At 38.6% G+C, this 72,089-nt stretch overlaps 1 pseudogene; it reads left to right on the top strand.

Annotated features, from left to right (window-relative positions):
• The first annotated feature begins 19,575 nt into the window (after positions 1-19,575).
• On the top strand, positions 19,576-42,342 carry LOC131831190 (glyceraldehyde-3-phosphate dehydrogenase-like; annotated as a pseudogene).
• Positions 42,343-72,089: the final 29,747 nt, after the last annotated feature.

Raw genomic sequence — 72,089 nt, forward strand, 5'->3', positions numbered from 1 at the left:
CCCCATCTCCTCCCACCAAGGTCCCTAGCACACAGCAGAGAACATGAATCATAACTGGGACTCGGTTAATGTTGGTTGCACTATTGACCATGAGCTGACTGGGGAGCTGTGAAGGGGAGCTTGACAGGAAATGGCCATTTGATTTTGACATTTGACATTTGACAACTTCGAAAGCTCTGAATGGAAGATGCAATTGTGGGAAGGATAAAGCAGTCCTGAACTTAAGTACTGCAACGAGGAAGGCCCTGTCTCTACCGGCAGAGAGGAATTGAAAGGGATAATCACCCTCTCCCCACCTCCAGTTAGCTTCCTGAGATATCCTAAATTTAAAAAAATTCGAAAGTCCCTTGAACAACTGTGTTAATCCTGAAAGAAGCAGTTTATAAACAGGCAAGGAGTGAGGGCCAGGAAAACACCTTGACTTACCTACTAAGATGCTTTGGAGAATCACTTAAAATTGTATTGAAGGCACAAATCTGTCAGTGGGCCCTGCTTTAGAGACCTGAAATCACATTCTTTAGGTGGGAAGACTTTTCCATTTAGGGCCGTGTACATTCTGCTGATGCAAAATCGACAAGGTTGGCAGCCTCTTTGGATGAACGTGTGGCAGCTTATTATTTTCCATGGTAACAGATTTTTGTGACACCAATATGGGATTGACTTTGCAGTAGGTTCAAGCAGAAGTACAAGCTGACTCGCAGGAAATAAGCCGTTATCTAAATTTAACCATTTGGAGCAGGTTACGAACCCAGCAGAGAAACCCGCGTTCTTTTTCAGGACATGGGTGTTTTGGGTCTGCTCCTGCTTCAGAAGTCTCGGTGTGGAAAACCCACGTTCAAACAGTGTGATGAGAGAGAGGATCGGAGAAAGCAAGTGACAGAGGGACAGGGATTGAGAGGGTCTGTGTGAGCGGTGACTGTGGGGAGGGAACGAGTCAGAAGTGCCTCTGCTTAAGAATGTTGAGGGAAGGGGCACCTGGGTGGCTCAGGCAGTTAAGCCTCTGCCTTGTGCTCAGGTCATGACCCAGGATCCTGGGATTGAGCCCAACGTCAGGCTCCCTGCTCAGTGGGGAGTCTGCTTCTCCGTCTCCCTCTGCCTGCTGCTCCCCCTGCTTCTGCTCTCTCTGTGTGTCAAATAAATAAATAAAATCTTAAAAAAAAAAAAAAAAGAAGAAGAAATGTTGAAGACAACCGACGTTGTAGGCTAACGGCACCCCTACCCCCCACGGTATCAAAAGGATAGCAGCATGGCAGTCTGCTGTGTATGTAAATAAAAAAGTTGAGGAAAGACGTGTACTCAGCATGCTCTTAAAACATCTGTTCTAGTAAAACACTTGAAAATAATCATGCACTAACAGGAGAAAAACAGCTGTGTGGGAATCGGTAGGCTCCACCATACGCACGCCTGGAATACAGATACGATAAAACCTTCAGAAATGGGCCCCTGAGGCATTTGGATCAGTGGACGGACTATTGATTATGTGTAATTTTACTGAAAGCTGTTTTTATTTAGCTGTACGGAATATACTGTGCCTAGGGTCCTAGGGAAAGCTTCTCCTCACGCATGTGTCACTTAAAGCCTTTTACACCAACTCTCACAAAGGAATCGAGGAGCAAAAATTACCCTCGAGGGAAGGTTTTGAGGCACCAAGTAGTGATGTTTCTGCAACTGAGTCATGGAGGTGACTCCGTGCTTAACTCGGGGCTTCCTGCTTCCCCTTGGCACTAAATTGTACCCCAAGCTTTGATCCTGTTCTCTATCCCTTGTTTTTGGTTAGCTCACTGCATTGTGATCAGACGTTCTTATTTGTAGAGACAGAGAGGCTAGGTAGCCTCCCAAGAGATAGCTTGTGTGGATCTTAGGAACCCGTCTCTTCTCACCCATCCCTGGAAAGCTGTTGGAGAAAAACACTTTTCTTTCCCCAGGCAGTAGAAAATGTGTAATATAAGCAGAATAAACTCTCTGTTTATTCCTCCCTGTATCTTTTAAGATTTTGTATCTGGAGACACTCACTATTGAAATTAATTTGCTTCTAAATTAATAACCATTACTTATGTACTATAATTGCCCTCGTGTTTCAAAAAAAAAAATCATTTGAAGTTAAAAAAAAAAAATGTGGGTCAGCTCTTGTCCTCCAGATGTTGATGACATGATGGAGGGGTTGGAAAATGCCCTTTTGCTTCTCCTTCTTCATGCCCCATGGTGAAAAGCCCCAATTTCGAGGTGTCTCCTGCAGGTGCAAAGCACTGCAGTACCGTATTCCATCAAGATGCTATTTTTCTTGTGCTGAAAGAGCATTCCAAAATTTATCAACCTTTACTGGATTCAATCAGGCAGCCACTCAGAGCTGCTCAAGGCAGAGTTGTACTTCTCACCACTGACATGTGGAAAAGCAATCAGACACTGAATTATATGGCTGGCTTTCTTTGTCTTCATCTGTTTAAAGTACTCACCGAACCCCAGTGAAATAACAGCGCTGTGTGGAAAAGCCCTTGGAAAACCTCATTCATCATGAAGTTGGTAGGGAAACCTGAACAAATAGCTCAAGGGCCGACTTCACAAAAGGCAAGAACAGACAGTGTTCTGATGTTTTCAGGAATCCTGCTGTGAACGTCATTTTGCCTCCCTTCGCCCCCCACTCCCACCTTCCAGACTTGAAACATTTGGACCCTTAGACTCCAGGCAGACAGAATATGAACTTCTCATAGAGGGTTAGTGTGGCAGCTGTTATAATAATAGCATTTCCAGACCTTGCTCATCCACTTTGAGAGCCGCAAATGTACCATTAAAAGCAGTTTATGTGTCCCTGTGTATCAAGGACTGTGCCACCAGCAAGGCTGGCTAGGACCATCTAAGTCGAGGTAGAAAAGACAGACCTGCCATATCTAGAGGACGGAACAAATGTTGGCTTCAAGCTGACCTTCCCCGTGGGATGAACTGCTCTGTAGGTTATTGTTAGTGGTTTAAATGGTAAGTTGGGCTTTCTCCAGGGAGCAGCGTGATTCTAGCTTATACTCAAGTCTCGTCATTAGATGTTTGGGCTTAGGGCGTGTAAAGGAATGTTAATATTCGCTGAAGCCAAATATAATTAATGCTATAATTTGGTCTCAGAAAGGTAATGCTTTAAACAACCCAGGATGTGTCGGTTTTAGATCATTTATAGTTTGGATAACCCACACAATGGATCCTCTATTCTGCAGATAACACGCAGTACTTTTAAAGGATGTTAGAAGCAATCTGTGAGTTCAGCTTCGATTTGGAAGCGTAGGGAAAGTTATTAAAATTGGATCTCTCAAGGAGATAGGACTAAATACCTCCTGCTCAAAGGAAAGATTGAGTTTCAAGAGTGTCTGAGGATAAGGGATGTGGCAATCTGGTAGGCTCCCAGTTTTGGCTTTGCAAGCAAATTGATCCTGGATGTGAGCTGGGTGTGTGTGTGTGTGTGTGTGTTTTGTGTGAGTGTGTGTTGTGTGCGAGTGTGTGAATGTGTGTAGTCCACATTTCCACACAATAGTGAATCTGATTTCAACTTGGACCCTAACAAGAAAGACAGGCTACTTGTCAAAGAATAATTAGTGTGCAAGACTTTCCATTTTCCTATCATGCCAGAAAATGAAAAACAAAAAAAAATGTAAGATATAGATTATTTAGAACACAAAATGCTCAAGTCAGTGAAGCCGTTCTAGAGAAAGTAGGTAGTCTCTTAGTGCCAGACATTTTGCAAAGCCTGTTGGAGAGAAGCATATCTCCCGGGAAATCCTGTTGGATTATCAGCATTTGCCAAAGAATTTCAGCAATTACTGGGTGAGTGAGGAGCAGTTCATTTCACAAAACAAGGTATGGCCCTGACATATGAAGGCAACATGAAGCAGAGGTAACATGGGACAAAAATGCATTCATGTGTAGACAAACACCGGCAGCACTGGACACTTCAAGAAGTAAAAGGTTTCAAACTGATCCAAGCTAGAGGCTAAACTATACATTGTTATAAAGCACTAAGGAATCAGAAACTGACACTTGAATGTGATGGAAAAACTTTGCCATGTATCCTTGTGTTAAAGTTAATGGTACATGTAGACAGTTCTCCTTGTATATTATGTTCATTTCCTTTCAACAGATCTTTTTGTTTTCCTCACACGGTCCAGAGTTGAGGAAATATTCTAAGTGTTATAGTTCTATGTATCTGTGAACTGGGTTCCGTTCAAATTCTGGACTCCAGAGCAGCGAAAGCAGCTATGCAGCACCGCTCAAAAGGATGTTGCTTTAGTTCAATATATTTTCCAAAGGAGGGAGTGTTAGAGTAGAAACTTGTTTGCTACATTCTCATTCCTCCCTTCCTTATTCCATTGAGTCCGTTCTCTTAGTTAACTACCTTTTTTTGAGGTCTCCGTCATGGATGGGCTATATCAATACTAATAAGTCAACAGATAACCAAATACAGATAACTCAATCAAATACAAACCTAGAATGATCTTTAGTAAGACAAAGCAAAGCCCAATCAATACAAAAGCGATCTGTAACTGAAATGCCCCACCCAGTAATCGAGGTGCTATCAGCATAGTGTGGTGGGAAGGGCAGTGAACTAGAAATCATTCTCCTCACTCTGCTGTCTGAGTTGGTTGACCTTTCGTGATCTCCTTAACCCTTGACAGGAGAAACCCATCTATCAAATAATGGTGTTGGATAGTAGTAATGGTGTTATTCTCTTCTATTGAGTTGTAAGATTATGGGAATTTGACACAAATCTGTTACACTGGAGCAGGGAATTTCATATGCACATATAAAATTCATATTATAGTTTCATATGTATATTTTATATACATCATATGTGAGGTTATATACTATCCCAGTTTGACTGTTTTAGGCAGAAAAGTAATTTCTTAAAATAATATGGGGTAAGTTACAGAAGCAATAGGAGGGCTTGAAAACCAGTTTGGGACTCTGCAGCTAGGAAAAAAAAAATACCCAAGATGGTGTCACAGAGCACGCGTGGTGAGAATACGGTGGAAGAACTTGGGCACGACAACCTCTGTGATAGACCCCCGGTGTGTCCTGCTGCCACTACTGCCTGAGGAAGGGGTCAGTTCACGCCACTTCTCCCCCAGTGGGAATCCCCACCCCCCACCCCAGTCCCTGCATCTTTGCACACTGCCTTCCAATGTGAAGGCTGTGGCCTGGGGCACATGCCCAGACCCTACCTACTGGAGAAGCCACAGCAGTGAGTTTCTAGATTTTTCAACATCTGTCTGGAATTCGCTCCTGTCTCCTATGGGGACTTTTCATATGGGGAATTCCCCAAATGTAAGCAAGGCTTCTGAAAATTGGCAAGCATCCGCCATATCATCTTTATGCCGTCTAGCAAACAAATATTCTGTTCTGAGGTGGAGAATTTATCCGTCGAAGTGCAGGAATACAGCCCATCCCAGGTTAAAGCTCTCTCAGAAGTCTGTGTCCCTCCTTCTTGTTAATTCTGCCTTCCTCCTCCTCCTGGTACATGTAGACAGTTCTCCTTGTATATCATGTTCATTTCCTTTCAACAGATGAAAGCCATTTCTCTTGGCTCACTTCTAATTTCTACCCAAACAATCTCTTTTTCTCTCCTCCTTCCTTCCCCTCCTTCTTGCCCTCCCTTCTAACCTCTCCTTTTTTTCCCCTTCATTACTCTTTGGGATAAACAAATCAGAAAATTATTTCTCTTTGGCCAACTGCCAACCTGACTTGGAACGTTTAAGCCTTAAATCCACACGTGTTCTCTGTGAATTACCTGCATGAGAAAGGACTCAGGCATCTACAGTGATTTGAGAAAACGTTATTCATTACAAGTACCACAGGCAGAAGGTTCAGAAGAGGGAATGGAAGGCTTGGACAAGGGAATAGTGGAAAAAATCATCCACATTTACATTGGGTAGGATTGTACATGTAAGTGACATGGGGCTGAGGCAGTATGTTGGTCCTTTGTGGGGAAGCCCTTTGAAAAAGAGGATGAAGGTTAAGTTCAGTTCCATTAGACTCTAAGAATATCGCTCTTCTGTCCAGAATGTGGTTGGGGAGACAATACTCCAGTGTGATATTGAGCCCCTTAATGCCCGGAATCCATGAGAAGCTATTGTTATACTGTGTGTGAAAAATTGCAGTGTGTACACAAAAAATGCCACTCTCTAGCTCCACCTGGAAAATGCTATGAAGACACAATAAAGCAAATCAAAAACCAGCCCAGTATAAGCTTGAAGAACAGTAATAAGTGAAAATGACTGCTAATAGCATGTTGTCAGTGATATAATGTTGCTGCCTTTTGGGTGTCAGAACTGGACCTTTTCTGAATTTATTACAATACTCATGGGGGGAAATGCATGTTCGTTACTAGTGTCTAGAGCATCTGGTAGGGTAACCTTTAATTCTGCTTAAATGGAAATCGACAAAGCAGATACATGTTATCCTGGTTCTTGAGAATTAGTCCCCGGGGATGGCTCTTCTGATACAGCATTCCTGAATTATGTGCCATCTTCAAAATAAGGCTTGAACATCAAATGACCCTCAGTGGTTCAATCTGTGTAAATAAATCGAAGCCATATGAATCTGACACAAATTGCTTCTTTCAATGAGCTGAGTGATTGCCATGGACTGCCATGGTCGAAATCTGCTTTATATATTGACTTCATGGATCTGAATCCCCTGCTTATACAGGAAAGTAAAAGTTAGTGTCATCAGAGGTCCAGATTGCATTTGGAATAGATAATACTTATCTTTGGGATTATGGACCTTGAGAGAATATGAAAGCTAAAGGAAGAAAGAATCCCTTCCTGTAAGTCAATAGTTATCATTCAGGTGTAGAATATGTGTTATAGCATCCTGGGGAAGGGGAGTTATTTTGTAGGGGATATTTCATATGTACAACAGCTAGATTTTGTTATGAAAACTCTGCTTTTTCCAGCAGGCAAGCCATCAGGGAAACTTCATTAAAACAAAAACAAAACAAACAAACAAACAAAAAAAACCAACCCCCCCAAACTATTTTACTTCTCTGTCTTATATTTCCTTCATCTACAGTAATTTCTATATGGCTGAAGAAATAACCTCAAGGTGGGCCCAGTGCTTTTGAAACTCGCTCCTGTGTTCAGGAGCTGAATTTTGAAATAATTTAGATGGAGGCAAGTCCCAGAACACCCCCCACCTTGGTTGAGCCCTAGGTGATGTGAAACGCTCCATCTGTCATCATAGATGCTCTGGAGGAGTATCTTGGTAGCTCCTGGCAGAAGTTATCAGGTGGATTGGGAGGAGATGAAGTAGAAAGAAGAAAGGAAGGAGAATGGTTTTATGCAAGTAACACAATAAGGAAGAGAGGGATGAATGATGAAAAGGCAGGTGGCAGTCTGACCTCCAGCATTTGGGCTGGAAAGGAAGTAGAAATGTGCGGATGGGGAGGTTGGCTGATTTTTCCTGGTGGTGGGTTTTTGTGCAGTGAGGAACTGGATCTACTTCTAGTGCTGCCACCGCTGTGGTCACTATCACCACCTCCTATCTGTGGGACATTGGGTCTTCTCCCATTTCCCAGTCCCAGAGATTCCTTCAAAATGTAGAGGCTGTGAAAAGTCTCAGGGCCTGGGGGCCAGAAGACCGAGCACTGACTTGACTGTGGTGACCAGCCAGCAACCAGGGGTAACTCACATAACTTTGTCTTTGGAAGATGCAAATAACAAGAGTTAACTCCTATGTGTGTTGTTAGGAATAAATGAAATAACTCAGGACAGTGGCGAGCACCATGTCGGACAGAGAGCTCACTGTTAGGTCAAGTTCCTTTTTTTTCCTTTCTAGTTAAACTCATTTTTTATCTACGATAATTAAATTTTAAAAATTACTCCCAGCTTGAGTATTTAATATGTAAATATTCCTTTTATACCAAATTACATCATTTTGGGGTTCTTCAACAGTCAATAGAAGCTGTGTTTGGTTTATTGCTATATGCTTGTTACTTATTACTTCTAAGTGTCTAATGTAATACCTTGCACCTAGTGAGTGCTCAGAATTTTTATTGAATTAATGGTGGGAAGGCCAAGACAGAAACAACCCTTTTGAAAATAAAGCTTTTCAGAGGAGACAGCTTTCAGTGAAGAAAAATATTATAGGCAACAAAAACATGATGAATGGAACATTTCACAGCCATAGTTTCTCAGGGGAACAAAGGTCCAGGAGGACAACATTGCCAGGTATGTTCTCAAGTCCGATAACAAGTTTCTTTTCTTTCTTTTTAAAAAATTATTTTATTTTTTAAAGATTTTTATTTATTTATTTGACAGAGAGAGACAGATCACAAGTAGGCAGAGAGGCAGGCAGAGAGAGAGGGGAAAGCAGGCTCCCCGCTGAGCAGAGAGCCCGATGCAGGGCTCAATCCCAGGACCCTGAGATCATGACCTGAGCAGAAGGCATGGCTTAACCCACTGAGCCACCCAGGTGCCCCACAAGTTTCTTTCTGGAGCACAAAGGATCCATTGGGTTTTGCTCAGAACATCAAGATCTCAGAGAGAGTCTATGGGCACTTCTTAAGCTCTGAAAGAATTTAGCTTATCCGGATCCTCACCACCATTCTGAGGTGGACTGAAACACAGATGAAGGGCGCTTGGGTGGCTTTCTCTCTGTCAAATAAATAAATAAAATCTTAAAAAAAAAAAAAAAAGAAACACAGATGAACTCACACGAGGAAAGTCTTTCTTTTTCCCCCACTAAAGTAACATGTTTTCATATTCACATTTCATTTCAATGCACAGTAGAATTTTTCTCTTCTTACCTTTTATATCTGGGTCCAGCGGATGTGTGTCTTTCCAAAGAATAAAATGAAATCTACTGAGTAGACAGAGACAGATTTTGGTATCTTTTGGTCTTTAATACTTTTTACCCTTTTGGAACGAGGTCTTAATTCACTATTCCATGCCAGTGGGTACTGCTGGTAATTGAAACTTATGTTTCTTGTGGATAATTTTGAATGCCACAAACCACTTCATCAAAAATGTTAGTTATTATAAAAATTGGCTGCCCTCACTAGTTTTAGTACATTTATACTAGTGGGTGATAGAGGAAGAAAGTCACAGGAACAGCAAAAAAACCCTTAGTACTCTGGAGCTAGTCCCTTTCAGTTTGAATCTGGTTTGTGTATTTCCTACATATGGTCTTGTGCTAATTAGTGTACTTCTGTTTTGTCATCAACAAAATAAGGAAAATAATAGGATTTATCTTGTTGGATTTTTGTGAGGATTAAATGAATCAATATGGGTTGAAACACCTAGAAGGATGGTCAGCCTTTAGTTGACCTAATATTAGCGGTATTTTTCCTGTATATTGGTGATAGTTTTTTGGCTTTTAAATTTTATAATCCTGTAACTTTTTTCTTCTTCATGATACTACCAGGACTTGGGTCCAAAAGTTGGGGAATATATGAGTGAATGTGTTTGTGCATGTATGTTTGATTTTTTTTTTCTTCTGGGTGAGTAGGCAGGTTTTATTTCATATAGTTAGAGGTATTAACTTTGAAACATCCCTCAGTAATCCAATTTGAAGAGCCAGACAATAAAGTACCATATTTTTCATTGAATGGGAAAATGTGCAGTGGGTATATGTAATAAATGAATATATTGTGCAGCGAGGATATAAAATTTAATATATGTAGGTGGATAAGAAAGAAAGTCCACCCAAAAGGCTAATGACTTGGAATTAGAACTTTACAGAAGAGGTTTTGTATATCATTAAGTACACTGTGGTAGCCTTTTTCCTGCTCATATCTTCTTAGTTCTTCATACTCCTATTCAAAATCTGAGTATTCCAAGTATTGTTTTCAGATCCACAGTGCAATAGCAGACAGAATAAAAGGCTAAAACTGAATTCTCAAATTTGATTTCCAAGGACACAATGGCAAGGAAAGGGACAAGTAGGCTCCTTGTCAACTGTCCAGCAGTGCAGAAAAAGACGATCTGTTCCTATGTAGATTGGCAGAATTGAGATGCAATGAAAGCATAGAAATATTCTTAAAGATCCACGTTCTTTTTAAAGTTGGTCTCACTGAGCTTATTTTTCTCTATTCAAGTGGACAATGTGTTAGAATGCTTCAGTTCAATACTCTCTAATTTACCTTTTTTTTTCTCACTTAGAAAATAACATGGGGCTTCTTTTGGGAAGACCTGGCTTTGGTTCATGACTCTGTCATTTACTAATAGTTGGGCTGTGGGGAAGCAGCTTGCCCTTGTTGAACCCCAATTTTGGTATCTGTGAGACCGTGAGAACCAGATGCCAACTGCAGGGAGGGGGCAGTATTAAAAGGCTGGACCTGGGAAGTAGTAGGAGGCAGGCGCCGAACGTTAGCCCTCTGTCATAGTCCCAGCATCTAACCACACCTCCCAGCAGCCTTTCAGTCCTTCCCCCATTCCTACCTAGGATACATTTCAAAGCCTCCCAAAATAAATGAAGTGGCGCAAAAGATAAGAAGTTAAGGATTTCAGCAGATCATCTTATTTTCTCATTATCTTCTGCACTGTAAGGAACTGTGAGCATGTGGAAAAGAGAAAGAAGAAACTTCTTTTGGAGATTGTCATACCCCCTCCCTCTATATATTCTGGAATGTTTTTGACAAGTGATCACCTGAAAGGTAAACAAATGGCAAATAGCAAGGAGGAGTGGGACACTTTGGTGGTACTTAGGGGCTGAAGGGTTAGCAACAGATGTTTATTCAGCCTTACATATATTCATATTTTACATCCGTTTCTCGATGACTCTATGCATTTTTTAAAAGGAGCATTTAAATTTGCTACAGATGTTTCATGAAAACCATTATTAGAGTAAAGAGAAAACGCATTTGGAAGCAATCGTGCAAAGGTTTAATTTTTATTTCTAAGGGAAAATGTGTGCATGCAGTAAAAGTAATAAAGGAAAGCTGAATTTCCCTTGAGGTGCACTCGGCTGAATAAAATCTGCTACATTATCCTTCAATCAGCCACTTAAAAATTTTAATTGTGTAGACTCTTAATCACAAGGAAAGTAACCTTTGCGTGAGCTTTCCTTTGTGGAGGGGAGTTAGCGAGGGCTACCCCCTTTTCTCAGCTCCTTTGGAGGAATCCTGTCTTATTGCAACATTTCTGTGCCTCTCCTATGCTCCTCCAGGCTCTAAGCACTGACTTTCAGGCTCATTATGTTGTCTTGCCTAGGAAAAAAGCAGAGCGGTAATGAACAGGGTTTGAACAAGCAGGTACTTGGTTACTGTAAAATGCCTCTCAGCTAACCCCACTCCAAATCCCTACAGCGTGTGTAGATGGGTCCCAGATCACTTGCTGTTCAACAGTCCCTGACTCAGCAAACCGAACACTGTGCAGGTCCCTCTCTGTGGCTCATGCCTCCCTCTTTCTTTTCAGCGTTGTATGCCATTTTGGAAGTGCACTGCAAATGCATAGGAGACGTAGATCTCCTGATTTTCTTTTTACACATTCAGTGGCAATCAAGGGAGCTATATAGTGTGATAACGTTAGAAGATGATGATTTTATGACTCTTAAAATCTGACTTTCCACATATCCCATAAAGGAACTTGCACTTAAATGAGATTCATGGGGTTTTCTGGGTATAGGATGAATTGGGAACCGTGAATTCGGTGAGATTCAATGAAGACACACACTTCTATCGTCCAAGGGAAGCAAGGGGCAAAGCAAATTACCCAGATCATCCAAGCAAAACATCTCTTAGAGCCATTCGGCTTAGCCTCGGTACTCTGTGCCATTCGTCTCCCCCTCTGGCTCTCCTGGGTGAATTCTGATGCTGAGAGGCTGTGCCTTTTGGTGTCTCTGCCTATATTTCTTGGAGAGTCCCTAGGCGCCAGCCGTATTAGAACAGGGTCATGTCTTTTGTCTTGAGTCATCCAAAGCCGAAGGGAAATGTGAACCACAAAGCACAGGGACATCTCGTGGCAGTTTTTGCTTATTTTTAAGAAACCGTTTTACTGAGGTCTTATAGGCCTACAATAAACTACCGACATTCTAGTGTCACAATTTGATGTTTCGATACGTGAATATACCTGTGAAACCACCACAACAATCAAGACAATGAACACATTCAGTGAACATCACTTTCAAAATTTTCTTTGTGTCCTTGGCAGTCCTCCTCTTGTTGATGAGCAGCCCTCGATCTGTTTTTCGTCAGTATACATTAGTCGTAATTTCCTAAACTTTTATAGAAACAGAATTATGTTTTATGTACCCTTTTTTTTTTGTTTGTCTCTGTTCCACTCACATATTTAGTTGGATGTGTGCATGTTGTTTATAACACCCGTCATTCCTAACCTTTTACCACCGAAGAGTGTTCCTTTGTATGTATAGATCACAGCAGGATACACGTTCTCCTGTTGACGGGCATTTGGATGATTTCCAGTTTTTCCCGATGTCCAATAAAGATACTGTGAACACGGGAACACTTGGCTTTGCCACCTTCTCCAAAACAACTCCGGGAACACACTTCAGAGAGCTCTGCCTCCTCTTTGTCTCTTTCCCGTTTTTGCAAAATAGGGAAAATTATTGTTACCTATCTCCCAAGACTATTGTGAGGACTGCCTGGGATAAGGCATTATAGAGTGCTACCTAGAGTTCCTGGCTTAATCGTTCTCAGTTTTTTAAATGTTATCATTATTACTCTTGCTTACTTGTAACGTTTCCTACGCTTTTCCTCCATTTGCATCAGCTTCCACTCGCTCCGTGCCAAGCGGTCCCACTTCAAGCACACAACACACTGAAGCTGGGCTGTGTGACTCACAGTCATTGTGACAGTCTGGGAAGAGTCACATCGGAAATGGGTCTTCTCCTAAATCCGGGCAAGAAATTATTGGCAGAATCATCCCCAGCGTCTGAATTCAGCAATTAATTTCATCAGCTGTGAAAAATGTGAGAATTATCTCGTCCTTAGAATCCACCCCAATGAAGCAACTGTTAATAAATCGAGAGAGAACATCAGCCGCTGTGCCAAGAGAGGCCCAGCTGTGTGTTGACAGGAACTTTGGCAAGGACCGGGAGTGCTGGTTCGGGGTTGTGTGCCGTTCGTTCACGGCGTTCCCACCGCTGGCAGCCGGGCTGTCGTGAGCATTGCTGACAGGCAGTAATCTAATCTGCTATCCCATTTATTCTATTTTTCTCTTCAGCTTCCTTTTGGTTTAGCGTTTTGGCACTTATATGCAAGACATTGCATTCCATCTTGTTAACTTTTTTGCCTTGGAATAGTTAAAATTGCGAATCTTCACAGTGAGTTTGGCTTGTCTCTTTGCCCGTGGGATCGCTATCTCGGTCAATAAGTGCGTAGCACTCCCCTCTCCCCACCCCCTCACCAAGTCCAGAGACGCCATTAGCCTCCTGTATGTGTGGGGGGTAACTGACACGAAAGTCAGTTTCCCTGGATGTCTAGGACAGCATTGGCACCTTCTAAGGGCTTATTTGGAAAAGAAGGCATATGCCAAACTTCCTAGTGTTTTCTTGGCATCTAGTTCTTGTCTGAGGCCTAAGAGAAAATATTCTGAACAAATGCCCAATGGGCTTTTCATAAAAAATATTCTCCTTCTGACATACTATTTGTTTAGTCTCAGACTGCCCCCCACCCCACCCCAGAGGATGAATGCTACAAAGGTAGTAAATCTGGCTCTTTCATTTACTGCTGTATCCCTAGTACCTGGAACAATTCCTTCTAAGACCTCAATAAATATTTGTTGAATGAATTAGTGAAATCACTCAGTAAATGTTTTGAGTCTTAAGAACTAGTATTATGCTTAAACCTGGAAGTATCAACTAACTCTAAAGACTAATTCCTTGTCCTGATAAAGCCGATATTTCAGTTGGGGCACGAGACACAGTAAGTGAAAAGTAATTGCAGATTGGGATTATAAATTACGATGAACCATTATGAAGGGCTATTTGATTAAATGATGAAAAATTACCCGGAGGGGATGGCAAAGCCAACTCAGGGAGATCTAAGTGATGAAAATAAACTAGCCACATGGAAAAGGAAAGGTCGATCATTCAGATAGTACAAAATTGTGTTGCGGGGGGAGGGCTTGGAATATCTGAGGAAAGAGAGAAGACTGATAGAACTCCACGCAAGCAAGGAGGGAAAGCGATGAAGTTGGAGAGGTGTAGGCGAACCACTTTATGAGACCCTGTGGACCCTGGTACGATAAATTGCAACAGTAAGCCAGGCCGCTGGAGGGTTTTGAGCCAGAGTGACATCTGATTTATAGTTGCAAAGATCTTTCTGAAAGCTATGTACAAATCGTATTGGAAAGGATTGAGTAGAAACAGGGGAGCCAGTTAGAAATTTCCAGAGTCCGGGGCCTTTGCTAAAATGGTGCTGTTGGAGATGGAGAGAAGCAGATTGATTGGAAATACACCGGAAGGAAGTACTGACGCAGTCTGGTGATAAATTCAGTGCATGAAGGGGATGTGTTGAAATTGAATGAAGAATGATTTCTAAGTTTCTGTAGGTACTTTTAGGTAAATGGTAGAGCCATTCAGTGACTAAGGGGGGGGTACCATTCATTGAGATGGTAATGACTCCATATATATGGTTCTCCAAGAAACCATATATATGGAGAGTGAGGGTAGTGGGAGGGGAAGGAGAGATTGATTTTAAGGAATGGGTTCATTTAACTATGGAGGCCGAGAAGTACCAAGTTCCAGAGTCAGCCTGCCAGACAGAGGAGAGCTGATGGTGTAAAAGTTCTAGTCTAAGGGCAAAAGACTGATGTCCCAGCTCAAGTATCCAGCAAGAGTAGTTCCTTCTTACTGCGTCTTTCTGTTATTCGGATCTCCAATTGATTTGGACAAGCCCCACCCCCATTAGGGGGAGAGCCTCCTTTATTTAGTCTATCAATTCACATGTTAATCTCATCCAGAAATACTCTCACAGAAGCACTCAGAATAATGTTTGACTAAATGTCTGGGCACCTTATTGCCCAGTCAAGCTGACATATAAAATTAGCCATCATCAGAGCTCACATAGGTTGACAGGTACTGATACCCCTCAAAGTGGGGTGGGAGAGGGGAGTGATACATGCATTTATCAGATCAAAACCAATCCCCCCCACCACGAAAAAACAGAAAAAAATAAAAGAAACAAACAAAAATATAATCATCATAGAGGGACAGATTGTATGTGGACATTCCTAGCTTTGTTTTAATACATATTCAGCTTGAGGGGTCTGGAATCCACAAGTATGGAGATTTTAAATTACATATTTGGTATATGAGTCAAGAGATTGGAGGTGAGGTCTGAGCTGTAGACATAAATTTGGCAATGTGGTGGTGATGGTTAGTTTGCCTACCTAATGGCAATCTTCCTTCTATCTTATGAATACAGTTCTTACTTGTTTGGTGGTGGAAACAGGTCCCACTGTGAAAACTATACTACCCACTTTCCCTTGCACAGAGGATGGTCACATGGCAGGTTTGGCCAATAAAATGTATGTGGCAATTGTTGCGAGGCAGTTAGATGAAAACTATTTAAAAGAGCAGCAGATTCATTTGCCTTTTATTCTTTGCCTTTTCCTTTCTTCCTGATTGAAATACCAACCCAGCTCACTTTTGATAATAAGGTGGCAAGTACCTGTTAAAGAAGGCTGAACAAAATGATTGAGTGAGACTGCACTGTAATTACTGTATCAACCCAGGACTACGCATCCTCAGGAGAGAAGTCAAACCTCTCATGTGTTTAAGCTAGCATTAGGCAGGCAGTTTTCTGTCCCTTGCAGCTGACTGCAATTCCTAACTGATACAGGGTGTCATGAACGTAGAGACAGCATATTAGTCAGGGTGTTTTGGGCTGTAAGTAAGAAAAATGTGACTTAAACAATAACATTTTAAATTCTTGTATAACTGGAAATCCCAGATTTCTAGTTCTGAGAAATTCCAAGATTAGTTGTTCTAGGACTCGGTGAGGATATCAGAAATAGACTTTTCCTATTTTTACTCTACCATGTTTTATTTTTGTTTCATCCCATTGACTTCCTATTCATGTCCAGTGGGAGAGTAAACAACTTTCCACCAAAAAGTCAACATAAATCCAAACCTTTACTCCATGGAGACAATTTAGACAATTTACTCCATAGAAACATCCTCATCCTAAATCACTGGCATAAGAGAAATTTGCTGATTGGCTTGACCCTGGGTTTTGAACTGATCACCAGCAAAGGAGAAAAGATTACCTTCACTGACTTGGACAATTCAGGAATTATTTCTGAAACAGGGTCAATAATCAAGCTCTATTGCTATTATATAATAGAGAAGGATTGGGAGGAATGTGGAGGATTTAAACAAATGTTAAATATAGTTTTCTCCTTTAACTGCTTAATGTTCCACTTAGCTCCTCCTCAAATAAATATGCACCCTGAAAATGCTCACACCAGCAGGAACTACATTCAGCCTTCCCCGAAATGGGACAGCTCTAAGTCTCCAGGATTTCGGTTCCAGGGCTGTGTGGTTGAGGTGCTGTTTCTCCCATCACATCTAGATGTAGCCTCTCATTGGATTATTGCTAAAACACGGTTATTATCCATCTTCAGCACATTTAGTATAAAGTAGTGGAAAAGGAACAGGAAAAGCACAATGAAAATTCTGTTTGGAAAAGGGCAGTAGTACACACAGCTCCGTAGTATGCAGCATAAACCATAGCCTGCTGGCTGGGAACAGTGAGAGCCTTCTGACCTGGGAATGCAGTGACTTCTGTTGGTACATACAGCAGCCTCTTACTCTCCTCTCCTTTCGATAAACTCACTTGTCAGTCCTCTTCTATCACTCCATGCTGTGCCCTAGAAAGACACACACTTTTCATTGTCTTTCATCCGAGGGAAACATTAGGTTGGATGCCCCTTGCGGAGCTACCCAACTTGAGGTGACTCACTGCCTTTAAGTGTGTGTTGAAGGGATTTAAGTTTTAAGTCGTGGCTCTTGATGGACAGGCTCAGTAATTTTCACTGTGCAATGCCATGCTGGGAGATTTTAGTGTGGTCGTGTTTTTGATTGTTTGTTTGTTTAAGATTTTTAAAGATTTTATTTATTAATTTGAGAGAGAGAGAGAGACTGAGAGAGCACACAAGCAGAGGGAGAAGCTGACTCACCACTGAGCAGGGAACCGGAGGCAGGGCTTGATTCCAGGATGCTGGGGTCATGACCTGAGCCAAAGGCAGACATTTAACCATCTGAGACACCCAGGCACCTCCTGGGTTGTGGTTTTTCAGTGTTGGGCTTTGGACTCCTAGCAGCAAGACTCTGTCTCCTAGAATCTTAGTTTTATGCCTCCAATCTACGTTTGCCTTGTCCTTGGAAGAGATTTGAGGCCTTTGCCTTGAGTTAATGGACACCAGTATGTTGTATTCTTTTTCAGGCAGAGAACACTCAGCAGGAATTGTTGGAATCTTTTCTTATGCTTCAGTCTTACATCCTATCTCCTACCTCCCAATCTTTACCAGCACTTATATTTAAGGTGGTTAATTCAGTTTTTCCAACCTATAAAATTCCATGATTTTGGAACATACAAAGGGCCCTTCTTAATGAAGCTAATTGTTTTTCTTCCTTCTGTATTTATAGTGGGCCACATTCAGCCTGTTGGTCTCTTTCCTGTAAGACTTCATTGATTTCCTCAAGAAATGTTAAAAATAGGATGCCTGGGTGGCTTAGTTGGTTAAGCGGCTGCCTTTGGGTTGGGTCATGATCCCAGGTCCCAGAATCAAGTCTTGTGTCAGGCTCCTTGCTCAGTAGGGAGCCTGCTTCTCTCTCTCACTCTGCCTGCTTATGCTCTGTCAAATAAATAAATAAAATCTTTTAAAAAAAAGGTTAAAAATACTCTAAACACATTTCTTACCGAGCCTCTCATTGTTGTAGACTTGGTAGGCAAGTCTGAGTTTCAACACAATAGAGACCATTGTTTAATGGTCTTCAAAATGGTGTGATAAAATTGCCAAAAAGTAATAGCAGAGTAAATAGTAGGGTCTTCTCTGTCCCCTACCCTTCATCTTCTATGAAACTAGTGTGTTTTCCACAGCACCTCATTTCCTGGTATCAAAATCTATGGCAGTTAAAATGCTCTCAGCTGAAAATACAAAAAATTTTGCAGGGGGTGGCGGGCAACACCACAATTCAATCAGGGCTGAGCATCAGCCTCAAGCTGTAGTGATTCAGGGTTCTATGTAGCAGCCAAAATAACCCAGTTGGAGATAATCCTGGGAGATTATGATCCTGGAGCTATCAGGGCCCATTATGTAAAGCCAGAGAAAGACACCAACTCAATAGAAGATAATGTCAAGAGCTGGAGAGAAACCAAGTTCTAATGACATCCCTGGATCTCTGAATCCAATCATGTATGGAGCCAGCATATTTCTGGCCTTCTCAATTAAGGGAATCGATAATTTTTTTTTTCTTCTTCTTAAGCTTGTTTGAACTAGAGTTTCTGTCCAATTCACCATTTTAGACTGCTGGGTTGATCTTAATAATTGGACTATGGAAAATCACTCAAATTCATCTGATCACATAATTTTAAAAATAAAAGGGATGCTTAAAATTAATTAATCCAACTGCTCCATTTTTATGTTGTGAGCTCACATAGTCTGGCCATACATACAGCCTCAAGAATCACAGTTCTTAGACATAAGATGCTGGGAAGGGGGGTGCCTGGGTGGCTCAGTTGGTTAAGCGACTGCCTTTGGCTCAGGTCATGATCCTGGATTCCCAGGATTGAGTTTTGCATAGGTAGGAAGTCTGCTTCTCCCTCTGACCCTTCCCCTTCTCATGCTCTCCCTCTCTCATTCTCTCTCTCAAATAAATAAGTTAAAAAAAAAAAAAAGATGCTGGGAAGGTGGCATACTTAATTCTTTGAAACTTGAGGATTCTATTTCTTTGGCTAAGCCATGGGTCTCTTGGAATCAAATTAATATCTAAGAGGGATGTACCAGTAAGTTGAGGATTTTGTGTTTTACAGTGTACCTCATCGCACAAATATTTTCTTGAGATTGATAGGTGATCTAGTACCAATCTAACCCATTCCACCACACTAATTTTATGGCTTTGGCTTTTGGGAGTCTTATAACCAGTACATCTATTATTTCTTTTCTGAGAAGGTTTCTTTATTGTGGTGGATTCCCTAATGGCTTTTAATAGTCTGAATTGTGCCTATTTAGATTTTGATGTGGCATTTGTCCAAATAGTCCGAGTTTCTTGTCTTAATTTATTTCCCCAAGTTCTCTAGAAGTTTATGCTATGAACTTACCTTGAGGCTTTGTAAGTCCTATAATGGCTGCCATCTTGTTTTCTTCAATTGAGATGTACCCATTATTTTCCCTTGTTGAAATAATCCTCCCTAATTCAACCAGTCTTACTGTTTCTAGATGCCTGTGCACAGCTCTTGAGGCCTGTGAGGACTGCCCAGAGATGTTTACTTTGTAGATGAGGTTGGCACAAATCCACATGTTGCAGTCCACTAAGTCTCATGCAGAAAAATCTGGACCCTCTTACACCCCAGTTTTCCACCAGGAAGGATCAGGACCAGCAAACCCGAAGAAGGCCAAATAAGCTCAGCTCCACATGAGAGAAGCTTACCAGGGATCTGGGAGAGAACCAGAAAAGGCAGCCAACCAACAGGACTATGGGGCACCTTCATTTAGGAGCCATTCCCAGAATCTTCAGCAGCTGTCTTTGGTTGGTCCCATCTGGGCTGCCAAAACCGCCAATGACAAAACTAAAACAAGTTAGTAATGAGCTTGATGCCCTTTATTTAAGGGAAAGTAGTCCCTGGATTGGGGGCCTACAGTGCCTCACAGGCAGAGAAACACTGTTCCCAAGAGATTTGGGGCAAGAGTGAGTTTTCTAGAATGTTAGAAGAGGCAGTATAGAAACAGGGCCTGATTGATCTCCTAGATCAAGGTTTTCCTGATAAGCCTACTGGTCTTATTTTCTAGGTAAAGTTAAGCTAGGAAGAGCTGAGTCAGAGGACTGTGCTTGGTGTATATTAGGTTTCCTTGGCAGGGTTTTCCCTTCAGTGAAGCCTGATTTCAGTACAGATTTTCTGATGCGGGGTGGGTCATTGACAGCCCTACATTGCAGATCTTGATATGTGAATAAACTTTATCCCTTCCTGCCTTATCTATTTTCTCTTCGTTCTTTTTGTTGTTTTCTTTACTTTCATGAAGGAGGTTCCTTCACATGTATAGTGATCTTTTCCAAGAATAACTCTTCTTCTTCTTCTTTTTAAGATTTCATTTATTGTGTGCCTGGGTGGCTCAGTGGGTTAAGCCTTTGCCTTCAGCTCAGGTCATGATCTCAGGGTCCTGGGATTGAGTCCTACATCGGGATCTCTGCTTGGCAGGGAGCCTTCTTCCTCCCCCCTCTCTCTGCCTGCCTCTCTGTCTACTTGTGATTTCTCTCTGTCGAATAAATAAAGAAAAATCTTAAAAAAAAAAAAGATTTCATTTATTTATTCAACAGAGAGAGAGAGAAAGAGCACAAGTAGGCAGAGCAGCAGGCAGAGGGAGAGGGAGAAACAGGCTCCCCAGTGATCAGGGAGCCCAATGCAGGACTCAGTGCCAGGACCCTGGGATGATAATCTGAGGTGAAGGTGAACGCATAACTGACTGAGTCACCTAGGTGCCCCTTTTCCATGAATTCTTAATCTTGAGAGACTAAAAGCCCCATGGGTGTGTTTGGGTGTGTTTCGATGTAGGATGATGGGGTGGCTATCTATCTTGTTGAGGACACTAAAATATATTTTTCTGGAGATCTTTTGTCTAACAGGATTAACTTTCTCCGAATAAGAATCCTATAACATCCAGTCTTCACATAGGCTCTTTATTTCCTTCTGTAGAATGACATTTTAAAACAAAAGTTGTTAAAGGTTTGGTCAGATGTTACATAACTCAGAGTCAGCGAGGCCTCCAGAGACTGAAGTTTGTATATAAATTCTTTTAATATAAAATATTCTGAAAATGTCTTGCAAAGTAAAAAATCCTTTAATAAAGATTTTGAATTGTGGTCTTTAGACTTTTGAAAAGACAATACCCCTTCTCATGGGATAAAACTCTTGCACAATGAGGATGATTGTAAATTCATTAAGCAATCAATAGTGAAATCAGGAAAATGCTTCTTGTGTTATATATTAATAGCAAACTTGAAAGAAACCATTTCCCCCCCAGCTTTTATCTAAATATAAAAGAAGAAAAGTAGTGCGAAACCAAGGCAAAAACATTGACTGAACTTTGAAGAGGTTACTCAGTGTATAATTGTCTTTGAATGATTCCTATAAGGTAGGAGGCTAGTATTTCCTGGTGGGGGGCATGTTTCCTTTGCATTACCCATTATAGCCCGAAGCTGATTTATTGTATTAGCTCAGTAGTTTATATGTTTGTTTTTTTGTATGGCTGCCTCGGTCTGGCTCATTATTTAACATCATTAAATAATACTATAATTCTAACCTCTCTTTCTTTTTGTATACTCTCTAACTGGATGGAAAATCAAAATATTGGAGTCATCACCTACCTTATTCAAGTAAGGCCCAGCCAGTTAATGGAGAATTTCTATTCTATTGCTATTTTAATAACCCTTAGTACTGAACTCCACTCTTAATTCCTTGGTCATACCATGTCAGAGAAGGAGGAGGCACTAAATGCTCCCTCCATTTTATCGTTTTATCTTTAGGTTTGCTGTTTGTTTCTTTGCAAGCTGCTGTTTTGAATTGGGAAAAACAAGAGCTTGTGCAAGAAGACAGTTGCTTTTACCTAGCATACAAATGTTTATGGCACTTTTGATTAGTTGTGGATTTCTTTGCATTTCAAAAAGCTTGGAATTCTCATCCAACTTCATGCAGATTCAACAGAACAGTAAATAAACATTTTCCAGGTATGTAAGAGTTCTTCCTAAGACAGATACATTGCATTATTACATATATCATGCCACATTCCAAAATGTCCATTACATGTTCCAGAAATTAAAGCTTGAGAATTTAGATTGGCAATTTTTGAGAAAGTTGGGGACTGGAATATGTAAGTGAATTTGAACTCATTGTTTGGTGCTAGCAGGGTTGAAAGGCACTATGCAACATTTTCATAAAGTAAAACAGAAGTGAAGAAAATCCAGTGGGCTACTTGTTTCAACTGCTGTGAGCCCACACATAAAAGAATTGCTCAACTTGAAAAGTCTTCCTAATTTTTCAAGCCATCAACCTAACTGATGATCTTAATGTCCATCCTCAGTCTGTAGCTGGCTGAAGGTGGTTCTTGAAAACAAAGAAAACAAAGTGTCTTTCAGGCTGCTCTGATGTTTATTTTAATCTATTTTATAATATTCATAATTAGGGAGAAAGTAGAGATTTCCACTTAGCCTAGCCTTCCCAGTGCCCTAGTCAGTAGCTTTTGATATATTGTGGAAGAAGGCCCAACGTCAGGAGTGCTGGGAATCTGGGTAAAAATGCGCATTTTTATATCACACCTGTCAATCACTGGTCAAAACTTCTGGGAGTGGCTCCTTGATATCTGTGTTTTAAACAAGTTTCCAAGGTGACTATCTTGTGCCCTAGAGTCTGGGAATCACTGCTTTATGTATGACACAGCTTTCAGATACTTATTAACTTCTGCCATGTGCACATAATTTCTGGCTCTTATCACCAATAAATTTATTATCTAGTAGAGTTGCACTAATGAATATGGAAAAAATAGTAATATATTAGAGATAGAAGTAGAGGTATAATGTACTGGAGAAACTGAGCCTTGCAATCCATCCATCCATCCATCCATCCATCCATCCTATAAATTATGTACCAGAAACTCTTGGGTGCCTTATGAATATTTAGGTAGCTACTTGGTCCTTCTATTCCTCCCTATGTAGGCTCTACCTATTTTGTCTATGTCTAATATGTTTTACAATGCGCTTACTTTTATATTTAGTTTCATATATCTTCCTTACTGGTCTTATTCTCTACAGCAGAATTGAATATTCCTACATAATACAGCAAACACGTATGACATTAACAGAAACATTCCTTAATAACGCTAACACAGAAATGATCTCAATGTGAAGAGAATAATACACTAGTTGTCTGAAATCAGGCTTCTGAAAGTGGAGTCTGGAGAATCTTAGGAGCATGTGGGTTGATGACCTTTGGGAAAGTAAATGCAAAATTGCTTGTATGGGTTTCTTTCTGGGAATAAATAGCTTTTAATGGAGTTTCTAGAAAACTTTAGAGCTAATAGTCTGGATTTCATAAAGCTAATGCCTGCAACAGCAGGCAAGTAGAATAGATGGCTGAAATAGTACCCAGGGCCAGAGGCTATCAATGGATGTTCCGGTAAATAGAGAATATTAGGGAATGCATGCGTTCCTCTAAAGGGAGCAGCTCTCTCTGCCTCAAGACCACTGTTTTGCACTGTGAGAACTCAGGCCCAAATGGCCAGGTATTGAAATTTTTCAAGCAAATCCAAATATATGGCATTTCTTTCCTCTCTCCCTCTCTCCCTTCCTTCTTCCCTCCCTCTCCCCTTCCTCCTCCATCTCCTCCTCTCCTTTGTGAAACTCCCCATATGTTTTCACTGGATGTAGAAATCTGGTTTGATAGTTCTTTTTACTTCAGCACTTAAAAAGTGTTGGGTGACTCCTTTTTAGCTTCTGTTTCTGCTGGTTAGAAATATTTGGGGATTTGAATTGTTGCTTTCTTATAAGTAACATGTTGTTTCTCTCTTATAGTTTTCATATTTTTTCTTTCTTTTTTGGGGGGGTTCAGATTTTTTATTATGATAGACCAGAGAATTGCATTTCTTTGCATTTATCCTGTTTATGGCTGTTCTTTTTTTTATTTAAGATTTTATTTACTTATTTGACAGAGAGAGATCACAAGTAGGCAGAGAGGCAGGCAGAGAGAGAGGGGGAAGCAGGCTCCCTGCCGAGCAGAGAGCCTGATGTGGGGCTCGATCCCAGGACCCTGAGATCATGACCTGAGCCAAGGGCAGAGGCTTTAACCCACTGAGCCACCCAGACACCCCATGGCTGTTCTTTTTTTTATAGATTTATATCATTTTTCAAATTTGGGACTATTTCAGCTACTATTTCTTCAAATATTTTAACCCCAACCTCTTTCTTATTTCCTTCTGGGACCTCAGTGACATAAGTGATAGATCCTTTATTATTGCACCACTATTCCTCTACACTTTATATTTTTATATCATTTTCTCCTTGTTCAGACTGGATCATTTGTATTGATCTATGTTTATGTTTACTGACTTTCCCCCCAGCTCTGCTATCTCTATTCTGCCCCTGAGCCAATCTAGGGAGTTTTTCAATTCCAGTTACTCTATTTTTAGTTCTAAAATTTTTATTTGGTTCTTTGTTCTATCTTCCGTTTCTTTGCTGGAGCTCTCTCTCTCTCTCTTTTTTTTCCCCCCATTTGTTTCAAGAGTGTTTGTAATTTCTTGTTGGAACATTTTTATTATTTTTTTAAGACTTTATTTATTCATGAGAGACAGAGAGAGAGAGGCAGAGGCAGAGGCAGAGGGAGATGCAGGCCCCACACTGAATAAGAAACCTGGTATGGGCTTGATCCCAAGACCTTGGGATCATGACCTGAGCCAAAGGCAGACACTTAACCAACTGATCACTCAGGTGTCCGGTTGGAGCATTTTTATGAGAACTTCTTTAAAATTTTTGTCAGATAATTCCAGCATTTAGATTGTCTTGATGTTGGCATCTGTTGATAATCTTTTCTCATTTGAATAGAGAATTTATTGCTTCTTGGTATGACACATAATTTTGGATGGCGTTCTGGGTTTTTAAAGTATTAGGTTGTGATGCTATTAATGGATGCTACTTAAATCTTCTGTTTCACCAGGCAACAGACCTGTTTAGGTTCAGAAAGCATGACTTGGGCCACTTTTGTAGGTGGATTGTAGTTCCAATGTCAATTTAGTTTTGAAACTTCTGCAGTATTACCTAGAATATCCGACTTGTGTACTACTGAGGCCAGTTTCACCCTTGAGTGCTATCCTGCCCCACAGTTCACTTCTCCAAACTTTTGCTGTATTGATGCTAGTCAGTTTCACACATGGGCTGCTTGGGGGTGTGATCGTGAGTTTATGTTGCGATAGAAGAATCTCTTTTCCCAGCCCGCTGCTCTCCTTTATCTCATCTCCCAATCTGCCCATTCTGACCAGGCAGAGGTTGGACTGCCTCTTCTTGACCAAAGATGTTTCCTTGGTGCAGAGCAGGGATTGTAGATGGGGTTCCTTCCACAGTCTTCATAGCACCTGACGTGGAAAAAGGAGGGATGCTGCCGCTATTTATATTCACGTAGAATAAGATGGGCTTTTGGCTGGGGTGGGGGAGAGGGCTCAGCCTCTTCTGCAGTTATTGTTTCACAGTGGGGCTTATTGACATGGGTCTACACCATAGTATCCCCAGCACCTAGGGAGGAGGGTCACACTGTGGCCTCTGCTTCATTAGTGAAATGTGGGGAGTTTGACTCAGCTTTGCTCCCCAGTTGCTGCAATGCCTGATGGGAAGAGGGATCGGCAGTTTCTTTTGAGGTGTCTGCTGCAGTAGGGGACATAGAGGTCAATGGGTCTGTCCCGAGGGGATGCCTTCTTCCCCATGCTTTGGCTAGCAAGGGCAGTCTCTTATTTAATTTTTGCATCTTTTATTGCTTTGTGTTTCAGGTTGTAAGTTGTAAGGTGCTCTAGGGTCAAGGCCAAGAGATACAGGAGACAAAACCAAACCAGGGCTCTCCCCACTACATTGTTCCTTTAAGGTGCGGGTCCTGAGCCAGTGGCCTCATCTCCCTCTCACAGTCTTCTGCTACTTCCTCTATATATTTTTGTTTAGAGTGTTTAGTTGTAAAGAGTGAGACTAGTACAGTGGAATGTGCTTATCCCATCTTTTGTAGAAACCTGGTTCCTTTCTGGTGGCAGTGTGTGTCCAACTTCGTAAACGAGTGAGTAGGATAAGAGGTTCTAACCAAGTATCTTCAGATTCTTAATGAATTTTTAATCAAGGACCATAAGTATAAGTGACCTGTAATTTCAAGCACTCAGTGAAGCAAATTCATTGCAAATATGCTGCTATATGTGCTGTTAAGTTAGGAATATAATTTAAATAATTTCACTGTGTGGAGTTTGCTTCGGGTTTTTAATGAAATATTTTGGACACACAGAAAGATAAATGAAGGACAGCTTTTCTTTTCTTTCTTTATTTCTCTTCCTTTCTCCCTCTTTCTACAAATTACCTCTTTCTTTTTGAGGGGCTGTCTGTTGTACCTTAGCCTTCATAGGTTTGGGGTGGACATGGGACCAAGGTTTGGCCAAATGTGTGCTCTCTCTCAGGATTTGAATCAAGAGCAGAGGAACAAAAACAACTGAAGAGATTTGGAATTTATCTGCTGTGGTAGCGACAGGGCCCTGCATGTAAGTTTTGTTTTAGTTGAGATTTCCCTGAAAGAATAGAGCCTGGCACAGGGTTTGTGGGCAGGAAGTATGTCTTGGGAGGTGGTTCTACATCAAAGGTGCAGAGGACAGAGAGGGTAAACAGGGAGAGTTCAGTTAGAGCTGCTACTTCTGCTGATCACTGCCCTAAGCGATTGAGATTTCATCTTGCTGGGACCATATGTGGAACCATGTGGAAAGCAGCTCAAAATTACCCAGATGGGGGATGGAAGAGGCTAATATTTTTCCAGCAGCTCATGTCCCACTAATTGCCAGATGAGTTTCTACTCCTTCCCATCTCCATGTTTTTGTGTATGTGCCTGAGTGAGCTCTCCTACCCATACAATGGAGCAGAGACGCCTCATACAGAAGGGGCTGTTACATTACACCTGTGTAGTTCTATTCTGTAGCAATGGCTGGAATGAAGAGTCGACCCAAGGGGATGTGAGGTGGGGCCGAGCAGTCTCCAATATACATTTCCCTCAGTGCCCTTTCTCAAGGCTTCACGGATACCTTGTTGTCCTTCCTCACCTTAATCCAGTGAGCAATTCCCAAATCTATTTATGATGAATTCTTATTTTTGCATGTGTTAGCCAGAACAAGTTTCTGTAGATTGCAACCAAAGAACCCTGACACTTCCATTAATCTGCTCGCTTTCCCTGCGAGATGGTTTCATCTGCGGGAAAAGTCTGTCTCCTTCGCTGAATCTTGGCATGTCTATCAAAATGCTTGAGCTGTGCCTTCAAGGACCATATGCGTGTTGTTAAAATAGAATCCTCTGGCCCCAGATGCTGAAGTTTCCCCTGTTAGCTTCACAGTTAGGCCTAACTTATTTACATAGTATTTAATGACAGGCAGCACTTCAAGTTTTGAATAGATGTAAACAGGCAGCAAATTGAAAATACAAGTTAAAGAGGTACAGGTGGATGTTATCACGTAAATAGTATTTGGTTTTCTGAAATTACAATTATGACACTCCTGAATGATCTCCGATCCCACTGTATTATAATGTGACAGATGTATATTGCTGTGATTTCTCCGGTGATGCTCGCCGCTGCTTCCTTGTCATCTTTAATAACAAAGCGACCGGACAGATTAAATGGAAAAGATTTATTCTCTGAATGCCATAGTCAAAGCATGCTGTCATAGTAACAGGTGAAAGCGTTTCCACTAGGAGGTTATTATGCACAATAGGGTGGTCCCGCTAGCAACCTCTTTACATCCATTGTACCAATGACACAGTATATGCATTTCTAAGTAGGACTTGATGGAGAGGCCTTTTGTGATGACTAGCATCAAAAATTTGAAATGCTAATTATGTTGAACCTACTAAAAAATGCCGGTGTCATCGGTGTACTTGAAATTTTGCAAAGTAAACAGCTCGGCACAAACAGTACCCAGATGAGACAGAGAACATTGTCAGTCCTGGAGAGGCTGCTTTGTTTCTTTCTCACGTCCCAATTCCATACATTGTGTAACTACTATCTGGACTCTCATCGCGATAGATTCATTTTGCTGGATTTATTGACTTTTTGGTGCATTTATTTTCTATTTTTTGTTGAGGTGTAACTTACTTTCAGTGAAATAAATCGTAAGCGGTACAGTTTAATGAGTTCTGGGAAATGCACACCACCACATAACCAATAACTGGATCCAAATGGAAAACATTCCCGTCACTCCGGATTTCCTTATTATTCTCCAGCCAAAAGGAGAAAGCAGCCCTTTTCCTGAAAGCAACCATTTCTCTGAAATCTTTTGCTATACATTGCTGCTTGAAATTCACAGAAATGCAATTGTATCGTACATTTTCTTGTATCTGGCTTCTCTTTGCTCATCATAAGGTTTTTTGAGATTTTTTTTATGTTGTATGTATAATCAGTTTGGTTTTTCTATTGATGAGAAGTAAACTTCAATATAAATATACTACTCCAACATCCCACAACAAAAGTTCGGATAAAGTATAGTTTTACTTCTTCTTTTTCAATCTTTATAACTTTCATGTAGGTTTCTTGCCTTATCTGTTGTCTAAGACCTCTAATACAATGCTACCTAGACTTGTTAAAAGTTAATATCCTGGTGTTATTCACAGTAGTAAGGGGGAAAGAATTCATTGTTTCACCATTAAGTATAACAGTAGCTGTAGATGTTTTTAAGAAATAGGTGCCTGGGGCGCCTGGGTGGCTCAGTGGGTTAAGCCTCTGCCTTTGGCTCAGGTCATGGTCTCAGGGTCCTGGGATTGAGCCCCACATCAGGCTCTCTGCCCCCCCCCCCCCCCCCCCGGCAGCCTCTGCTGACTTCTGCCTACTTGTGATCTCTCTCTCTGTCAAAAAAAAAAAAAGAAAAAAAAGAAATAGGTGTCCTCTATGAGATTATGGCAGTTCCTTTATTTTCTGGTTTGATGAAGGATTTTTATTTTATCATGAGTGGGTGCCAAATTTTGCTAGAAAATTGTATATATTTTGAGGTATTCATGTATTCCCTTTTATTGAGTTAATATGGTGAATGACATCAATTCATACAAATGGTAAATTAATTTTGCATCCCTGGGATAAATCTCACTTGGTCATGTTATTCTTTTTATATATTTCCAGAATGATTTGCTGATATTTTGTTGAGGATTTCTGCATTCATGAGAGATACTGGTATATAGTTATTTTTCTTCTAATATCTAAATTAGGTTTGGTGTCAGTGTAATGTCAGCCTCACAAAAATGATAGGAAATATTATGTCTCCCTTTATTTTTTTTCAAATATGTATAAAAATTACTTTTTCAAATATTTGACAGAATTCATGAGAGAAACCACTTAAATTAACTTTTTCTTCTTAAATATCTGATCGTATTCACAAATGAAACTATTTGAATCTGGAAAGGTTGTAAGTGAAAACTCAATTTTTAACAGGTATATGGCTATTTAAATTTTTTCTTTGTTCTTTTCTCCCTTTCTTAATTTGTGTATTTTGTAGAGTTGTCTATTTTACCTTAGCTGTCCATTTTATTGATATAAGATACTTTTTAATGTGTGTAGTATATGTTGTGATAATCTTGATACTGGTAATTTGAAATTTTTGTCCTTTTTCCTTCATCAGTCTTACTAGGTATTTTTTAATTTTTAAAAAATTTTCCAAGTATTAATATTTGGTTTTATTAAGCTTTTCTATATGGTCCTTTCTTTGTCAATGACCTCCATTTTTTGTCTACACTGTTTACTTTCATTACTCTTTCAAGTTTAATTTAATCTTGTGTTTCTAACCAAAAAGAAGTTTTATTTTTCAAAAAAGATTAATAAAATTTTAAATCCCTGGCAAGATTCGTCAAGGGGAAAAAAGAAGATACACAAATTATCAATATCAGGAATCAGAAAGAGGACATCAATAGGTATATAAACTATAGATGTCAAAATGAAAACACTAAGATATTTTGGATAACTCTATGCCAATAAATTCTACAATTTGGATGAATGGGCAAGTTTCTTAAAAGACTGATATTACCAAAATTAACATAAAAAGAAATCAAAGATATGAATAATGCAGTATTTACTCACTCAAGAAGTTGAATTTTTGAAGACTAAATCCCTCTCCTCCCCATACATCGCTCTCCATCCTTGATGTCTTTTCCCAGGCATTCTAAGAAATATATATATATATTTAAAGATTTTATTTATTTGACAGAGAGATCACAAGTAGGCAGAGAGACAGGCAGAGAGAGGGGAAAGCAGGCTCCCTGCCGAGCAGAGCCCAATCCCAGGACCCCGAGATCATGACCTGAGCTGAAGGCAGAGGCTTAAGCCACTGAGCCACCCAGATGCCCCTCTAAGAAATATTTTCTAAAAATGTAATTGCAATATATATAAGCTCTTTCAGAAAAATGGCAGCAGAGGAAGACTCAAAATTCTCTTTGTCTTTTTTTTTAAGGCCAGCATAACCTAAATACTAAAACCTCCCATAGACCACAAAAAAAATTTTTTTTTCAAATATGTTATGAATATAGACACAAAATTCTCTTTAAAAAATTTGCAAATCAAGTCTAGTAACATATAAAAAGGATAATACAACATGACTGATGAGTTCATCCCAAGAATCAATGAGGTTGATTTGCCATTTGAATATCAAACATTATAATTCATCTCATTAACAGAATAAAATTTTAAAAATCTATGTAATCTTTCATTATGTGCAAAAAAAAGTATATAACAAAATTTGATGCAACTTCAAGACATTACCTCTCATCAAATAATCGAAGGTGAGTGCCTTAAATGATAAAAGTCATCTGTGAGAAAACTATAGCTAATATTTTATAATAGCTAATATGGCTAATGTTTTCCCTTTTCCCTTAAATTTTGGAAAAAAAGCAAAAATATCTATTCTCACTAGTTCTATTCAACTTTTTCTAGAAAACCACATCAAATAGTACAGAAAAACAAAGATAAACAAAATATGGATTGAAAAACAAGAAGTAAAACTGTCATTATTTGAGGATGACATGATTGTGGTTCTAGAAAACTATGGTATTTATAAGAAAAATGATTAAACTCAAAAGTATATTTTGAAAGATCAAGAATGTAATATTAACATATAAATCAATTACATTTCTATATACATGCGGCAAACCATTTGAAAATTAAGCTAAAAGCCAATACCATCATAATGTATTTAAAAACATTAAATCCTAAGGAGTAGACCTAATGAAATATATGTTGGACCCCTAGATGGAAAACTATGATACACAGCTGAGAGAAATTACAGAAGTCCTAAATAAATATATAGTATCGTGTTCATGAATTGAACAAATTATATTGTTAAGTTCTCTGTTATACCTAAACTGATTTATATATCCAATTTCTATCAAAGTCCCAGCAGACTATTTTGAAGAAATAATAAGGTACATACCTTTATGTGTATGGAAATGCAAACAACTTAGAGTAGTCCAAAGAACAAAGTTGGAGAACTCAACTGCACTTGATGTTGAGATTTACTATAAATCTGTAGGAGATGAGATAATCCGTCATTAGTGTGTTCAGATGAATAAATTAACAGAAGAGAATAGAGTCCAGAAAATATATGTATGAGATATATACACATATTCCCGTATATGTGTTTAATAAATAAATAGAAATATGCATTTCTATATAAATGAGGATAAGCTATATTAAGGCAATGAAACAGAAGAGTAAATCTAGAAAAAGAACAATATGAGTGTGTATGTGCCAGTACACACATTGCCAATTGATACTTGAGCAAAATGTTAGGTTAAATCAATGAAAAAGCCAAGTCTTTGTCAAAAACGTAACTGGAACACCTGGATTTCAATGAGAAAAAGAAACCTTGATATCTGTCTCAAATTTTTACACAAAAATAATCTATGTAGGAGAGCTATATGCACAAGAATAAAATCGGACCACTTTCTGACATCATACATACAGAAAAATAAACTCAAAATAGATTTAAGACATATACATGAGACCTGAAACCATAAAACTCCTAGAAGAAAGCACAGGCAGTAATTTCTTTGACATCAGCTCTAGCAACGCTTTTCTAGGTATGTCTCCTCAGGCAGGCAAGGGAAAACAAAAACAAGCAAAAACAAGCTATTAGGACTACAAAAAAAGAAAAATCTTTTGCACAACAAAGGAAACCATCAACAAAATGACAAGACAATTCACTGAATGGGAGAATATGCTTGAAAGTGATTTATCTGATAAGAGGTTAGTATTTAAAATATATAAAGAACTTGTAAAACTTGGCCTCTTGTGGGACTCACCTGGTTCCGCAATGACTCATGATTTTGGCTCAGGTTGTGATCTCATGGGTTGTGGGATTGAGACCCACATGGGGATCCCAACTAAGTGGGGAATCTGCTTAAGATTCTCTCTTTTCCTCTCCCTCTGCCCCCCCCCCATCATGTGCCTGCATACTCTCTCTCTCTCAAATAAATGAATAAATCTTAAAAAAAAAAAAAAAAAAAAAACAACCACCAAAACAAAACAAAAAAGAACTTCTACAACTCAATACCAAAAACCCAAACAGTCTGATTAAAACATGGGCAGAGGCATCTGGGTGGCTCAGTGGGTTAAGCCTCTGCCTTCAGCTCAGGTCATGATCTCAGGGTCCTGGGATTGAGCTTTGTGTCAAGCTCCCTGCTCATCCAGGATCATCTCCCTCATCTTCTGCCTCTCCCTTCCGCTTGCTCTCTTTCTTTCAAATAAATAAAATTTTAAAAAATGTTTAAAAAATGGGCAAAGGATCTGAATAGATGTTTTCCCAAAAAGACATACAGATGACCAACACACACATGAAAAGATACTCAGTATCACTAATCATTAGAGAAATGCAAATCAAAACCACAATGAGACAGCACATTTCATTTGTCAGAATGCCTTGAATCAAAAGAACAAGAAATAACAAGTGTTGGCAAGAATGCGGAGAAAACCCTTGTGCACTGCTGGGAATGTAAATTTGAGCAGCTAATGTGGAAAACAGTATGGAGAGTCCTCAAAAAATAGAAAGTAGAATAACCATATGATCCAGGAATTCCACTATTGGGTATTTACCCAAAGACAATGAAAACACCAATTCGGAATAATATTTGCACCCTTTCGTTTATAATAACATGCTTACAAAAGCTAAGCTGTGGAAACAACCTAGGTGTCCATTCATAGATGAATGGATAAAGAAAATATGGTATATATACACAGTGGAATATTACTCAACCGTAGAAAAGAATGAAATTTTGCCATTTGCAACAACGTGGACAGAGCTAGAGAGTATATTGCTAAGCAAAATAAGTCAGAGAAAGACAAATGCCATATGATCTCACTCAAATAGAATTTAAGAAACTTTCAAATGAACAAAGAAAAAAAAAGAGAGACAGATTTTTTTTTAAAAGAAACAGATTCTTTTTTTTTTCCTAAAGATTTTATTTATTTTTTTGACAGAGAGATCACAAGTAGGCAGAAGACAGGCAGAGAGAGAGAGGAGGAAGCAGGCTCCCTGCTGAGCAGAGAGCCCGATGCGGGGCTCGATCCCAGGACCCTGAGATCATGACCTGACCTGAAGTCAGAGGCTTAACCTACTGAGCCACCCAGGCACCCCAAAGAAACAGATTCTTAAATAAAGAGAACAAACTGATGGTTGACAGAGTAGGTGGGTGGGGGAAGACTGAAATAAATGAAGGAGTTTAAGCATACACTTATCTGGATGAACACTGGGCAATGTGTAGAATTGTTGAATCATTATATTGCATACCTGAAACTAGTGTAATATGTTAACTATATTTCAGTAAAATAATGAAATAATTTATGGTGGTTAATTTATTGAAAATTTAAAGCAGAACATAAAGCTTATTCTAGAAAAAGAAAATGAGAGTATCTTTGTGAGTTTGGTGGAGTCAAAGATTTTTTGCTTGATGCATAAAAAGCACAAACTTTCAATGAAATTATTGATAAAACGGATTTCGTCGAAAGCCATCATGAAATAAATAAATATAAAATATAAAACTAATATGAAAAAAGTTTAATATAAAAGCCAGAAACTGGGAAAAACAGAACACAGACATTTGACTTGCATAAAAAAGTACAAGGAACACTTGGAATTCAATAATAGGAACATAAATGTCCCAGATTTCAAAAACGAGCAAATCACTTGAATAGACATTTCACAAAAGATGATATATGAACATTCATTAAACACATAATAAGATGTTTATCATCATTTCTCACCACAGAAATAGGAAATAAAATATTCAAACCATTCTGTTTCACATTTATTAGAATAGCAAAAAAAGATACCTATATATCTAACAACAATGTATCCATATACCTATATCTATGTCTATAACTATATCTTTATCTAAATATGCCCAATATTGGTGAACATGTGGAGCTCCTGAAATTCTCCTACTTATTTTTATGGATGATTAAAGCAATACAGCTTTGGAACAATATTTGTCAGTTTCTTTTTTTTTTTCAAGATTTTATTTATTTACTTGACAGAGAAAGATCACAAGTAGGCAGAGAGGCAGGCAGAAAGAGAGGGAGGAAGCAGGCTCCCCATCGAGCAGAGAGCCCGATGTGAGACTCGATCCCAGGACCCCGAGATCGTGACCTGAGCCGAAGGCCAAGGCTTAACCAATGAGCCACCCAGGCACCCTATTTGTCAGTTTCTTATAAAGTTAAACATAAATCTCCCTAGGACCCAACAATTTCATTCTTAGGTATTTTTCAAGAGAAATAAAAACATATTCACAGAAGGACTTGCAGAAGAATGTTTATAGTGGCCTTGTTCATAATAGGCAGAAATGGGATACAACCCAAATGTCTTTCAAAAGGAATATGGATACACTGTGATATGTTCACCCATGGAAAGTATATACAGCAATAAATCTATGGATATAGGCAACAAGGTGTTTGAATCTTAATGTTTAATCATTACATTATGCAAATAAAACTGAACATGAAAGTACTACATATTATATGTTTTTATTTACACGAACTCCAAAGACAAAACTAAACTATGATAAAGACATCAGAGTGATTGACTAGAAAAGGGTATTAGGAAATTTTGGGGGTGATGAGAATGTGCTGTATCTTGTTTTTTGTGTGTATATGTGTGGCAGTAGTGGATATAGGTATACATAATTTTAAAATTCAAATGAACACCTAAACTGTATTTTATTTTACGTCGATTATTTGAAATGTGTCCACCAATGTTTTGAATTTGATTCTGTCCATTTTTTTCTTTCCGAATTTTTGAGCTTCGTTGGTAGGTTTATACACATTTCAAATTCCTTACCCCTTCTGCCAATAGATTATGTTGTCTTCCTTTGAGTGTTGGTGGGTTTTTTTCTTCTTCTTTTTCTTCTTTTTGCAGGGAGTTATTAGTGAATCCTTTTGTACTTGTTGGTCTTGGTTTTAGGCTTATTTCCGTTTTGTCCTTAGTCCTTGGTCATGGCCTTCAATACAGGGCATAATCCTGAGTTGTAAGATGTGACCTTTTGGGATCTCCACAGAATGGCCAGTGTACATGGTGACCTTCCTGCCTCTGGCTTGGCTGGGGCTCCAGTTTTTCTATGCCCCTTCCACCTGTGGCATCTCACTGTTTACACGCACAGCCCTGCTCTCAGCCAAAGGCCTGAGGCAAGCTGTCACACTGACATCTGGGTTGCTGGACTTGTGATTCCTTCTCTTTTTTAGCTCCTCTATCTTATACAATCAGCTGTTTCTGCAGACCCAGACTCTCACCTTTTCTCCTCATCTCAGATTGTCTTTCCCACCACTCTTTGCTTGGGGGCTACTTTGCTGTGCATTGTCAGGATGGTGTCTGTAGGCAGAAAGCTACAAGAAACGTGGAGCCAATTTCACGTGTCCCCCTTTTCTCAACATATTCAATTCTCGAAAACCTTTGTCTCAGATATATGGTTCAGTTTTGGAGTTGTTTTCCCAGAAGGGTTCATTGATATCAGTTACTTCATCATGGTTGGAAGCAAAAGTCTCACTGTTAGTGATACTTAACTTTTAAACTTTTAAAGTTTATTTACTCTAGAGGAAAGTTCTATCAGTCTTGGTGTTATGAAGATAAAAGATTTTTACACATAACTTGTTTTATTGAGTAGGAGACTAAATGAACTGTCTTCTTTGGGAACAAAAAACCTGGTGATTACTGTTAGCAGGTTAATTTTCTTTGACTCTGATACTGAGTGATTGAGTTGTGGTGTAAAGTAAATGACTTTGTAGCACTATCCATCTTTACATCTACAGTGACACTTGGAACCAAGAATGCCAAAAAAAAAAAAAGCAAAACCAAAACACTAGAAGTTGTAATTTTGTGTGTGAAAAACAAAGTTAATTTTTTTATTAAAGGTGGGGTGATTACTATTGAAAATTCCAAGGTATCATTTTAATTGATTTCTTCAATTAGAAAAAACATTTGGAATTTTGATTCTCTGATTTTAGGTAAAAGTGATAGAAGATACTGTTACAGGATTTTTTTTTCCTTTGGTGCCCACTGTTCTTGGTCACACCACTTTAAAGAATGAAGAGGTGGACCAGGCGAGTTGTGGGCAGCAAAACAACATTTTATTGAGTGATATGATAGTACAAAGCTCCCAAAGAGGGAGGGGACTCTAGAGAATTGCCCCTGGAGTTACTTTTTTTTTTTTAGGACTTTATTTATTAAAAAAAAAAAAAAGATTTTATTTATTTATTTGACAGACAGAGATCACAAGTAGGCAGAGAAGCAGGCAGAGAGAGAGGAGGAAGCAGGCTCCCCACTGAGCAGAGAGCCTGATGTGGGGCTTGGTCCCAGGACCCTGAGATCATGACCTGAGCTGAAGGCAGAGGCTTAACCCACTGAACCACCCAGGTGCCCCACCTCTGGAGTTTCTAAGTCTAGGGGTTTTTCTGGGCTTGTTGGCGGGATGTTTTAGTCTGATTAGCCCTCCATGGGTGTGTCATCCAATCAGGCTTTTGTCATCTATCACATGGGAAAGGGTGGAGGGCACTTTCCAAGGTAGTGTTCAAGTCTTTTTGAGGGTGGTTTCCTCTTGAGGGGTGCAGAGAAAAAGGGGGCTGGTGGGCTTGACCTGTCTTCTAACTATCCTTCACCAGTATGTGACCTGAAGAAAGAACATTTGTGACTCTTATTTCAAGGTAAACCCCACTTCAGAAACATCACTGGAAAATAAGCAACAAACAGAATCCTATTTCTCATTTTTAACTTCTAAATTTAATCCTAGGAAATGACTTGAATTCCTTAAAGATATGCAACTTGCAAATGAAAAGTTCACTGTACTCTGGTTTTTGTCCATTCCCCCCCTTTGGTTTTCTAAAATTGAAGCATTTCCAAACAATGTGCAAGAAAATAAGTTTCATAATAACTTTATACCTTCCTTCGTGAAGTTTGGTTTACCTAGTATATCTTGTTAAGGAACAAGTCTGCTTGGTTAAACTGATATATGAATATTTAACTGATTTTTACAATATTAGCAAATATTAAGATGGGCTAAATTTGAATGCTGGGCTCTTAGGCTTCTCCCTTCACTGAGGAAGTGAAACACTGGCCATTATGTTCCAGTGATTCTCGATCGAGGTGGGGATGATGGGTTGAGATAGGTGGGGCATTAAAGAGCAGGGAGTGGGGGAGATTTTACCCCACATAGGATATTTGACAATATCTGGCATCATTTTTGTTTGTCACGGCTGAGAAGGGGTTTCACTAGCATTCATTGGGTAAGGACGCAGGACAGTCTACTCACGCCAAAGAACTGTTTGGTCTAAAATGCCAACAGCATCAAGGGTGAGAATTTCTGCTGTATCCTAATGGACTTGGGTTCAAATACCAGTTGTGCCCCCTTATTACTGTTAGGTCTGTAATCTAAGGAGTGAGACTGATAAAAAGCGAAGGTCAAGCAGAGCTTTATGTCATGCCAAGCATCAAGAACCAAACCGATGGGTTAGGGCCGCCTCTTACAGAGAGGGCAACCCCTCCCATCCTCACAGAGCAAAGGCCATGTGGTTGAGCCTGGCCACACACAGGTGGCCAATGAGATTGTAACACACAGAAGAAGCTGCACGGTCATGCTAGGCCCCACACGGGTGACCAATTGAATTACAATTCACCCCCTAGTAGCTATTTGAACTAGCCTATCACCTTGGTCAGAATTGGCACCCAAAAGGTGGGGCCCACACTCCTTGGTAGCTAGGGAAACAGTATGCGTGCCCCAGTGATTGGATGTCTCCAGCTGGCCCGACCTACCCTTGTATTTAGGCTTTGTTACCTGGGACTGATTTCCTGGACTTGCTTTTAAGCAAGGGCAGGGGGGATGGGCAGGGTCAGTTTAAGTTTTACTGCATAAACAACAAAATCACTGTTTAACCAGATGGAATCGCTCTGGCTAAATAGGCCCTTACATTACCTAAGTGATCTTGAGAAAAATATTAAAATGAGACTTAGGTTTACTTTCAGTGTTGTTTTCTTTCATTGTTTGGTGTAGTGCTAGGAACATAATAGATCCTTAATAATTGGTATATATTATTATTGCTACTGTTGCTTTATATTGTATTAATTTACATTTTTATAAGAGACTCCTTAATGTTGAATTTGAAATCATCTCACCTTTGAGAAGAGAGAGGGAAAAATGTGAAAAAGCCTATTAGCTCGTGAATCAGAAGTTTTCTAGAGTATTTTCCCTTGGAGGGAAAAAAGAGACCCAAGGTTACCTTGATAGTATATAGGGATATATATTGAATATATTTTAGCTTAATATGGACCACAAATCACAGACAACTTAGTGGTACTCACAGAGAACTGACAAGATACATGTTTGTTTGTTTTTGTAATATTACTAGTCCCACCTTCAAAAGTAAGATTATATAGTTGGACCAATAACTGAAACTCATTTGTCTGGAGAGAAGTAGATCATTTAAAATATGATTTATAATATGTTATATATTTTAGAATACATATTAAATATTTTATAAGTGTTTGGGGATGCAAATGCTGGTCTGCACATCATGGTTATTTGGAGAAAATGAGATGAAACTTCGTCTCTAAAGATTTCCCATGTGTAAAGGCCAACTGAACATCTTGGGGTATATGCCATCATGTAATAAATATTATCAAATAGACTTGCTCTGTTATTAGAGAGTTTTCTTGTCTTATAAAGTAGGACACAGAATCTTTATTTATTTATTTTTTTAAAAAAAGATTTTATTTATTTGACAGACAGAGATCACAAGTAGGCAGAGAGGCAGGTTGAAAGAGAGAGAGGAAGAAGCAGGCTCCCTGCCGAGCAGAGAGCCCGATATGGGACTCAATACCATGACTCTGGGATCATGACTTGAGCCAAAGGCAGAGGCTTAACCCACTGAGCCACCCAGGCGCCTGGGACATAGAATCTTTAAATAGAGTTTTGGTGTCTACTAATTTACAGAGCTACCAAGACAGGAAGCATTTATTTTTTATTTATTTATTTTTTTTTATAAATTTTTTTTTTTTTAAGATTTTATTTATTTATTTGACAGAGAGAAATCACAAGTAGTCGGAGAGGCAGGCAGAGAGAGAGAGAGGGAAGCAGGCTCCCTGCTGAGCAGAGAGCCCGATGCGGGACTCGATCCCAGGACCCTGAGATCATGACCTGAGCCGAAAGCAGCGGCTTAACCCACTGAGCCACCCAGGCGCCCAGGAAGCATTTATTTTTTGATCAGTGTTTAGTGAGTGCCTACTATATGTTTGATCCTATTCTATAAGTTGGGAGTATTGTTGTAAGTAGAATAATCTAGTGGGGGAGGCAGTCATTAATTAATTAAATTGGTTAAATACATATATACATGTATTTTCAAACTATAATAAGTACTATGAAGAAAAATTAAAGGCGCTCACATGTGAGATCAGAAAACACTGCTCTGAACAATTCTAGTAATTTCTAAAGACATTTTTTCAGTATTTCCTCCCTCCCTTCCTTCCTTCCTTCCCTTGAGAAAACGGTATTAAATCTACCCTAGTTATATTCCAGCTAACAGCTGGGAACAAAAATTGTAAATAAAATAGTCATGATGCCTTCTTGAAATTTATGATTTAGCTATTCAAGTGACCAGATGTTTTATAGAAGTAGAATTAAACATTTCCATCCCCCTTGCAAAATCACAAGGGAAAAAAAAGAAAACCAGAGAAATTATCTGCAGATGAAATGAAATCACACAGGTATTATTAGCGATGCCAATTACACACTGACCTTTGTGACAACACATGAACAAGCCTGCCATTTATTGTCAGTGTTTACAAGAATAAAGGGGAGGCTCTGTTGCCATCATTAAGTAATGACCCTGATTACTGAAAAAGGAAAAGATGCAGAGAAGAAAGTCAGAAGAATCTCCTGATTGCATTATGGTTTTCTAGCAAGCAACAGATTATCTTTCACTGGAAGACTTACCCTATGTCATCTGTTCCTGAAATTAATTCTATTTGTTTAAATATTCACAAAACACATAATTTCTTACTTTGCCTGTAGTAAATAGATACTATAGATAGATTTTAAAATAAGAGGTCTCAAATTCAATAATATCTTTTTATAAATGATTATTTCAAATTCCATTTATTAAGGCTTAATTACCATCTCTCTATATAATGAGTCCACTGCATACCTTATAAATGCTTCTAATAATCACATGAAATTTTAATGAATACACAATAATGGTCTTATTAATTTTAAATTAAATGTACTTGTTCATTTTTTAAAATAAATTTAAAGTGCCACTATAAATAATTCAGGAAAGGGAATTCATTTTTACATGGGAGAGACTATGAGTTTGGAAGTTTATAACTGTAAATACTCTTGCTCTTCTCAAAGAATAAGGGTAGCGGATGGAATTTGATTTTTTTGATCTGTGTGGTATGCATATATAGTCATTACTGGATATTTGTTACATGGATTATTTAGTTTAATTTTTATGAAAAGTAAGGCTGGCTTCATATTATATTCAATTTAGAGATGTAGAAAATGGTTTACAGAGGTTACTTGGCAAGCTCAAAATCATGTCGTCTAAGAGTTGATCAGATTTCAGTCTGAGTGTCTAAAATCCTAAGGACTTAACTACTGTTTGAGTAGTGTAACATCATTGACTTACTTTCTAATTTCTAATTTATTTACACTTGGTAAGGGGTTAATCAAAGCTGCAAATTTTCTTGGTGAAAATGTTGCTGGAAAAACTTTGACTTTGTCAGTAACAATAGGCAAAATGATAACAATGAAAGGTGAACACCTTTGTCTTAAAGGGGGAAAAGTGTGAGGGAACAGCTCATATTGACCCACAGAAGAGGGTTGTTAAATACTAACCTGCACACAACTGAGTATAACTCTAATCAACAAAATTGGGCTCTTTGCCCCTCCCCATTTGACAGACAGATGCATCTTCTGGTGCCGTCTCAGCTGTGTCCCTAAGACACGATGGTGAAAGTCGAATAAATGGATTTGGCCATACTGGGCACCTGTCACCAGGGCTATTTTTAACTCTGGTAAAGTGGATATTGTCACCATCAATGACTGATTCATTGACTTCAACTACATGGTCTGCGTGTTCCAGTGTGAGTCCATCTATGGCAAATTCAACAGAATAGTTAAGGCTGAGAATGGTAAACTTGATATCAACTGATAACCATCTCCATCTTCTAGGAGTGAGATCCCACCAACATCAAATGGGGTAATACTGGTGTTGAGTATGTTGCAGAGTCCACCATGGAGAAGGCTGGGGCTCACTTGAAGAGTGGAGTCAAGGGGGTCATCATCCTGCACCTTCTGCTAATGACCCCGTATTTGTGATCAGTGTGGATCATGAGAAGTACACCTCCCTCAAGATTGTCAGCAGTGCCTCCTGCACCACCAGTTGCTTGGCCCCTCTGGCCAAGGTTATCCATGACAACTTTGGCATCATGAAGGGACTCATTACAACAGTCCACACCATCACTGCTGCCTAGAACACTGTGGATGGCTCCTCTGGGAAGCTGTGGCATGATGGCCAAGGGGCTGCCGAAAACATCATTCCTTCTTCTTCTGTTGTTGCCAAGACCTTGTAGACAAGGTCATCCTTGAGCTGAATGGGGAGCTCACTGGCATGGCCTTTTGTGTTCCCACTCTCAGCATGTCAGTCATGGATCTGACCTGCTGCCTAGCGAAAGCTGCCAAATACATGACATTAAGAGTGTTGTGAAGCAGATATCAGGGGCCCCCCTCAAGGGTGTCCTGCGGTACACTGAGGGCTAGGTTGTCTCCTGCAACTTTAGCAGTGATACCCACTCTTCCACCTTTGATATGGGGACTGGCAATGCCCTCAATGGCCACTTTGTTAAGCTCATTTCCTGGTATGACAATGAATTTGGCCTTATGGTCCACATGGCCTCCAAGGAGTAAGAGCCCTCTGGACCAAAAAGTCCAGTGAGAGCAAGAGGAAGAGAGAGACCTTCAGCTTCTGGGGAGACCCCACCCCAATCCACCCCCTACCACACTGAGAATCTCCCAACCTCTACACAGTTTCCATCCCAGACCCCCTGCAAAAGGGATAATTTGGGGGAGCCCTACCTTGTAATGTACCATCAGTAAAGTATACTATACCCAGCAAAACAACAACAAAACAAAATAAAAAATCCAAGATACATGTTAAGGAAGCAGGTCCCTGATGCCTTTTTCTATTGCAGGTAATCATAATGCTTTTTGATTATTCACATATTAGTGGAAATTTAACTCTTGAGAGACATTTAAAACTTCTTTCCATTTTTATATTCAGTCTGATGGAAAGCCATAGGTAAATATCCTATCAAAAAACCCAATCCTTTATTTCTGTAGAATGATTTTACTTTCATATATACATGTATTTCTTTTTCATTTATATTTTATGACATGTCTTTAGAAGAGTATCATCTCAGACCATCCATACTGGCAAAAATCAACATCTTGAATATTTTATTTTATTTTCACTTATTCCTCTTTTGACGCTCTTGTTTATTTTATATAGATCTGAATTTCTAACCTACATTACTTTCCTTCACTCTAAAAAACTTCTTTTGGGGTGCCTGGGTGACTCACTTGGTTAAGCAACTGCCTTCAGCTCAGGTAATGATCCTGCAGTCCCAGGATTGAGTCTTGTATCAGGCTCCCAGCTCCACAGGGAGTCTGCTTCTCTCTCTGACCTTCTACCCTCTCATGCTCTCTCTCACTCTCAAATAAATAAATAAATAAACATTTTTAAAAAACCACTTCTTTTAACATTTCTTACAAGGTAGGTCTAGTGGCAACAAATTCCTTCAGTTTTTGTTTGTCTAAGAAAGTCTTTATTTCTCTTTTATTTTTGAAGGATTTCTTTGTAGGGTATAGAATTCTAGGTTGGTGGTTTTTTTCTCTCAACACTTCAAGTATTTCACTCTACTCTCCTTGCTTGCATGGTTTTTGAGGACATGTTGGATATAATTATTATCTTTGTTCTTCTATAGGTATGGTATTTTTTTCCATTTGGATTCTTTTTTTTTCTTTATTTTTGATTTTTTGTAGTTTTATATAAGTTTTAACAAAGTTGCGGGGAAAGGTGTGTGTGTGTGTGTGTGTGTGTGTGTGTGTATTGCTTTAATCAATTCTAAAACAAATTGTCAGTGATGCTTAGCAGTAAGGCAGATAATGTCTTTTTTTATGTATAACTTCTTTGGAATATTACTATTTCTTCTCCTTCTGCTTTTTTTTTTTGTTGTTGATATCTTTTTTTTTTTTTTTTTTTTTTTTTAAGTAAACTCTACCTCCTATGTGGGGCTTGAACTCATGACCTTGAGATCAAGAGTTTTATGTTCCTCCAACTGAGCCAGCTAGGTGTCCCATTCCTTCTCCTCTTTACTTCTTTTCCTCCTAATTTTCCCTTTTCTTCTTCCTCCTTTCATATTTCTCATCTGCCTATTTTTGTAATCATATGACAATCTAACACTGAACTCTTCAAATGAGGCCGGAGCAAAACTTGGCTATTTTGTGTGGTTGACTATCTTGAGTTGCATATACTCATGGTGCTCATAAGGGCAATAATTAGTTTTTGAGTGAATAAATGGTACTGTTAATGAAAATGTACTTAGGAAGAGGGGTAATTGAATAGGAAAATCATATGCACAGTTTCTATAGAAAAATAATTCTTTTCTTCCCCATGTTCTCATGTAGCTTTGATTAAAAAATGTAATTCGGAAGGGCAGGCTTTTTTATACAAAACTAAGTTTTCTGGGGTGGTCTGTTTGATTGCTTGGCTAAAGACAGATCAAGAAGCTATCATTTGAAAGATTCTTTTCTTAAATTTACTGGTCAAAAACTCAGAAATACTCATTGTCTGTGTGAAACATGAGATCTCTGTGTGAAACATGAGATCAAACTGACATTCAAAGGGCAGCATCAGAATAAAGACCATTTTCTGAACAGACTGCTTTTCAATTAACAAGTACAACTCTGAACCTCAGTCTAGGAAAGCTGAATGTTGTGACACACATATCTTATGAATGAATCTTGGTTGGGGGAGGGGTTTAGAATCAGGGTCTGTGAGAGTTTGGTGTTTAATTTTTAGACCAAATTGTTTTTTCCTTTGTAACCTCACGATTTTTGTCTGTATAGCATCTTAAACTTCATTCTTATTCTCCTATTGCTTTGGAAGTCAAAAAGGAATCTTTCATAATTAAATTCCTTTGTCAGCAACACCGTTGCTTAAATTTTATAGTAATGATGGATGATCAATGCCATTGAAAATGATTTCCTGTGAGAGGATTCGTCTACCCTCTTGAAAGCCTGTTTTACTGTTTGTAATCATTCTAGCCATGAAATGTTCCTATGTCCACCAAAAAAAAATCAACACCAAAACCAGAACCAAAAACAAACAAACAAATAGAAAACTCCAAAAGAAACAAACAAGAAAAACTGGAGTTGAAAAATTCAGCCCGGGTCAACATACATTTGTTAAGCATTGAGTAAGCAATAAGTATTGACCAGATGCTGAGTTACACGTATAAATAAGCCCTCAAAGATGTTTATGGCGATAAGAGAGAAGCCCCAGAGCTACACAGTATAATGCTGACTAATGGGTGCCTGGGGAGAGGTATTGATTGTGAGGGTGCTTTAGCTCTGACATTGACCATCTCATTGATTAGTAAGGTTGGTTTAGTTGACTTGGCTAGCTAGTGTATACCTCTTTTCTTTACGTTTCTGTCCCTGCGTCTGGAGGATCTTGTCAAAGAGTGAAACTTTCCAGGTGAGAAAGGGTTATTTATTAGCCAAAGCATAGTGTAATTATAAATAAAATATTCAGGGGAAAGCTACAGGGAAAAGGTGTCATTTAAACAAGTCCTTGAAAAATGAATGCTATTTTGACAATGAAGGATGAACATGAGTGTGTGAAAGACATTTCATAGATGAGGAACAGCATGGACTTGATGGTAAGATACAAAGGGTGTTGCAGAAGGCAAAATTACTAGGGAATGCCAGGGCATGACTATAGCAATAGATTCAAAAGAGTGGGACCATCCATCTCTTAAAAAGTGAGCTCAGTATCTCAATTTTAAGTGGATTTCAGAATAATGTGTTGCCAAGAATTCAATTTGAGGAATTTTTTTTCAATTCAATTTTATTTTTTCAGTGTTCCAAGATTCATTGTTTATGCATCGTACCTAGTGCTCTATGCAATACATGCCCTCCTTAATACCCACCACCAGGCCCTCCCAACTCCCACCCATCTCCCCTCCAAAACCCTCAGTTTGTTTCTTAGAGTCCACAGTCTTTCATGGTTCATCTCCCTCTCTGATTTCTGCAACTCACTTTTCCTCTCCTTCACCCAATGTCCTCTGTTACTCCTTATGCTCCACAAGTAAGTGAAACCATATGGTAATTGACTCTCCAACTTGAGGAATTATTTAATAACAAAAAGCTTACAGGGAGCATGAGGAAGTATAGAGATTTTAAGGGGAAAAAAAAAAGAAATGGAAACGAAAACTTAAAAGAGTAAGAGATGAGAAAGATGTTGAAGACAAGAACATGCTCAGAAAAATAAGTTGGAAACATCTTCTAGATAATTGACCTTTATGCAATTGACTGTGGGTGTGGCACTTGAGGAATTGGGTAAATCCCAAGACAATGCATGACTTTATTTACTCCTTCAAGACCTGAGACTGTGTGGTCTTAAGACGTCCCCTCATGTGCAGTGAATTCCAGGATCTGAACAGCACTTTTATTTTTCAGAGAGTAGAGAGCACCCAGTCCACCATAAGAATAAGAATACTGGGGTGCCTGGGTGGCTCGGTGGGTTAAGCCTCTGCCTTCAGCTTGGGTCATGATCCCAGGGTCCTGGGATCGAGCCCGGCGTCGGGCTCTCTGCTCAGCGGGGAGCCTGACTCCCCCTCTCTCTCTGCCTGCCTCTCCGCCTACTTGTGATCTCTGTCAAGTAAATAAATAAAATCTTTAAAAAAAAAAAAAAAAAAAAAGAATGAGAATACTTTTCCTCTGGTTAGCACTTTCGGCTGTCAGGCCTGGAGAAAAACATGGCTTCCTTCCTGGCAGCAGCATCTCACAGGGTGACTGATATTGATTAGGGGAGGCTATATTAAAATTACCCAGAAAATTGTCCCCCTTTGAGATGAATACTTGTGAAAATGAGTGGACATTAGACTACGTTTGGTATCTGAACGAGCACATGCTCTTAAAACAATGTTATTTAAGAAACTATTTCAATTAGGATGAAAAAAAATCTGCTTCAATCTGGATCTACTACTAATCCCAGTACTAAAAACACAGCTACACAATCTTGTTTTTTTATTTCTCTGGGGCTCAGGCTTCACATGTGGTTAGTCATGTGCAAAACAGAAGGAAAACTTCCACTGTCAATTTATGTTGAGTCCCATCTGCCATGAATGGTAACCCATGATCTCTCCTACGTCGGGTATTTTTGTTGTCTTCTTGTTGCTATTTTACAAAGAATCTGCAATCACTTATTCTGTGCGTCTCACCCAGTTCTTGAAAAGAGACAACACTTGAAAACATAATGGCCAGATGATCTCAGGATGCAAGAATCCTTCAGATGTTTGCTGGGAACTATTGAAAGATGCGTCAGTTTGACAAAAGCAGGAAATGTTAATTTTCAGCTCTTTTATAAATAGAGGGATGATCTGTAAAGGGAAAACTGTTGTCACAGCAAATGTACACTTGAGTGATTCAAACCTAATTAGTGGTTATATGATTCACTTTGAATATATTTACTGTAACAACTGGTAAACTCCGTTTCAAATGCGGCTTTTGAATAGACTTTTTTTTTTTTTTTAAGCAAAACACTTCTGAAAATTTCTTCTTCTTGTTTTTCTTATCCAAACCAACATTTTTCTTACCTTCGTCCTTGATGTATGTGCTATATATAACCAATGATTAGCTCCCTCTGTCTTCTTTTGGTTCTGACTCTATTCCATGCAAAATTCCTAACATATTTACTTGAAGAAAACATATTAGCATTGCTTACTTGTTCTCAGCAACAGAAGGATGTATTATCTGGTGAGAGCCTGTAGTAAGTAGAGAGTTACTAGTCAGGATCCCCAAAGACTCTTGAACAAGATGTTTCCAAAGCAATTGTTATGTGGTAATTCTGTGTTAAGCATTCTTGTTTTGTTAAATACTTTACTAGGTATGACCAAGAAAAGAGGAATTCAAGCCGAGTGGTGATTTAGTGACTGTAAATGCAAACAATTTGCAATTAAAAGAAAACCTTATATAAAGCAGATATAAGGGCTGCCTGGGTGGCTCAGTGGTAAAGTGTCTTCCTTTAGCTCAGGTCAGGATCCCAAGGTCCTGGAATGGAGCTTCCGTGGTGAGCTTCCTGCTCAGTGGGGAGTCTGCTTCTCCCTCTCCTACTCCCCCCCACCCTGCTTGTGCTCCTTCTCTTGCTGTCTCTCTGTCAAATTAATAAAAAAAATCTTTTAAAAAAGAAAAAAAAAACAGACATAATTTATCTCTTGGATGTACCACAAGTATATTTGGGAGAAGTCATTTTCATAACCAAATACTCTAAAATTCAGGTAATATAGACTTCAGATCAGCAGTAATGGAAAGAAGAGTCTTCTCTTTCATATGCTTTCAAAAAATGTGATTGTAAAAATAGCAAGTTTGTGGCAGATATTTTGGAAAACATAGGAGCATATAGGAAAAAAGAAAAAAAATGTAATTCTTTTACTCATAGCATTTAGAAGTATTTTGTTCCCTGTTTCTCAGTCTCAGCATGTGGAATTAAAAAAAAAAAAAAAAAACACACCAGAATCATATTATATATACACTTCTGTAGCTTTTTAGAACACAGTTGCTTTTCCAAGTGCCTGCTTGGATTTCTGCATGCCTCATGGCGCTCTTTGAAAACCTGGTTCCTCGCTCCATAAATAGACACAGATCCACAAAGCATACTGCTGTTTCATAGCTATGCCAACATGCATTTTCCTAGAAATGTGAGACACATGTTGATAATAGTAACTTTTGCCTTGTGGTCTGTGAAGGCTTAGATATTAGACATGAACAATATTTAAAATAAACATAAACTTTAATGCACATTTTAGCAAGGAGAGTTGAGGGCAGGCAAGTTTCTAGAAGATTCTTCAGGACAGTCAGTGAAGAGTCCTTGAGATATGTTTCAAAGCCATAGTCATCTGGGTGGTGAGGAAAAAGTTAGCGGAATTGGAAGGATTTCACCTCATTTGGGTTTAAGGACAGTGTAAATGAGGTCTTAATTTTGACATCCACCTTGGCTAGTTAGCTTTCTACAGAAAAACAGATGACACAAAACCAAACAAAAAACCCTGTTTCTTGGCTGCAAACACGTGTGCCCTCATGAGTTCAGTCACATCACTTTGTTTTCTATTTGAATTGGAGCTGGAGAAATGAAAAAAGGATCACACTGACAGCAAAGAGAAAATTACTTTCCCAGAGTGGGTGGAGAATGTGCTATGAGGTCAGATTCTTAAACACCGTGGTTGGAATTTTTTTTTTTTTAAATTTTTATAAGGCTGAATGATTTTATTACCACTAATAACCTGTGAGACTCTGAAAGCTAAAATAATCTGGGTAATCAAAATTTATGCTTTAGGACTGAAGATGATTACCTGCAGGTGAGAGGGAGGGCATTCTTCTTCCCCCAGTTTTCTCCACTAACGACACTGTGGGTGAGTAACCATGTGACACTTTGGGCTAATGGTCTGTGGTGGATGGGCAGGGAGGCCCTTCTTCGAAATATCACATGTTGGTGGCTGTAGGCAGTGAACTGTACGTTGATGGAGTGATCAGAAACTTAGAGCAAAAGGACCCCTTGGCGAGACTGTAGAGGAGGCTGATGTCAAGGTGTCTGGCCTCCTCTTTGAGAAGGCCGTTCCTTCAACTGTTGAGTTTCCATTTCTTCGCAAGTTTACTTTAAGTGAAAACGTCTTTTAATGATGGAGATTGTATTGATTCCATCTTATAGGAGTCACACTGTTTTTGAGAGTCTTGATTCCCCACGTTCAGTAAAATGGCCATTTCGGGTGTTTTAAATGAGGAGCTGGGGAGAATAATATTAAAAATATGCTTGCTAAAATATATATATATATATATATATATATATATATATATATATATATATGCTTGCTAGTTTTAACCTGGGTTCATGGAAGACAGGACTTTCTATTATCATTCAAATATGAATGGATTTGATTTGTGGATTTCAGTTCCAACAGTTAAAGGAAAATTATTTGGAGCAGAGGTAATAGATTAAAGTATGTGGATTTCCTCTGGAACTCTCTAAATCAGATTAAATTTGGACCCAGAGCCTCCTCACGCGAGGGTGGCAAGAATCCTAACCTCAATTACTCTCCATTCTTCCAGAAACAGTCTGTATTCCAATGGTCCTACATAGTTTAGAAAAGTGATCTCTCAAAAAAAAAATCTGTGCATCTGGTGTTCTATTAATATATTTATTATAAAACATACAAAAATAGAAAGACAGAGACTTCTGTACCAATTATTTTTTCAGTATTTAAATTTTAGTATAATGGATTGCATCGTTGTCATATTATTTATAATTATTAGTGAGCAAAACTTGATTGAGTGTGCTTTATAGTTTTGAAAATATTCCTTTTATCAGTGATGCAAATGTTGGCTTTTAAGTCCAGTTTAATTTCACACTTGGTTTTAATGAAAACAAAGCTGGAAAAGATATCTAATAAAGATAAGTAGATTCATATGGATGAAGTGCAAACTTGATTCCATTTTTGAAATTGTAACGTTTTTTCATATCTAATAATAGAAGGGTTTTGTTGAAATTATCTGGTACATTTCCATGTTCCACGATGTCATTGAGTTAGTGGTTCTTACCCATTAACACAAAGGTTTTCCTTTGTTACATTTTTGCTGAAGGGCTTAAATTCAGTGAACGTCTTTGCGTAGATGATTTAAAAGCAGCCTAGAAAACTGTTTCTAAGTTGTTGGTTTTTTAAAAAGATTTTATTTATTTATTTGACAGAAAGAGAGAGAGAGAGACAGCGAGAGGGGGAACACAAGCAAGGGGAATGGGAGAGGGAGAAGCAGGCTTCCCACCAAGCAGAGAGCCGGGCGAAGCCTGATGTGGGGCTCCATCCCAGGACCCTGGGATCATGACTTGAGCTGAAAGCAGACGCTTAGAGACTGAACCACTCAGGCGCCCCTCTAAGTTTTTAAAAGTGTAAGAATTGAGTTTTTGTTTGTTTGTTTGTTTGTTTTTTAAGAATACTATGCTTACTTAATTTTGGCAGCAAAGTCACATGTTTCCTTTTCCAAAGATCTGTTTTCAGAATGCTGTGTTTCTGCCTTAAGATTCTTGCAGCATGTAGTCATTTCTTTCCACCCACATTTGAAAGGTCACTTTTACCTTGAGGGAGCAAATACGGGTGGTTGCCTTTATGTTTGTTTTTGGGGTTTCTTTTTGAGAGAGAGAGAGGAGGCGGGGCGAGATGAGAGAATCTCAAGCAGATTCCACAGTCAATGGGAGCCTGAGGCAGGACTGGATCTCACAATCCTAAGATCATGACCTGAGCTAGAATGGAGTCAGATGCTTAACTGACTAAGCCACCCAGTAGCCCTGCTTTGGTTATTTATTTATTTATTTATTTAAAGATTTTATTTTATTTATTTGACAGATAGGGATCACAAGTAGGCAGAGAGGCAGGCAGAGAGAGAAGGAAGCAGGCTCCCTGCTGAGCGGAGATCCCGATGCGGGGCTCGATCTCAAGACCCTGGGATCATGACCTGAGCCGAAGGCAGAGGCCTCAACCCACTGAGCCACCCGTTTATATATATATATATATATATATATATATATATATATATATATATTATAAATATATTTATATTTATAAATATAAATAAATATTTATTTATTTTTAAATCTTCTAGGTGTCTTAGCATTGATATTCACTTATTATCACAGGAAGGCAAACAATTTGAAATGCATTTTTTTTTTATTATAGATGTGTAACTTACCTTTAAATTTGACAGTCCTGGGCCACCTGGATGGCTCAGATGGCTAAGCGTCTGCCTTTGGCTCAAGTTGTGATCCCAGGATCCTGGGCTCTCGAGCCCTGCATCGGGCTTCCTGCTCCGTGGGGCGCCTGCTTCTCTCTCTCCTTCTGCTACTCCCCCTGCTTGTGCTCTCTCACTCTAAAATAAAGAAATAACATCTTAAATATAAATGAATAAATACGTTTATTTGGCAGTCTTCTTAAATACTCTGCCATTAGCTAACATTAAACAAAGGATGGTCACACACCATCTCATTCCACTTCACAGAAAGATTCCCTATTTGAGATCCCATAAATCTATGAACTGATGTACAGAACCTGCAAAACATAGCGACCTATGGAAAGTCAGTGAGAGCCTAGGCAAGCCTGGTTACCCTCTCCTCTGTAGACCTAGCACTCTCATATCAGGTAGCTAAATACTGGGGCTGCTGGAGGAAAGTCTGACAAATGGATTATGTTTAAGTTCTTTCTTTTTTTTTTTTTTCCTTAAACAAATCTAACCATTAGATACAACTATAGGAGTCTATTTATACCTGGGAGATGACTGATACACTCTCTTTAGAATGTCTCCTCTGACCTTTGACTCACATGCAACAGGGGACAGTATTCAAACCCCCAGGACTCTGTTGCTTCTATGTTGTTCTGGAACTTGGGAACATGAGGTGAGGCTGGGGCTTGGCTGCCCAGAGTTCAGCCTTCCTACGGATAGTTGGTCATGTGTGAGGGCCAGCTACCTCAGCGCAGTCTTTTTTTTTTTTTCGGCATAACAGTATTCATTATTTTTTCACCACACCCAGTGCTCCATGCAATCCGTGCCCTCTATAATACCCACCACCTGGTACCCCAACCTCCCACCCACCCGCCAATTCAAACCCCTCAGATTGTTTTATAGAGTCCGTAGTCTCTCATGGTTCACCTCCCCTCAGCTCAGTCTTACAGGCAAGTGGAATCATGGCTTTCTGGACCCATGGAATGTTCTACTAGGGATCTGTGGGTGTTTGCCCCACAGGGGAAATTCTTTATGCAGTTTCGGTTAACTCACCAACTCACCATGAGGTTCTAGACCCTCAACTTCCTACAGACCGGAATTTTTTTTACAGTCTTGAGAACATTCATTCAGTCTAAGTTCAGTGTAAGGGTTTGGTGCAGGGGTGGGCAAGCCTGGATTTGAGGAGTTTGAGGAAGGCTCCTCTAACTCACAGCCTTGTGTACCAGAAAGCCAGGGAGTTAATCAGTCAGATTTGCATTTGAATGCCAGATCCAGGGCTTACTAGGTGAGGGACTTGAACAAAAGGTTTAATGTGCTGGAAACTCAGTTTCTTCTTCCATAAAATAAGCATAAAAGTCTTATCTTTCAGAGCTGGCAAGAGGATTAAGGATAATATATGTGAAGTGTTTAGTACACTATCTAGGTATTCAGTAAATAGTGGCTTTTAACCCATTTTTTCTTACCCCTCCTTTTCTGTGTGGATCAGATCCCTTCTTCATGTTTGGAATGAACAAGCAGAGTATTATAGACTGAATATGTCTTCTCAAAATTCATTTGTTGAAGCCCTAATCCCCAGTGTGTTGGCATTTGGAAGTGGGGCCTTTGAGAGATGATTAGATTCGTTCATGAGGTTGGGGCTTCATGATGGAATTAATGCCTTATCAAAAGAGGAAGAAACACAAGATCTCTCTTTGTTTCTCTCTCTCTCCCCTCTCCCACAATGAGAGAATGGAGCGAGAAGTTGGCAAGCCGTCTTGCAAACCAAGAAGAGAGCTCTTGTATTTGATGAAAAAAATATACTTATTTCTCACAGTGGGAGCTTGGGACTCAGAATGTCTGGATGTGAATCCCAGCCCTGACACTTAACTCTGTGTTACCTTGGAGATATTATGTAACCTCTTGAAATGTATTTCCTCATCTCTAAAGTGGGTTTAAGTAATACCTTATGGAGTGCTTGTGAAAATTGAATGAGATCATTCACATCAAGTTATTGACAACAATAATAATATTATCAGAGGTTGATGTTATTCCTTGGGGGATTTTATGTGACGTGAAAAAGACTTTGTTCCCACTGTCAAGGATTTTATGACCAGCATACACTACTTCTTAGCTTGATGAGTGTTTCTAGATGCAATAAGACTGTCATATTGGGGTCTGCATTGTCTGTAGTTTACGGTGAAGTTCACGTGTATTTCTAAGTGCGTTATCACTGTTCACTGTGCCAGATGTCCTTCTCTGTCTTATTTATATTCAGCATGCTTTTTCTGATATGAAATCTTTCTTATATATGGCTTTTTTTTTTCCTGTAGCAATCTTTAGTTTGCTATACTGTAACATGTCAAATAATTTGAAATTCCATTCTTGGGATTATCATACTCTACTCATTTCATGAAATACAAATGAGAAATTCAAATCCCAAGATAAACAATTACATTAGGGTTTATATCAATAAAGTTCTTTTTAATCCTTATTATTTTAAAGATAAGAGATGAAGAGAAAAAACAAGGAAAAGACATTTTCTAGTTTGGTGTTTTTTTTTCCTTACTCCAAATTCTAGATCTTGGTTACAAAATACATCAGTTACATTGTTGACATTATGATGTAGTCTTATTAGCTAATAAATTCAAAATAAATCATGCTACTGAATTTATAATTCAAGTATTTTACTATTGTTCTTCATGTAAATCTTCATGTATACCTTTTCTTAAAGTGGGACTGTTTATTCAGTGTTCTATCTGAGGGTATTTTGGTTTCTTACGAATATATACAGACACACCCCTCCCCACCCCCAGGAATGGATTCTGGATCCAGAAGCATGAACTCAAATTTTAGATCCACGAAAGACTTATGTTAATAGTTACAAGATGTGCCCCTTCTGGGTTCATGGGCCCTTATCACTCAAGCACAAAAGGCATAAGTGGAAACGATCTCTTCTATTCTTCATTTCTTTTCTCTTTGTCTTTTTTTTTGGGGGGGGGAGGAATAAAAAGTCTAGGATTCTATTGAGAATCACAAAAAAGAGGCTAGATGAGTCTACATAGTATTATGCCTATTGTTTCTGCATTGGTTATCTTTCATTTTCTCTTAAAATCCCTATAAAAGAAGACTTAAAATTACATTTGTTTTTCAACATTCAAGAGAAGGAACGATTATAGTTATAGTAAAAGAAAATGTTCTTAAGATTCTGAGAAAATCCCTAAACTGGAAGCAATGTGTTTACCGAGGGGAAGACATTGTGCTATATTACCAGAAGGATTTTATGGGAATGGAAAAGATCTTATTCCTGTTCTCAAGGAATTTATGACCTAAAGGGAAATTAAGAAAGGATGTAACTTTCACTGAAAGTCTAGGCTGCACTTTCCTATAGTATTTCCCCTTTGTACCTTTCTGGACAGAGGAGCACTAAATGTGAGTAACAATTATTTTTAAAATTCCCCTCTGGGGAGAATTAGCATTAAGGAAAATATCAAAATGTTGCCTCAGAGATGAGCAGTGAATAACAAGATAGTGAAGAGTTCAAACTACACCAATTTATTATATTCACTGTATGAATCATAGAGAGTTAATATTTGGTTCAATGTCAAGTCCCTGTGTCACTGTCCCTGCGTCAGAAACATTATTATCCTTATCCTGAATACCCAGCATCACTGTTCCTCCCAAAGAGCCCGTATCCTCCATTTCCATGGGTGTTGTTTAATTGTTCATCAGCTCCTTTCAGGGAGAGAAAACTGTACCTGTTTATGTATTTATTTGTTTATGATTTTAGTTTTAAGTGATCTCTATGTCCAATGTGGGGCTCGAACTCACAACTCTGAGATCAAGGGTTACATGCTCCACTGACTGAGCCAGCCAGGTACCCCAAAGTGTACACATTTAGGAGCTAGTAAATTTTATGTGTGGTTAGTAGTTAGGTTGTCTAGATATTGCTTCTTTCACAGATAAGCTAACATTACAACAAATAGCTGAAGTGTAAAATAGAATCTGTCATATTAATCTTTTTCTTATTTTGAAATGGTACATGAATTGATTTTAAGAAATTGAATTGACTGGATGAAAATAAAAGTTTTGGAAGCTTATTTAGAAGTCAAAAATTTGAAGACATAATAGAGGTAAAGAGTGGAAAATTGGAAATAACGTTTTCTGTCTTGCAGCCACCATCCTTCCAACACTCTAGCTTTGTATAAAATTATTTGGCAAGTATTTTAGGATCTCCCTTTTCTTATGTGACTGTATTTTGTTATCAAATAGATATAAATGGGGTCCTTTAATTGTTTCTTACCCAATGGGTATGATTTCCTGCTTTAACTAAAATGTCTGTAATATTGATGTGCAAATGAATTTAAGTAAGGCTGGATTGGTATGAAGAGTTAGTGTGTTGGAAATCCTAAAATCACCAAATGCTAGGATTTATTGATCTTGTACCTTCCACTTAACTTTGGTTTCCGTAATGGAAAAGTGGCGATGGGATATTCCTCCCCCAAACCCTCTCAACCAGCTTTTTAAAAATGCAATTGACATATATTTAAGGTTTGCATACACTGATGTATTATAATATGATTATCTCTATAGCATTAGCTAACACCTCCATCACATCACAGGTCACCATTTCTTTTTTGGAGCAAGGACATATAAGATTTACTTTTTTAGAATTTTCAAATATACAATAGGTACTTTTAACTAAAATCACAATACTGTGCATTAGATCCTGAGATGTTATTCATCTCTCACTGCAAGTTTATACCCAGTGACCGACACATACCTTATCCCCGCTCCCCTACCCCCTGGTAACCACCATTCTTCTTTGTATTTCTACCAGTTCATCATTTTTAGGTTCCACATATAAATGACACCATACAGTCTTTGTCTTTTCTGTCTGACTTATTTCACTTAGCATTATGCCTATATATCTCTCTCACACATCTCTCTCTCTGCATATGCTGTATCTTCTTTATCCATTCATCCATTGATGAGCACTTGAGGCTGTTTCCATATTTTGACTGTTGTGAATAATGCTGCAGTGAACATGGGAATGCACATAGGTCTTTGAGATCTTTATTTCATTTTCTCTGCATGTATACCCAGAAGCAGGATTGCTCATTCATACAGTAGGAATATTTTTCATTTTTTTATGATCCCTCCCATACTGTTTTTTGTAGTGCTATAGCAATTTATGTTTCTATCCATATTACATAAAGGTTGTCAAAGGGATGTCTTGTCAGGTGAATGCTTCCCCAGTCTTGGACAGACTGTTTTCTAGCAGTTTGTCTAAATTTCTGCCTTTGACAGGGCAACTGCAATGAAAATCTTAGGCACCCTTTGTCTATACCTTATAGGAATTTCAAACCTAGAACATCTCCTAAGCAGCTGAGTCTCTCCTTTTGCTCCCTCTAGACTAATCGCCAAGCTCTCCACTATCAAAGGTATCCTTCAGGTGTACCTGTATCTGTGTAATAGTGAATATTGGAGACATAGTAGATGGCATGCCAGTGAAGAGACAGTAGGAGAGTCAATAAAAGAAAGTAAAACAAGACATGTGTATTTCCAGAGTCCACAGGCTAACTGGTCTGTGCCCCAACCATAGCCCCAACCATACTTCATCATACAGTTTTTGGATAGTCTGAAAAACTGTCCAGGTTTTTAGTGGAATGTCCCAAACAACTGTTACTGAGTTGTTGTAGTCTTGATGTTACAAGAGGAAGAATTATCATCTTCTATTTACCTGTAATTTTTTTTCATTCTGTATAATGATTCCAGGGTAATAATAATTACTATGAACCTCAGAGGGGATATTTTAATAATTAAAATGATAATGTCCTAAGAAATAAAGCAAAGTGAGTAAAGTAAGATGTATTTAATGAGTAATTTAATGCAACAGATCCCACTGTCCTTACAAAATAAATTAATAAGATACAGTGAACTTCAATTTATTATTTTAAGTGTTTTCTCTTGAAAGTCATTAGAGTATTATCTTCAATAAAACATAGAAAAACTAGGTAGCATTCTCTGTCCCCAGAGCTATGATTCTCCCTTTTGCTTTGGAACTCATAAGAGTTGTATTTCAATATAGAATTCATATGATAGCTTAATTTTTAAAAACAATGTCACCGAATAGGGAAGTTGTAATGTAATTTTTGGGCAGAATTTTTTTCCTATTTCCTATTGAGAAAAAGTTCCAATTATGAAGTAGGTGGTTTTTTTTCTGTTATGAATGGATGTAACTTTACATGTGCACAAACGCCTATGCACTTGTGTGTGTGTGTGTGTATGTGTCTGCATATGTGTGTCTGTAGCATACAGATGTGCTCTGCCCTCATAATGCCTATGCATCTAATATACTGAACCACTTAAGTAATTTGGTTCAAACTCCCCTCTAGAAGATGGTAGAAGACCCAGCATCTATAGGCCTTAGGAATAAAGAGGTTTCCATTCCTCTCAACTCTGCCCATTAGTGTTGCTTTTACTGATGCAAGAATTGAAGTATCTGATAAGCTTCAGAAGGTCCTGCTTGGCATGCCTTCAATCCTATCCTTCCATAATGGTCACTAGGTTAAGCCTATGGGGCAACCAGACTTTATTGAAGATTGTCAGAATATATTAGTTAGGGTATAGTTTTCGGTATGTATAAGAGAGACCCACATTAACAGGATCCTAAATATTGTAAAAGCTTATTTTGCTTGTTTTGTAATAACCTGGTGACCTGATTCTGTGGTATGTTGGCTTTACTTCAAAAGGTCAACCAGGGGCGAGGTTTCCTTCAATCTTGCGACTTCACCATCCATAATATGTTAGCCTTATTGTCATGGTTAAAGATAATTCACTATAACATCCACATCCTGGGGGTTAGGATTGAGGAGGTAATGAGATAGCTTCCTTCCTTTTAAAGGTACATCACACTACTTCTCTCAAATTCCTTTGGCTAAAAACTAGGCCTATGCCTTACCTGGCTGCAAGTAAAACTGGGAGATATTTCTTCTGGGTGGCCATGCACTAAGTTAAAAACTAGAGTTCTGTTTTATCCAACAATAGCAAAACACACATTCTTCCCAAGTGCGTACAGAACATTCTCCAAGTTAGATCATATGTTAGGCCACTAAACGAGTCATAACAAATTCAAGAAGGTTGAAATCATACCAGTTATAATTTTTAACCATATGGTACGAAACTAGAAATCTATATCAGGAGGAAAAATGGAAAATATGTGGGAATTTAAAAACACACTCTTGAACAACCAATAGGTCAGAGAAGAAATCAAAAGGGAAATGAAAATATAGCTTGAAACAAATAAAAATGGAAACAAAACATACCAAAACTAATAGGATACAGCAAAAATAGTTCAAAGAGGGAAGTTTATCGTGATAAATGCCTACGTTAAGAAAAAGAGAAAGATCTCAACCAGGAAGTCTAATTTTATACCTCAAGGAACTAGAAAAAGGATAATTAAAGCCCAAAGTTAGCAGAGAGAAGGTGACAATAAAGATCAGGACCAAAACAGATGAAATATAGAATAAAAAATAATAGAAAAGGTTAACAAAACTACATTGGTTTTTGAAGAGATAAATAACATTGACAAAATTCTAGCTACACTTAATGAGAAAAAAGAAAGAAGTCAAATAAATAAAATTATAAATGAAAGAGGAGATGATACAACTGATATCACAGAAATACTAAGAATCTTGAGACTACTCTGAACAGTTACACTCCAACAGATTGGATGACTTAGAAGAAATAAATAGGTCCCTAGGAACATATATCCTAATAGCAATATCATAAAGAAATAGAATATCTGAACAGATTAATAATGAGTGAAGTTTGAATTAATGATCAGAAAACTCCCAAAAAAGAAAAACAAAGGACCAAAGGGCTTCACAGGGAAATTCTACTAAGCATTTAAAAAAGAATCAACACCAAGTATTCTCAGACTCTCATAAAAAATTGAATAGTACCTTCCCAAACTCATTTTATGAGACGAGCATTTTATGAAAACAAAGCTAGATAACAATACTACAAGAAAGAAAAATTATAGGCCAGTATCTCTTGACAAAATACTAGCAAACTGAATTCAACAGCATATTAAAAGGATCATATACCATGATCAAGTGGGATTTTTATCACTGGGATGCAAGAATGTTTCAATATTCACAAATCAATAAATGATGTACCACATTAACAAAATGAAGTATAAAAACCATATGATCATCTCAATAGGCACAGAAAAAGTATTTGGCAATATTTAACATACTTTCATGATGAAAACTCTCAACAAAATGGGTTTAGAAGGAATGTACTTCAACACAATAAAGGCCATATATGACAAGCTCACAGCTAACATCATGCTCAGGGGCAAAAGGTTGAAAGCTTTTCCTGTAAGGTCAGGAACAAGACAAGTGTATATACTCATACCACTCTTACTCAGTATAAGAAGTCCTAGCCAGGACAATTTCCCAAGGGGAAAAAAACAAAACAAAACAATAAAAGGCATGCAAATCAGAAAAAAAGTAAAATTGTCTTTTTCTGTAATTAGCATGACATGTCATGTCCCCGTCATGACATGACATATATATAGAAAAATTCTAAAGACACCACTAAAAAATTGTAGAACTTATAAATGGATTCAGGATACACAGTCAATGTACAGAAGCTAGTCGCATCTGTATACACTAATAATAAAGTATCAACAAGAAGAAGAAGAAAACTATCCTATTCACAATAGCATCAAAAATGATAAAATACTGAGGAATAAATTTAACCAAGGAAGTGAAAAATCTCTACACCAAACATTGGTGAAAGAAATTGAAAAAGACACAAGTAAATGGAAAGATATCTGTGGTAATGTATTGGAAGAATTAATTGTTAAAATGTTCATACTACCCAAAAGCTATCTATAGATTCTGTGCAATGACCATCATAATTCGAATGGCATTTTTCACAGAAACAGAATGAACAATCTATATTCATGTGGAACCACAAAAAACCTCAAGTATCTAAAGCAATCTTGATGATGAACAAAGGGGAGGTATCACAATTCCTGATTTTAAACTGTATTACAAAACTGTATAGTAAATAAAACAGTATGGTACTAGTATTAAGACAGACATAAAGATCAATGGACCAAAATCAAGAGGTTAGAAATAAACTTTCAAAAATATAGTCAACTGATATTTGACAAGGGAACCAAGAATATTCTGTAGGGAAAGGATAACCTCTTCAATTAATGGCTACAAAGACTGGATATTCATATGGGGGGGAGGAAAATTTTGGATCCTTATATTACACCACTCACAAAAATTAAAGACTGGAAGCTATAAAACTCTTAGAAGAAAATGTAGGGGAGAAAGCTCCTTGACATTTGTTTTGACAATTACTTTTTGGATATGACACCAAAAGCATAAGCAGCAAAAGCAGAAATCAGCATGGGACTTCCTTCAACTAAAAATCTGCACAGGAAAAGAAACATCAACAAAATGATAAAGCAACCTATGGAATGGGGGAAAACACTTGTAAACCATATATGTGGTAATGGGTTAATATCCAAAATATACAGAGAGTTCATGCAACTCAGTAGGCAAACAACAGCAACAACAACAACAACAACCCAATATGATTACAAAATGGGCAAAGGAGCTGAATAAACATTTTCCAAAGAAGACATAAAGGTGCTCAACAGACCCTGGAAAAGGTATTCACCATCACTAATCATCAGAGAAATGCAAATCAAAACAAGAATGAGATATCATCTCTCATCTGTTGGAGTATCTCTGATCAGTATAGACAAGAGATTACAAATGTTGGGGAGGTTTTGGAGAAAAAGGAAACTTGGTGCACTGTTGGTGGGCATGTAACTGATGCAGCCATTGTGGAAAACATTGTGGAGGTTCCTGAAAAAATTAAAGATAGAGCTACTCTATGATCTAGCAATCCTACTTCTGGCTATATCTCCAAAGGAAATTGGAATCAGGATCTCAGAGCTAGGTATCTGCACTCTTGTGTTCTTTGTAGCATTGTTTGCACACTAATGAAGATATGAAGACAACAGAAGTGCCCATCAACAGAAGAATGGATAAAGAGGAGGTATACATATATATGTGTATATACCCACCAAACAGACCACTACAAAGAGATACTATTCAGCCATGAAAAAAGAAGGAAATCCTGCCATTGTGACAACATGGATGGACCTTGAGGGTATTATGCTAAGTGAAATGAGATAAGAAAAAAAAATACTGTATAATTTCCATTACATGTGGAATCCAAAAAATCCAATGGCATAAAATCAGAGAGTATAGTGGTAGTTGCCAGGGACTGGGGAGTGGTAGAAATGGGGAGATGTTGGTCAAGGGTACAAATTTCCAGTTACAAGAAGAATTAAGTTCTCGGGATACAACACAGAGCCTGGTAACTATAGTTATACTGTATTGTATACTTGAAAGTTGCTGTAAGAATAAATCTTAAATATTTTACCATAACAATGATAACCAAAAGGTGATTCTGTGAGGTGAAAGATGTGTTAACTAACCTTGTTTTTGTAAGCATTTCACAAGGTATACATACATAAAATCATTACATTGTACACCCTAAAGGTATACAAAGTTATTTGTCAATCAAATCTCAGTAAAACTGGAAAAGAGAAAAAAGAAAAAAAAAACCCAAACTCTAAGAGTTCTTTTTAATGTTGGAGGATGATATGATAGGAGGAATACTTAGAGGTGTCTGTCCTCTTTAAAGCCCATTTTTGGCACAAGCTTGCATCACATCATGGCATAGCATGGGACAGCAGAGACACCAATGTGAAAATTCGTAATGTTGAGTCTTGACATTCCTTATAGCATTTCATGTAGCGGGGCAATCTCTCAGGTCTTCTGTTCTATTCCAGCTTTGGTGTCTGACCATGTGGCAGAAAGTGTTACATTCCCCTTCTCCTCTATTCCTTAGCTTTACATCCTTTTCTCTCAACCCACAAAGTTTTCTTTTTCATGCAAGTGGGATTCATTTATCTATCTCTGTACCCAATGCCAGAACAATGGCTTCAAACTCAACTGTTACAGAGACCATACTGATAAATGAAAGAAGTGAAGTGGGCCAGGTCTGAGGTAGAAGGGAGTAGTGGAGACTATGGCAATTAGAGAGCACATGCCCCATCTTTGGGGAAAAGAGCCTGTTCACCTTGGGAAGAGTGACATTCCAGAACATAGCCACGGTGGGGCCACATCTCCTGGCTTTTAAAGGGGAGCTGAAAGTTTGGATTTTTACGTTACCTTTTATTTAAGTGTTAGCAAGTGATTCATATATTTTCCAAAACAATATGACAGCCAACAGTGAACTTTTGCTGGCTGCCCTGGGACAGCTGTTTTACAGATGTGGCTTTAGAACACCAAGAGAACTGATCTTCAAAACTGTCCAATCTGGGCATTCTCCTAATGGAAGGCTTTCTCTCTCTTACTGACTGTTGCCATACATGCCCCATGGATATAACAGTGCCCTGATTTTACTGTGTACTTGATAGTTCCCTAAGAGCTTTTGCACACGATTGCTTATTAACCGTTAACAATAACCCTGAGATTTGGCAGAGCTAACATTATCCTTACTTTCAAGGTGAGGAAACTGAAGCTAACAAGGTTTAAATGCCTTGCCTAAATATTATAACAGAAATGAGGCAGAGGTGTAGCAAGCATCCATTGCTTCTGATACCGTGCTCAGGACACTTCTTACTGACTTCAGTTTTTGGAGAACTCTGAATAGTTTAAGTATATAATATATTCTGAAATCTTAGCATTCAAGCCCTCAAGAAGTACTTGAAAATCATTAATAAACTCACTTCAGTTTCCTGGGAAGTAAACATTATTGTGCTATTTTATAAAAGGAAGAAAGGGACTCAAGTTCAATCATCGTGGGAATGCTGTCAGTTTCAAATTGTATTTCTTGTCTTTGTATTTCCCAGTTTGATACTCCACTGGCTAGAATTTTATGTTTATTGTTATTCTCTACTGTGATTCTATGTAGCACCTTCTTTGACAAGAGAAATCATTTTAAACATATAGCAAACGCCTAGTGCATAGTAACAATTGCCAATGAACCAGAGAAGATAAATTAAGACTCGTCTTCGCATGTGATAATTATGAGAGGAATGCACAATCTATCACAAATAAGGTGAATATTCATAAGAATTTTAAAATAAAATTAATGCATGCATATGGCAAAAAATAAACAAAAAAAAACCACGAGGGATGCAGAAGAGAGGTTTTGGTCTGAGTTCTTCTTGTCAGTTGACTCTAATATAAGGGCCTCTGGTTACGTTGTTTTTTGGAAGGTTGTTGTATAGAGAAGGGAGAGATACAAAACATTAAAATGGAAAGAAAAATATATAAAGGGAATATTATTGAGTTGGTCCCACCTTGGGCAGCTGCAGCCCAATCACAAAAGGTTTTGTGAGGAGTCTCTAGAATGTCTCTCAGAATGATCAATCTGACCAAGGAGTGTCTGGAGAAGCATTTGTCCAATGACCTCCTCCATCTATAGGTTGTACATCCATGCATGAGAGGGCCTCTCCCTGGTGTGGCACTCTGCAGCAGTGTCAGAGAAGTCCAGAGAGTGAAGGGCAAGTCATTAAAGATGGTATACCCTTAAGGTAAGGAACCATCAGTGTGAAGTGACTTGAAGCCTGCACAAAATGTTCACCCAGGGGGCACCTGGGAGGTCTAGTTTGCTGAGGATCCGACTCTTGGTTTTGGCTCAGGTCATTGGTTGATTGATTGGATGCTGCATCGAGTTCCACACTCCACCGAGTCTGCTTGAGACTCTTTCTCTCTCTGTGTCCCTCCCATTCTCTGTCTCTCCTAAAAAAAAAAAAAAAAAAAAAAAAAAAAAAAAAAAAAATCACTCTGGGAATGGCCGGAAACAAATGTGGGGTCAAGAATCTGCTAGACTCTGCAAGATCTTGAAAATAAGAACAACAGTCCATTTGTCTATTTTGGTCTTCAGTCTTACAGTGGGCAGTATATCATATAATTCTAAGTTGTATAAATATTTCACTGTTTCTCAATGGATCAACTTTAAGCACTACTTCCACACCTTCCTCTAAGTTGTTGTTATCTTCAGTAATTTTACTGGTGACTTTGTACTTTTAAATAATATACTGAAATGCACTATCTCTTTCTTTTTTAGTGATTTTATTTTTTTTAGCTTAATTTAATTTTTCATTAAGCAGTTCATTTTGACTTCATAATAAGTTGAGATTTTTTTTTTATTGCTACCTTTGCCTTCCATCTATCTCACTGTATATTTTCCTCCTGTGGTTATTAGATATATTTTTTTACTGTTTACAGAATCTGTGATGATAACCTTTAGATTCTATTCTATGCTTTAATTAAGTTATCTGTGCTTTTTCTACAGTTTGATTCTAAGAGTTGCTAATGAACAGCCTTTAACTATTTGCCTGTATAAATATCACTCTGCGCAAAGCAGAGTGATATACTAGGATTATCTTTTTCTCAATTGATCCAAAATCATGACTCATATACAACCTGAGAAAAAAATGTTTCTAGCATTAAGGTTCAAATCAGTTATCTTTCTTACATGCCATCAGAATCTGAAAATCATGCCGTGTGGACTTCACTCTATGCGTGTGTGTGTGTGTGTGTGTGTGTGTGTATTACTCTAGAGTTTCTAATTGCCGTTCATTTCTTTCTGTGGAAAGAAGAATAAGATCTTATTTGCTGTATCACTTCTAGTCTCTTGATCATTCTATCTATGGAATGGTGTTTATCCCTTACATTTTCTTTTTGAAGACCTTTTTGGTGCTATTTTCTTGATGCAATTTTGACCAATTGCATTTTGAACTTAGTCCACTTTGAAGATTTGAGATTGTATTTACCACACTTCTATGTTAGATCTAGCATTTCGTGGGTCTCCTGTTAACCTTTCTTGATTTTAACTGAGTTTGCTTGTTTCAGTATGTTCTCAAGGAACTCAGAAACATTCTTGGCAAGAATTCTTATGAGTCTTAGACATCTCAAAATGCATTTTTTTTTTTTTTTGCACTCACATTTGATTGATGATATAGCTTGTCTGAAAATCTAGCCCAAAATAATTATTCTCAGTTGTTTGGAAGTACTGCCCCATTGTCTTCTTGCATAAAGTTTTCCAAGTGAGAGGTCTAATGCTACTCTAATTCTTGGTCAGTTTTTTTGTTTGTTTGTTTGTTTTTGTATGAAATCTCTTCCCCCCAACCTCTACCATGGAAACTTTTAGGATCTTTACCCCCATATTTCTGAACATTTAAAACAAAACGTCTTCTAATTCATTGCCCAAGAGCTGTTCTTTATAATAGGACACTTATTCACGAAACTGTTTTTGATCTTTGCTTGTAAATTTCTTTTTATATTAGCTAGAATCCACTGTGGCCTGGATCCTAGAGGTTCCCCATTTAAATACCACATTATAAGTGGTATACTACTGAGGGAATTTCAAGGCTTGTTACTGTGAACTCTTTGCAGTCTTATTTTTGATGGTTACTGTTGAAACAGTTTTGACAACTGAAGCCTGGATAACTTTTGTCCTTGAACTCGTTCTTGGGTTGGGTACTTTTACTCAACATGGATCTTAGAGCGCCATGCTGGAGAGGACTGTTCAAGGGCAAGCACAGCCTTAGAGCACCAACAGGCGGAATGAACCTTCACCTTGACCCAAAGTGTGAGAGCCAGAACCAACCTCTGATCCAGCCTTCTGTGTGTAGCCAGGGCTCAAATGTGTCATAGTTTTATGGATTCCTCTCAAGCCCTGAAAACATTTTACATTTTAATCTAAAAACAAAAGATGTTATGTGTGTCTTCTGAATCTATTTGAGACTCAGACGTCCCTGTGAGTCCAAAGATGCATGACTTACAGTGGTTCATTTTTATTCCTTTTTTTCCTCCCCATAAAAATATGATGCAGAGTCAATACTCAAACCAACAAGCTTCATCCCCCACCCCCACCATCAGTTTATTTCAATCTTTTCAGAGAACATCCCTTCAACATATTTTCTTGGACTGCAAATTACCACCATGGGCTGCTGTTGCCCTGCATATGGGGAGGGAAGGAAAATTGTGTAGCTTTTATATTTTAGTCTACCTGTTTTAATGCGTACTTCTGCTCCTGCTTCTGAGCCTAGGGTCTCTAGAGAGAAGCAAGAAGACTGAATTACGCTCCGCCTGCAGCCTGTACCGAGGCATAATTCCTCACTTCCTTCATTCTCAACATGCTTTCCCCCCAATTCTATCTTCCAAAAATTTGTTGAACTCCTTTAACAGGCTCTGGATCTCTTCCCCAACTAATCCTCTCCACTTGCTGGGTTTAACTCCCCCTCATATTCTCTTGAGGTTGTTTCTTCTGGCATCTTCTTAGGAAGCTGAAGTCATGTCTTTCTTATTTTTGTTTTAATTTCCTAATACAAACTGAAGCCCTTTCTTCCCTGCACTTAATTTTACCTTGGAAGACACTGACTTCATATGTGTTTTCACTACTGTCTTGATAATAGAGATATTGGTATTCACTCTCGAGAGGGAAATAGATGTGATGCTTAGGAAGACAACCAGCACCTTTTCTAATTATTTCTTTTTTCATGCAAATGGTAACAAAATACTTTCACCCCTCCTTCAAAAGATTTGATATCCTTTTAGTGCATGGGAAATTTTTTGATTTATGAGCTCAGTGTAAAAGGAGAGAAAAATGTAAAATTAAATGGTAATGTTTTACAGAAGTTATTGTTATGTGGTGAGCCTGTTTTTCTGTCAGTTGGGAGTCTTGTGTAGATAATAAATCCCCATCAGTGATTTAGCATGTATAAAACACATCAATCCTTTTTATTATATTTTGTGAGCCTTGACATTTATGATAATTTCCCCATATCTACTTAAAACTCTTTCTCTTATGATTGCATTATTAAAGTGGATTTTTTGCCCTTGTTGGCTTATCTCATTAGCATGTGTTTATCATATATTTTCAGGGTAATTACCATTTTGGAATAATGCACGCAACATTAAATGGATTCCCTAGTTTTAAAAGGTGTCAAGATAAAAGCGGCAGCTTTCACCCCTCCCCTCTCTAATCCCCATCCCCTTGAAAGTCTACAAAAGACATTTTGATTTCTTGTCACTTGGGTCAATTGGATAATGGCAAGGATAATATGCCCCCCTACTGTGTGTCCACAGTTGGTCCTGGTAGGAAAAAGAAACGATGGGAACATATTTCTATGGTATTCTCATTTTCAATGCCTCTGTGGTCCATCAATCAGAGTCCTGATTTCTGGACTTCAGAATGGACAGTATCCTAATTGCTATTTGTATGCGAGGGGGAGATCTCGTGCTTTTTTTTTTATCCTCTCTTAGTCAGAATGACAGTTTGCTATGAAAGTACAATTTAGGGGAAGGATGATTTGTGAGCTTCTAATTATTAACAAAAGTGAAAAGCTATACTCCTATTTGGTCAGTGTCCAAATAATTAAAATGGCTCCCCCCTTCTCCATTCATAAACTTATATATATGAAGCTGGAGCTTCTGCTGTCCACTATCATGAAAGAGATACTGGAGGTTGTTGATGTCTGAATTGCCAAAAATCTGCCAAAGAATGCTCTAGGTATTTTACCATTGTATTTGTACTGCATAGCACTGGATTATTTGAGGTCTGTTATCAATTTGTAGCCTTGTTGGCATTTTTCAGTTTATCAGAGGGTAATGAATCAGAACTAAGTTTTAATGCCTTCTCTCGGTTCCTTCTTTATAGTGTTTTTCTTGTTGTTTGTTGTGGTTCCATTAGAAATCTTGGGTTAGTTTTTTTTAAGTAACATAAATTATAGAGATTAATTTCAGCATGCAACATAGATTTGAGTTATAATCCTGTTGGAGGCACAACATTTGAAGAACCAAATTTAAAAATAATGATCCATCCATATACAAGGATGAGAATATCTTCAATTTAACTTATTAGACTTGTTGTTATTCAATAAATAAATTCATCATGACATTTTAAATAAATTCTTGCAAAAGTCCATAACATGTGTGTAACTTTCTAATTTAAAGGGTCTGCAAAGCAAGATAACAGTGAGAGTGGCAGACTAAAACGGCCATCTGGCAAATTTCTGCTGAAGGCCTCCCTTGGTCTAGGCACTCTGGTAGATACTAAAGATATAAAGGCAGATATTGGATCCTGCTTCCTAAAAGTTACAGTTCTGTGGAGCAGACAGATGAAATAGAAGTCAGAAAATGAGTAAGAATAGCCACAACATGTAAGTGAAATGAAGAAAACAAATAATGGTTAATACCTAGTAAAGTAGTGATGGTATAATCTGATTTTTAAATATAGAATGATATGGAGAAGACTATGAAGAAATCATATTGAGGTTGAGATACAAAGATTGAGAAGCAGTCTGCTAGAGGAGAGGCAAACGCAAACGTGGGGAGGCAGGGCTATGTTTGAAATTTTAGTGGACTTCTTAGAAGCTGTTTTGGTTGGGAGTGAAGAAGGAAAAAAGAAGGGGATAAGATCACCGCTGAGGGGAGGAAGTACGTGACGCAGGATTTGGAGAGGCTGAATATACAAATGGACAATGGCCAGATCCTATATAAAAATAAAACTTTGACCCTACAACTGCCCCTTATCTACAATAAACACTCCAGGAAGCCTGCTACCGACCAGAGTTGCAGAAAACCAGATTGCTATCCCCAGAGACAATCCCAGAAACTCAATGATAGCTTCTTTTTCCTTTTTTTAAGATTTTATTTATTTATTTGAAGACAGAGATCACAAGTAGGCAGAGAGGCAGTCAGAGAGGGAGAGGAGGAAGCAGGCTCCGCACTGAGCAGAGAGCCCGACATGGGGCCTGATCCCAGAACCCTGGGATCATGACCTGAGCCGAGGGCAGAGGCTTTAACCCACTGAGCCACCCAAAGGGTCAGGACTTGATTAATAATTTGCCACTTTCCTAATTTTTGTTCTCACTTCCAACTTAGGACCAACGAGAGAAAGCCAAACAGGTACCCCAAACCAATGAAATAGGATTCCTCCCTTCTAGTTAGACTGTCTGTAGCGTCCACATGCCCATAGTCTACAATAAGGCATGGAAACCCTCCCTTTTTCCATCATGAAGCTTTCCCACTCCTCTGTCAGTTTGAATCTCTACCAAAATGCAAGTGTTGGTGGCTGACTCCCTTGCTATATAGCAAGCTCAGAATAAATAGCCCTACTTTTCTCATAGGGTTGGTTGGTGGTCTTCTTCAATGTCTACACTTTAGAGGTGAGAGTAAAGGATCTGAAGTTTGTTCTCAGTTCAGTGGGAAACCCTGGAAGGACTTGAAGCAGGAGAGTGTCATGATCGGAATGACCCTTAGGCTCATTTATGCAGGTTTGTTTAGAAGAGAAAACAATAGAGAGACACGATGGGAAGTTATTGTGGTGGTTTGGGTAAGAGGAGATATGATGAAGGCTGATGGCCACTGTAGAAATGGAAGAATCAGCTGCATGTGAAATATACATGTTGGAGGAACAGTCATCCATTTAGAATCACTTCTCAGGAGTCTATGTTCATGAGTATCTATTTTAGCTGGTTGCAATTAGAAAGGACCAGGGAACTAGCATTCGTGAGTCATGTGGCATCTGAAATAACTGGAATTTCAGGAACTTTCGACTTACAGGTCTAATCAGGTTTCTACTCCCTGTTTATGCTCATTGTTCTGGTTCTATGCTTCAATCCACCTCTATTTATGACCTTTTGTCTAGTCCTACTGTGCTTCTAAGCCCCAGATGGTCCAGATAACCTAAAGCAATCCAGGGAGAGTGTCATAATTTAGTATTTCAGCAGAGAAATATGCCCCCTGCTCCAGCTTCTCTGGAGCCAGTCATACACGCCTGGGTATTTGTAAAGTGTCCTTGATAAATACGAATAAGAAAACACTAATGAAGAGACAAACACTCAAACCTGTTTTCTCTGCTGAGGGTTAAAGAAATATATCTACCTTGAATCCTGAAGCGGGAGGATTCTCATCAGCATTTCTGCTCGGTCTTTCCTCTCTGAGGAACTAAATGCTGCAGCTTATTTGCCCAAATTGATGTGGGAAGGAAGATTCAGAATGGGAATAACGGTGTAAAGAAGCAACAGGAAATGTCAGGGGAAATATCAGATAATATTTTGTTGCCTAAAGAATTCATTCAACAAATACCATGCTAAGCTTATGTGTCAAGTACTGATCTTGGCCCTGGGGATATGGTGGTAAATAAGATAGGCTAAATTCCTAATCTTGTGGTATTTACATACTAACAAATATATAAACAACATGAAAACATGAAAGTAAATACATAGATATGTTATCATTTAAGATAACACAGAGTTACTGTTCTGGAGAAAGAGGAATTCAGAAGGGCCTAGTTGAGAGGGTGAGTCTAGTTTATCTACAGCACAGAATAAACTCAGCTGTTGAGAGGATGTTTATAGAACATTAAAAAAGTTGTAACATCATTACTCTAAAGTGAGATACAAATCCAAACTATAACAAGATATCATTTCGTATCCAAAAGAATGGATAAAATAAAAAGCATTGAGAATACCTAATGTCGGGGAGGACCTGAAATTACTGGAACCTGTCACATTGTGTTGGGGGGTAGTACAGTGATATAAACACTTGGAAAAACTGGCAGATTTCTATAAAGCTAAATGTATACCTACCCGATGACTCAGAAATCAGAAAATATGTCCACAGTAAGACTTACACAAAAATGTTCCTAGCATCCAGGGCCCCTGGGTGGCTCAGTCAGCTGAGCTTCGCACTCTCGGTTTTGGCTCAGGTCGTGATCTCTGGGCTGCCGGATTGAGCTCCATATGGGGGCTCCAGGCTCAGCAGGGAGTCTGCTTGGGATTATCTCTCTCCTTTTCACCTTGCTCTCACCCCACAACTCGTGCACGTCGCACGCACACACACACCCACACACACTTTCTCTCTACTACAAATAAATCTTTAAAAACAATGTTCATAACATTCATAAAAATTGGAAACAACCACACGTTCACCAACAGAAGAAAGTGCAAATTAACTTAAGTGTCATACAAGGGAATACCCCTTACTAATAAAATGGAACTATGATATTCAATAACATGAATGAATCTTAAAAACAGATTGAACTGGGTGCCTAGGTCACTCAGTCGATTAAGTGTCTGTTGTTAGCTCAGGTCATGATCGTAAGGTCTGAGGATCGAGTCCTGCAACTGGCATTCTGCAAGGCAGGGAACCTGCATCTCCTTCCAGCCAGCCCTGTGCTTGTGCTCTCTCTCCCTCAAATAAATAAATAAGTAAAGTCTTAAAAAACAAAAACAACAACAACAGATTGAACTAAGGAAGCGAGACATGAAACAATATATGCTGTATGATTCTGTTTATATGAAATCCAAGTTCAGGAGAAAGTGTTCTATAGTCATAAAAATCAGAAAGTTGATGCCTCTGAGCGGGTAGTGGTAGTAACTGAGTGGAAACAGGCATAAAGGAACTTTCTGGGAGTGATGAAGGTCATGTTTTATATTTTGATTTGTGTTTTTGGTATATGAGTATATAAAAATAGCAAAATTCATTGAGCTGTGCATTTTTATTGTA

This window comes from Mustela lutreola, chromosome 5 (assembly GCF_030435805.1).
Source record: "Mustela lutreola isolate mMusLut2 chromosome 5, mMusLut2.pri, whole genome shotgun sequence".
Classification (NCBI taxonomy): Eukaryota; Metazoa; Chordata; class Mammalia; order Carnivora; family Mustelidae; genus Mustela; species Mustela lutreola.